At 38.9% G+C, this 72089-nt stretch overlaps 2 protein-coding genes across 3 annotated transcripts in view; one reads left to right on the forward strand and one right to left on the reverse strand.

The window, feature by feature from the left end:
* Positions 1 to 3038: 3038 nt before the first annotated feature.
* map3k10 (mitogen-activated protein kinase kinase kinase 10) lies at positions 3039 to 53701 on the reverse strand. The gene is made up of 11 exons (XM_038306375.1): positions 52215 to 53701; positions 15788 to 15968; positions 13963 to 14111; positions 10200 to 10375; positions 9710 to 9956; positions 8442 to 8564; positions 8226 to 8364; positions 7300 to 7409; positions 6930 to 7228; positions 5639 to 6170; positions 3039 to 4522 (listed from the first exon to the last, which is right to left on the reverse strand). Exons 1-11 carry the CDS (start codon positions 53152 to 53154, stop codon positions 4122 to 4124), a joined length of 3297 nt encoding a protein of 1098 aa, XP_038162303.1. The 5' UTR covers positions 53155 to 53701; the 3' UTR covers positions 3039 to 4121.
* Positions 53702 to 59696: 5995 nt separating this feature from the next.
* The window catches only part of sipa1l3 (signal-induced proliferation-associated 1 like 3), a 90119-nt gene continuing 77726 nt past the window's right edge, over positions 59697 to 72089 (forward strand). For both annotated transcript variants that reach the window (XM_038306320.1, XM_038306321.1), the window contains exon 1: positions 59697 to 59829. The gene's annotated coding sequence lies outside the window, so the exon portion shown is untranslated. The remainder of the gene's footprint in view (positions 59830 to 72089) is intronic.

Genomic DNA, 72089 nt, shown 5'->3' on the forward strand with positions numbered 1-72089 from the left:
GTTTTAGATGTGTCTCTCCTTAAACAAACCGCATTGAAATGATTGAACCTCCTTGCAGCCACAAAATGCTACAAAACCCTTGATCACCTTTTCATTCAGGTCAGATGTGTGGAGGCAGGGAAACACCAAGATCATGTAAGGCAGGGACCCCTGAGGACCAGGGTTAATAAACCTTGGCATAGAGAATGATGTTATGGTTGACCAGATGAAATATGATAGCATTACAGATTGATAGTGCAAGAAAACCTATTTGCAGAACAACGTCTTTTTAAATCAGAGTCCTAGATGATTGGACATGGCTTAGGCTGCAGAAGTCAGACTTGAATATGGGTTGTGCAGGAAAGAGACCCTCCTGTCTCTAAGCTTTAGCAGGTGAAAGCAGCTGCTGTATTCTAGGATATTAGCACCAGTGGTGCCACACAAGGCTGTATTAGTTCACCTTTGCCCAGCATTATATTCAGTCAGGTTACCTTAAACTCCAATTTAAGGACCTACAGGTAGATATCCAGAGGAAGAGTGTAGGAGCTTTTTAATTTCTCATCAACTTAATATAGATCCAGATAAGGCAGTGGATCCCAGGTCAGTTGGAGATCACCTCCGGGTGGCCATGCATGGGAACCACATCCAGAAAATGAAATCATTCAAATACCTGGAGGTCCACATTAATAATGACCTCACTTTGATGATTAGCTGGAAAAAATATGAGGACAGCCTCTATTAAATGAACAGAGCACCCTGAGACAGTAAGTATCTTAATAGATCTCACTGATTCCTATTAGCCCTTAAATATATGAATAGACACTCAGCACATTTCCACAGATTCTTCACTAGCAAGTTTAGTTTTCTAATAGTGTATGTATAGGTTACATGAAAGGTTGGATATGTATTACAGTAGGGTTATTTAATCCTGGTCCTATGAGGGTCTCTGTCCTACATGATCTAGGTGTTTCCCTACCTCCACACACCTGACCTTAAAAGGGTGATCATCAGTTTTTTGCAGCATTTGATGGTTGCTGAGGAGATGCTGCAAACATTTGAATCAGGTGTGCTTAAGTAGAGACACATCTAAAACATGATAGAAAGTGGGCCATGATGGTTAGGGTTAAGAAAACCTATAAAATGTAGTTTGTAGTATAGTCACTGTTTATGGCAAATACAGAGACCTAGCCGCATTTACCATCTTCTAAATCCTAAAGGCCAGACTAAGATCTGCTACAGGAGACATAGACAGAAACCAGAATTTCAAAAGAATTGCACAGACGGGTCTAAAACTGAATTATTTGAACACCAGGACAGAGGACATGTTTAGAAAAAGCTAAATACAACATTCCATGAATAGAAACTCCTGCTGACTGGAAAGGAGAGAGGTGTAAGACTCATTTTTTGGGGGGGAAGTTTTGCTGCAGAAGGAATATACCAGTTTACCATTTTTGAATCCATTATAAAATTACCTTAAATCTAGGTTTGGTTGAGGAATGGGATTATTTCATGGGTGTACTCTATTTTGTTCCACAATGTGTAAGAGTCAATGATTTCACTTAAATGTCTGCACCTTTAAAGAAAACATGAGGGAATGATGGATCATTTGAACAGAACCTATTTTCTATATATAAGGACTCGTCTTATATTGATTAATACTTCTTCAATGTTGCTCTTTTAAATATCTAATATTGGAATTAAACCAAAAATGAACTTAATTACCCTTTCAACTGCAGTCCTATTTGTTAAACGGGTGCAGTTTGGCAGTAAAGTTCACACTCATGATCTAAATGACTTAAATAAGGAGAAACGTTCAGTTTATATTTAAAGAGAAGTCTGTTTCTAGCTTGTGTGTTTTATTTGGAACATCCCCAGATGAAAGTAAATAAGTACTACTACTCAGGTACAACAACTCATTTTCTTAGAAGAATAATAAAATAAAAATCCCAACAAATCTCTTAGTTTTTTAATTTTATTCACCTCTCATTCGTCTTATTTCATACAGATTCCTCACAAGCAAAGACAAAAGACAACACAAATGTTCCAGATAGCTGATTCCCAGGTTTTTGTTTTTCTTGCATTCTTCCCATATGAACAAGTATATACAGATAACACCTAGGAAGAGCACTGAAATAATAATAGTCGTATTAATAATTAACTCTTTCCCACAATAACAATTTTAATAAATACTCAGTGTTCTTAACCGCACAAAAAGGAGAATGATTATCGGGCTCACTCTAGTAGCAAAGGGATTGTCATCGATCCCAAAACAGTCGTAGATTTCCGCTCTCACACAAACACACCTTTTACCTAAAGAAATTTGCACAGTCAAGTAAATACCGCCTGTAGCCAATAAACTGTCCAGTGTATGAAAACAACCGATCAGAGTCTCTCCAGATGCTGAGGGTCAGAGGATCACGAGGCTGATGCGAGAATCAAGGAGGATCTGTCCGGTTCCGCGTCGGTGGGATGAGGAGGATGGATGCAGCGTGCCACTGACTGATGGAGGACGACTGTTTGGGATGTTAATGATGATCAAATGTGAAGCCACTTAAGAGGGAAGGAAGGAGCATCCTCTCAGTTAGTGTGCTGGCTACGTTTGGTGATTAACCCAAGCAAAAAGAAATCTTTCACCACAGCAGCATAAGTGAAAATACAACCTTTAATTTCAACCCATTGATTCAGTGGGATTCAGCGATGTTCCACCCTTAAGGACAGGTTGGAGCGCGTTTAGAGAGCGATCTTTAACCATTTTTATGAATCATTCAGATTCCTGGTTGTCCTTTTGTTCTCTGTTCAGCGAACCCCAGACATGTTCTATAAGATTTAGGTGTGGAGACTAAAATAGACATATGACATGGTAGCTTTATGTTTAAATTTGACCTGATTTTTTTGGACCAGTCCTGCTAAATAAACCTGATAAAGGCCCATCAGCTTACTGGTTAATTTTTTTTATCTTATATTTTAAAGAGTTCATCTTACAAGATTCCAAGTGTATTTGGAAAAGCTCCCTATTAAAATAAAACCAATATTACAGATCCTCATGCAGCCATGCCTTCATTACAGCACGCAGTTTTCTTATCTTCATCAGATACAGCTGCTGAACACCTTTATTGGAACAGAACCATCAGCAGAGTAATGTAGAGCTTGACAACATATTATTGATGCAAATCAGCCGTTTGATATACGAGTAAAAGGGAAGGGACACACCTATTTGAGTTCCAAGAAACTCAGGTTAACTCTGAAAAAGTGACAATATGAATAAAAAACACTTTAGGTTCATTGTTTTAAAGGGATCGTTCTGGGTGATAATATTTCGGTCATTTATTTGATTGTGTTTAGAACTAATTTTCCTTAACATCTTATTTTTTCGTAGCTATCTAAATGTTCTTTAAAGGATTGAATATTTCTACACCTTTCAGTGTTGGACTATGCTGCTGCAGCGAAATATTTCCCAATAAACACGGGCAGCTCTGCATGATATCATCCAGTATAAACTTTCATGCAATAGAAGCACACTTGGATGCTTGAATCAATAAAAAAAAAAAAACAGCGAACAGAGAGAAAATAAATTATTGGTTGTTTTCTTTTTATGCACAAGGCTGAAAATGTATCCTATCCTATCCTATTAAAGTTGTGAGGAAAAGCTTTCCGTCCTTCCAGGTTTAGAAAGATGAGGAGAAGGATGACCACCATGCAGAATAAAACATGCGCGATACAACGAGGAGCGTCGCTCCCCTCAGAAACAGAGCAGCTCCGAATGACAGCGAGAAACATAACATGAGGATTTCTGTTCTTCTCTTATGAGGCAAAGGGAAAGATGAGCAAAGAAATGCGTAGAGCTGCACAGACAGGAAACAGGAAGAGAGGATGGACTGAAATGACGTGGCTTTTTTTAGATGTTTAATGGCTTTAGAGAGAATCAGTCACCCAGCTGGAGAAGTTTAGCTGGACGAGCACAATGAGAATTTCTTCAACCCTCAGTGTTGTGCAGATTAAAGACCAAGGGCTGCTGGAAAGGTTTCATACCTTTTAAGGACACATGAGAGAAACAACTTTGACTAAGTGCAACATTATAGGAAGTTGGATTTACTAAGTGCACTCAGCTTAGAAAGGATGCCTGTTCCTTATGGAATGTTTCACTATAAGTACTGCTGTTCACAGAGAGTGGCCGGCTGCAGCTGCCCACATAGAGGAATTGTCGGGTCCAAACTCTGGCCCTCCATGTCCATGTCCATTAGGTTGGGTCGTGTGGTGCCGGCGCTGCTGTCTCCTGAACCAAGGGGGCTGTCGCAGCTGCTGCCCGGAGACGAGCTAAAGGTCCGGCACACGGAGCCACGCTTCCTGTGGTCCGCCCTTATCCGGGCCGGAGTGGGCCGCGGGCGAGGAGCGAACTCCAGAGTCTTGGGTCTCTCCAGGGGGCTGATGAGAAAGGGAGGGGCTGCGTCAGGGACAGGGGGAGCAGGAGCTCTACGCCGATGGGGGACGGGGTAGACTATGGAGGGGTCCGGGAGACGAGGGATGTCCAGTTTGTCTGGCTTTCCTGAGAATTAAATAAAAAGATTTACGTTATGTTATTCTGTTGAGACCTCAGCTAAAATGCACAGGTAGTCCACAGATATAAATTAAAAACACTAAAACAAAGACTGAGCCTCTATAGAGAAGACCTTGGAATACATATGAATGTAGAATGTGGCGTTAAGTATCTAGCATTTACTTAAAGTGCAGCTTGTGTTGAAGCAGTCAATGAAACATGCTGGGGGTTTATTTGATTTTCAGTGTATAAGGACCATTCTCTACAGCTTAGGAAAAGAAACAGAGTCAGAGTCTATTTGTTTTTTAAAGTAATGACTGTTCTTCCTGCTGGAAGTGCAACATAGCAGTCAAACAGAATAGAATTAAAAATATACTGATCCTCATAGGTGCTACGATAAAACGCCTACATGGTTTAGTTAGCCACCATCCATAAACCACCAACCCACACCTGCTTATTCTCAGATATTTAACTATTTAAACCCCGATACAGGCTTTTAGTTTGACATGAGCCTTTGTTTTAAGTGACATTTATCTTCTTATTGGAAGTGCAGTCTTAAATATGAAGGAAGCAGCTATAGATTAGAGAAGGCATGTCCAAAATTGATCCTCGAGGGCCACTGTCCTGCAGGTTTTAGAGGTTTCCCTGCTTTTGCACAGCTGATCTTCATTGCTAGCTGATTAACAGACTTTTATTAAACTGGAATCATCAGAATTAGCTGTGCTAAAGCTGAGAAACATTGAAAACCTGCAGGACAGCGATTAGGATAATGGTTAGAGGGCCTTCCAATCTCAAAGACGGCAAAAAATAAAATAAAACAGAAGAAATCCCCAACACGCAAACATTTTCTAAGTGATTTTAAATGTAAGGTTTCAGTTAACTATGAGGAAAAGCAAAAAGGATTTTTCATTCTTATGTAATACAATTCAAATAGTACGACACCTGCAGACAGATTTGAGGTAAAACCTTCTCAGATTGCATTTTTTTTCTTTCATGGATTAAGTATGTTGGTATCTATGAATGAAAACTTTTTACTGCTAAGTTCAACCAGGACTTCTTGGCAGAGGACAGCCTGCGTGTCAGAGGAGCACAGGAAGGATGCTGTGGTGGATTTTGGTTGCATACCTTTACATGTTGTGATGACTGGCGGTGGAGGCATCGGCATGCTCCCGTCGGACGGCGTTCTGCGGTGTCCCAAAGTCTGTGCTCGGGGCCGGATCGCACTGTCCGATGGCGTCCGTCTGTGTCCTCTGTTCAGCGCCATCGCTGCGGACACATGGGTGGGTGTAAGGGACTGGTTGGGCTCCTTCTTGAAGCTTTCCGCCCGTAGGTCTAGCAGAGGGTTGAGGGCAGGGGCCTGGGCTGACGGGGCCGTCGAGGGCGTTTTGATGCTGACCGACGGGGTCAGAGAGTAATCGTCCGAGTCCGAGGGAAGAAGGGACTTGGTGGAGTTGCAGTCAGACAGAGAGGACAGAGAGAGGAGTGTCACAGAGGGGGACGGGTCCATGCAGGCGAGCCCAGAGTCGTGGTGTCTGGAGAGCGTTAAGGAGAGGTTCCTGCTGGGAGGAGAGGTGCTGCGACGGAAACGGCCCGTCCGCTGGAAGAGACCCTCTTTCTTCTTTCTCTGCTCCTCTCGCTCCTGCTCATCCTGAAGCATCTGGGAACAAGATCAGTTTTACAGACGATGGATGAAGACTGCAGTGAAGCATACTTATGTGCAGCTGTCACCTATTCAATACCAACGCATAAGTGAAACCCTTTACTTTCGACATGACACCTTATAAATATGGTCTACCTGTGTAACGCACTGATCATCAGTACTGGTTCAACAGTGGTTTAAAACAAGAGTGTGACTGATTTTCACGGCATTATACATCTTTACACTCTCACTGATTTCTCTCTGGGATTTTTGTTGCTTTTTTCTCTTATTTTCACAGCTGCTGGTTTGCAGTCTTCTCAAAGAACATTTTGCAAGTTTAATTCATCTTTGCAACAGCCTTCACATTAAACATCACTTTGTGCAAGTCTCTCCAGAGATACTGATTTTGTAAGCGTTTGTTTTCATAAGTAAAAAAAAAATTTATTTTTTTTATTTTTTTTCCATAACAGAGCTCAGCATCTCTACCCCTTAATTTCATCTTGGCAGCTTTTGCAGAATATTCAGCTACTGGCTGCAAATTACTAAACTCAAAAGCAGATTTTCTAATCTCATGTGAGTCCAAATATAAATAAATATCAGATAAAATTGTTTCCTTTGTAAAAATAAAATAAAAAAATAAAAAAAACTATTCTTAATTATTTTAAAAAAAGCATAAAAAATGAATAACATGCTACCTTATAACCCAGATAGAAAGCTTAGTCATGAGTTTCAGCCTGTTTGATCTATCAGATTATCTTCCCGCTGTCTGCATCCCACCTGCTGTTTTCCCAGCTGCAGCAGGTCCTGTCCCAGACCAACAGAGGCAAGCAGGGAGGCGCAACCCAGTAGCAACATGTCGCTTTTCTTCCTCTGGCTGCAGCGGCGAACAGAGTCCTGGTTGCTTACACTCATGGAAGGGCTCGCAGACGGCAGGGAGAGGCTGGTACTGCTAATGGTAGCTGCCCCGCTCATCCCCAAGCCACCCCACAGGGGCCCAGAGTCCTCATTGGCACCATTACTGCTGGTCTCTGATGGGTGTAAGGACCCTGGTGATTCCTCAAACTCAGAGCCCTCCTCTGTTGTCAAGAAAGAAAGACTCAGATTGGGAGCAGATTTCTAGAAACAGAACAGAAGAGCTGAGACTCACCCATCTCATTCAGGCTGGAGAAGCCGGGCATCATGGGAGCATGTTTGGGTGACTTCCCCAGATTTGGGGCACTGGATGAATAAACTTTGCCTTCGCTGAGAGATTTGAGCCTGCATGAAGAAAGGCATTTTTAGTACCAAAAAAATAGGCAGTGACTCCTGGAAGTATTCACACCCTTGAAACTTTCCACAACTTGTCACTTTGCAACAGAGGGATCGCATTTTATAGAGAAAAAGTAGAGTAGCTCTAAAATAAATCCACCAGTGGCCAGTAATGTGTGGAGCCTCCATTCGTTAACCTTTGTTCCAGTAAGTCAGTCTAGAGGTCATTCAGGATATGTCTCTATCAGCTTCATGTATAAGGAAAAAAGTGTTTTTTTTTTTCTCATTCCTTCACAAAATCACTCCGTTTACACTGAGAGTAAATAACATATTTATCAGGAGTTACCATAACCGGTTGCACTGGATTTTATTTAAGGGTTTTAAAGTGAAAGTTGGCATATATTTTGATATTTCTTTAAAAAATACTTGTACGAATTACGTGTCCTTTGTCCTTCTCCTTCATAATGATGTGCTGCTTTATGTTGCTCTGTCACCCAATATCCCATAAAAATTAAAGCCTTACAAACATTTTCAGAAGGCATCTAAGTATTTAGGTTTGAACAAAAAAGCTGGATTAATTTACACTGAAAACCTAAAGCTTTCAGTCCAGATTATTACTTGACCGATAAAAAAACAGGGTTTGATGCAGCATTTCTGCTGCTTTAGTTGTTATTCATATGATCTATAATTTGAAACAACAATACTTAACTTTCAGCCATAGGTCAGGCATATATAAAATGTTAAAATGTTCTTTAAAGTAATTTTACTCCTTATATTATTAGTCATTAGTCATCATTAGTCAGACCAGTTTGAAGCAGCCCTTACTTCTCCTCTCCTCCAACCCGTTCCTTCTGGTGGGTGGAGCTCGGGCCCCAGGTGCGCCCTTTCTTCTTATTGGTTGTCAGGTCTTCCTTCTTGCACACAGCGCTTCGGCCCCATGTTTTACTGCCATCGCTCGGCGTCACTGAGACACACAAACGGCACTTAAACAACTTTATACTCAATATATTCCTCTAAGACTCTCAGGGGGTAGGTGCTCACGTCTGATGGCTCGCAGGCGGGGTAAAACCCCCGGACTGGCAGGAGGGGTGGTACTCTCACTCCTCTGGTTCTTCCTCTTGTCCACGCCGGGGGATGCCTGCACTGTGATCTTGTGCTCAAAACCTGTAGAGAATGGCATGCCTTAAACTTAACTTAAGATTCCTCCATCTGCATACAAAGTTAAAATTCAAACGTCAAGCCTCGTCAAAAAACTGGGAAATCTACAGTAAAATTTATCAGCAGCAAACCCTAGCGAAAATGACTGAAATCCTTTTTACAGCATCAGCCAATAGCATATATTTAAATTCTTCTCACCAAAGAGATAAAGCTTTTGAATGTACTATTCATAGTTCTGCAAAAAAAAAGATATTTCCTCTTGATTTAGTTCTTTGTTTGACTCAAACACTCCAGATCATCATTATTTTCACAACAAACCAAGAAAACATCAACTGAATCAAAATTTGGTTCCTAAAAGATGACTTAATCTATTAAAGAAAGAAAAACACCAACTGGCCTATCACTATGTGCTAAAAGTAATTGGGTTTAAAATAACACAACAGCACCTGAGCTATATTTAAATCTTAACTTTGACAAGGCCATACCAAAACATGTGCATTTTTAAGCCAATTGAGGCAGACTTGCAGGTGTGCTTTGTATTAACCTAAGACACAGACTGATGGATGGACATTCATAGAAGTCTATTTTATAGTTCCATTGAATCCAATAAATCATCCATGAACTAGAGAAGCAAGATGACTCAGATCCTGACACTACCACCATGTCTGAGTGTTGGGATGATGTTTCTCTTCTCTTGATGTGGAGGGGGGTATATCCTCCAAAATGTTCAAACTTTCTCTCTTGGGTTTAGATCATGTTTTCCTCACAATATTATGGATCATCAACTTTGTTTGATGATCCATAGGTCAAGGCGTGTTAGGGTCTGGATTTGGCTGGTAAATTTACCAAAAACAATCAATGACAATCAATGGCATCAATGACTGTTAATTCATGATTTAAAAACAGGAAAACTCATTTGAAAAACAAAGTTTTACGAATGTTATCTTTGAGTCATGAGTCAAATTAAAAGTGAATGGAACGAAAAATCAGAAACAGCAAAATAAAAAAGAAGAAATATGTATTTTTTACGCTTAGAGTAGTTAAGTCAGTGTTTAGCGATAAAAATAACCCCAGTAAGAAGTATAATAAACGCAGTTGATCTTTAGGTTTGTGGACTCATTGAAACAAATGCAGTTCCCATCCCAACCCACCAGAGGGCAGACTGATGCAGTTGCTATCCCTGCCCAGCTTCAGCAGCCTGCTCTTCTTGAAGTGGCCCTTCCTTTTCTTGACACTGGGCTTTTCCTGGTACATCTGGTGGATGAGGATGTTCAGCTCTCTCTCCACAATGTCAAACTCCCTCTCCGCCAGCTCCTGCTCCCTCTTCTTTAGCTGCTCCTCCTGCTCCTTCTGCTCCTCCGCTGCCCGGGTCAATGCCTCCTCCCAGGATCTCAGCTCCTGCAGACAGAATAGAAAGAAGACAAGGGAGGAGGATGATGTGTATCATAGCAGTAATTGGATTTAACACCTCTTCTGGCACAATCTGTATGCTGAGCTGTTTTTAATTTGCAGGAAACACCTCAGACTGTGAGATGATTCCCACCTCTTTCTAAAACACAAGAGAGAGACGGTTAACAAACTCTAAAGAGGGCTAAATAGTAGTTTTATTCAGGTCTGGTTGGATGGGTTCACAGTTCTCACCTTCTCCTTTGCTCTGAGCTCATCAAACATCTGCTGGATCTCTAGCCTCCAGTCTTCCTGTAATGAGTGAAAGGACTCCAGAGGCATCTGAAACATGGAGGACTGCTCGATGGCCTGCAGTCGCCTCAGGATGCTGGTGAACGAAGGCCTTGCACGAGGGTTGGAGCTCCAGCATTCTGAGAGATAAAGATGTTGAAGGAGCTTTAATAAATAGAGCAGGAAGACATTTGAGAAGTGCTCATCATCTTATATAGCAGCATTTAGAGGTATGCCTAATGTTACAAACAACCATGTCAGATTAAATGTTAATAATGTCCATTAAAAGCAGATGTAGATAGAAAATGAAGAAAAACAACATAACTTTAACAAGGTTGCTCATTTCAAGTATCAGGTTGGTTTTGCCACTTTTGTCATCATCAGAAACATTGTTTAGGTTGTAAATCAACAAACGTACTTCTTATCTATGGATCCATCAACATATGGTATTTTTGTGCTAAACATTTGACTAACACAACGAAGCTCATTTTTAAATGAATTCAATCTTTCCTGAAATATATCTCATATAATAATTTCCAACTGTGAGAGAAAAGCGTTTCTCTTACAAAAAGACCCCATGAGAAAGGCTATGCTAGAACGATGCCTTCTGTTCTTTTCTAAAGGATTTCTGTTGAATTATGGAGTTTAATTGAAAAAAATAAAATAAAACAATAAAAGCTCACAGATATTTTTATTAAATTGGCTAAAAATGCATTATAACCCCTGTTTCTATTTATTTTGCATTACCAGTTTTTAGTTGTTGACACTCTAATTATTATCACCACAAATAACATAATTTTAAAAATGTATCTATAATATTTTGTAAAGTAACATGAAATATCCATCATTTATAGTAAATGGTATATAGATCATAAAAACCTAAATGTGTTGGCTGTTAAAGTTAATATGAAGTATCTCATAATTGATGATTGGTAGTTCCCATCAGAGGGGAAAAAACAAAACCACTGAATCCACATGAAAAATATTAGAAACATAAACATTTAACATGGTGTTATGTTTTATCTATTTGTGTGGATGATAATACAACATTTGCATCCTCCCTCCACTTTCTCCCTCTTAGACCTTGTCAGGGTCAGGGTGTCCGGCGGGGTACGCCCTGGACTTTCCGTCGCAGGGCAACACAGAGACACACAAAGACACACATCCATGCGCACACACTCACACCTAAGAAGAATTTAGAGAAGCCAATTAACCTAACAGTCATGTTTTTGGACTATGGGAGGAAGCCAGAGTACCTGGAGAGAACCCACACATGCACAGGGAAAACATGCACAAGTGCAGCCCCCAATATTTGCAGTTACCACAAAGTCTGTAAAACGTACAATATAGTCTGCAATCAATATGATGCATTCTGCCGATCTAACACAAATATTTACATTAGAATAAATGAGAAAAAAAAAACTATTTAACTTGACAATTATATTACTAAACTCTTTCAGGCATATTGTAATAAAATAAATGCATAACAGATCAGCTGATCACTACAGTCTTATGCTTTGTGACTCAAATGTATCCACTCTGGGAGCCAGTTTTAAAAGTACTCGGTTTCCACTCTGGTTTCCACCGATTGAAAGGTGTTTAATATTATTCAAACCAGGCTTTGTCTGGCTGGGACCTAAAATAGTCAGAATTGTACCTGCAGTAGACAGTAACTAGCGTACTCTGAGTTTGCATTGGCGGAAAGAACAAAGTGTTGAGCAAACGACGATTTAGTGTGAGTCCTGGAAAAATTACCTCAAAATGACTTAATCCAACCTAATTAAGTTTATCTAAATGCTGTTTTGTTTAGCTTTTACAAGATTCTCACTTAAGAATAAAGAGGTATTAGTTATTTATTTAGTTGTATCAATTTACTGTATTTCTTTTCATAGTATCGTATTTCAAATAAAACACTAAAGGGAAACTGTTCAGAAGCAGCCTTCAGTGTAAATAGCAGCAGAAGAGCATCGTTAGTTTTAGATGATCTCCAGACTGGAGAATGGCAGTAAGAGAGTATGAAAGCACTCAGGTTCGGCAACTAGGTATGTGCAATTTGGAGGTGTGTGCACCTCAATGCTTCGCAATGTTCATGAGAAATGACCCTGGATCTCACATCATTTTAATAGAAAACAAAGGTCACTTGACAACTGCTTGTCTTTCGGACAAAGCTAGAGCAGCGACTGAACTTATGCTCCATATGAGCTGCTGTGACAAGCATAAAAATGACTTAATAAGGGTGCTGCCAGCATGAAGTTGGTAAGATTAGGCCATGGTCTTAGTGTTAGTAGTTCTTGAAGAAATGGTACGTCTATTTGGCTGATGACCAAGCAATGCTTATCTTCACAGCAACATATCAGGAATGATCCTCCATGCTGCATCAAATACCCAGTTGTGCAGCTTTCACAACAAAGGACCACCAAGACCCCAAAAAAGCATCATCTAGTGAGGACTATAAGTAAGATATTAACAGCTGATAATCAGAGAACCTCACGTAAAAGCATCTCTAGACTCTCCTTTTAAATTTAGCCAAACTACAGATAATAAATATAATGGATTAATAATAATAAAATGATATCATCTCTAGAATTAGAGATGATCTGAAACAGTTGCAACTAAATGATTGATCTAATTTAGTTTGAGTTTCTCTCATTAAGAGCAAACAAAAAAGCTATGTAATGCAACTTTCTACCCAAAAACATGAATTACCAAACTAAATAGTATTTTGCCTCAGATATGCTTTAAATTCACATGCTTATGGTAAAAGATAAATACCTATATAGAACAATCAGATGAAAGGGGCCATGGATTACTGCTTTTTAAAGCAAAATAAAACCTCATCTGTCAATATAATGTACAAAGTCAGGGCGATGGATTGTTGGACTGATTATACTTTTCATTTCTGGCAGGGGAAGCAGACAACAGGGGAAGAGGAGGAAGCAAAATGGTGACAGCATATGGTAACTCTCATAAGCCAAAACCCTGACTGACAGTGTTAGTTAGAGACAACATGCTCCACACCTACAATAAGAAATATACATCCTAACATTTATCAGCACTGTCATCCAGGTTAGTTAGCAAAGAGTCTCAGAAGTTACACTTTTTAACATCATTGAGGAAAATAAACATGTTGCAGGGAGACTCTATAACAAGATATATGAGGAAACAGAAGAGAGGAGACTAGAGGATGGACCTGGATGAGGTAAAGAAGAGTGAGGAGGCAGGAATGAGCTTTGATGTGTTAGAGATAAAATCTGACCTTAAACTTCTTTACCTGTGTTTAAGATGGAGCACAATAGGTCAGGTTTTTTACTGAGTGTTTAAACAGGGATGAGCTGAACTGTGAAACAAGAGCCAGTTAATACTCTACCGTAGTTTATAGGGATGGCTTTCAAAGTAAAAAGCAGGAAAAGACACAAAACAAGACCAACCCTTGACATTTTCAACTCTTATTCTCAGCTCGTGTGAAACAAGAGAAAACCTGCTCACGAAATGAACAAATGCAAGTTTAAAACTTCCAGTACAGAAAGGCCATGTTCAGCAGCTGAAGGGTCCAGCTCACGTTCTGCATCATCACGCTCAAGGTCATTTTAGATGACTGGTGTAAATGGAAATCAGAGAGACAAGCACGATGACAGGTGCATACGGTGTTTATTAGAACGGTATTGGTGCTCCCCACATCTTTGGGTAATTCTAAAAACTTTTGGGTGTTCAGGTAGTGCCTGCTTACCTCTCAGCAGCTGAACAAAAGGTTCAGGGCAGGTTGAGGGGATGGGAAGTGTCAACTTGTTCATGGCAACACCATAAGCTACCGCCAGGGCGTCAATCTCCCGGTAAGGAACTTCTCCGGTCAGCAGCTCCCACAGTAGGACTCCAAAACTGTTATCCAGAACGGACAGAGAAGAGGTCAGCGGGGTTTTTAAGACACACACAAAACCCCTCGCACAAACCGTCCAAAACTACAATCTTAAACCTCATTTAATTTGAATTTTTATGGAATATGTGAACACACACAACCACAATGAATACACCAATTCTTTTGTGAAATACAGTGGTGACAATTTTGAAAATAAAACAGTTTGAGGCTGCAAAAATGTGTGACTGTAGGAGGCTCACCTTCACCAGAAGGTATGGAATTTACCAATTCCATACCTAAATTAAGAGTATTTGATGAAACTTCAGAGTAACTCACCATCTAATCTGATTTTTTAGAAAGAAGAATGGGGGGGAATGTGTCTTCCTTGGTGATAAGAGTTGATCATACTAAGCATACTGTTTATAGCAAACACAACATTACCATTTTACAGTGGTTCTGATAATTAAAAGGTCCTTCAGTTGCTGTTTTGGACACAGGTTGCTGCTTTACCCATTCTTTAAACTGATTTAGTCCACCCTAGAAGATTATGACAAGTTCTGCCTCCTTGAAAGCAAAGAAATTAGGAATATTTTAAGAAACACTTGAAATATTCTAATCTAACCTTGCAGCTGGCTCTGTGCAATTTGGAGGTGTGTGCACCAAACTGCTTAGCAATGTCAGAGGAATCAAAATCAGCCGACTCAGAATCAAGTTTATGGCCCAGTAGGTTTGCACTTACAAGAAATTTGACTTGGTGTTGATGGTGCAGACAATTAAAATATATAGAGAGAATACAGAATCTATAGTTATATATGATATAAAACATGCAATATACTATATAGAATATATAGTATATAGTTTTATAGTATATGCACAGTAGACTGTGCGTTAAAGTAACACAGGAGGTTTGGAGATGCTACATTGGTGTAGCTTCTAGGTCCTGAACGGGGGAGGGAGAGAGACAGTGTCTCTGGGCGTTATTGCTAAGGCTGGTAGCAGATGGGAAGAAACTGTTCTTGCAGCATGAGGTTTTGGTCCCGATGGACTGCAGCCTCCTGCCAGCTGGAAGTGACTGAAATAGTTTGTGGCTGGGGTGCGAAGGATCAGCCACAATCTTCCCTGCACGCCTAAGAGTCCTGGAGGCATACAAGTCCTGGAAAAATGGAAGATTGCAGCCAAACACCTTTACCATGTGCAAGATGTCTCACCATGGGACTCTCATCATTTTAATAGAAAGCAAAGGTTAGGTCTTTCAAACATAATAAGAGCAGGTCCTGAAGTTATGGTCCATAGGATCTGATGTGAAAAGCCTAATAGCATAACAACTAAGGGAGCTGCCAGCAGGATGTAAGATAGGTTGTAGTCTTGGTGTGGGTATATCATGGAAAAAAGGTACATCAATTTGCCTTATGACCAAGTAAATCTTATCTTCACAGGGATGTCTCTGGAATATGTCATAATACAGCATCATAGGACCCAGTTCTGCAGCTATCAGAATTATGGACCTGCTTTCTGTATAAACTTCACCAAACTACAGAAAACAAAAACAAAGATCAAATTGAACTGAAACAGAGGCAATTAACTTACTGGGCTAACTTAGTTTAAATTTCACTCATATTTTTATTTAACATATTTTAAATGCTTTTGTTTGAAAAAAATCTTAGAAGTTATATAGTGCAAGACAGATAGACTTTGATACCTCCACACGTCGCTGCTCTTGGAAAACATAGAATGCTTGATGACCTCTGGGGCCATCCAGGCGTAGGTCCCCGCTGCACTCATCTTGGTGGTCTGGTGCCACTCCCTGGCCAGACCAAAGTCTGTAATCTTCAGGACTTTCCCATGCAGGTCGTCCCCTTCCACCGGCTCCAGGATGAGGACTGTGGAAGAGGAGATGGAGTAAGAGAAAGAGCAAACAGATTCAATTAGAAGTTTGTTTATTTTAAAAGAGAACATTTAGTTATTATAATCAAAAAAGTTCTGGTCTTTCCTTAATACATGTAAAAGATTAAACAAAAAACAGTAATCAACAGTAAAAAAGCACACATTATATCAACCATATGCTGCAAATATTATAGTTGAACTATAAATAAGTGAGATGTGGACATATCAAAAAACACGACTCTTTTGCCACAGTTAAAAATCAGGTTTTTAATTAAGGCAAAAGTTTATTAAATCATTTAGTATAAGAAAGTAATTTAAAAAAAAATTATGTTAATATGTCAACACAGTAAATATTAGCAGGAAGCAAGAAAATTAAATGGCAGAATATATGATTGTTCATTTATTTGAAATTAAAAAAACACAATTTATATTCAAAACCAGATATGTACAAACATGACAAAAAGAAAAAAAAAGATTCACAACCTTAATCCTTTTTTTTCTTCATTAGATAAAGATAAAGCATTAATTCAAATACATATTAGAAAAAGGTAAATAAGTCTGAAATGAGGTTAGGAAGGGAACCGTGGATCTAAATTATCCTTGAAACCATCCTAAAACCTGAAGGTTTCTCTTTCATCCATTTAAATTGTTACATCCAACTGTTTATAGCATGAGAATGTCCAGCACATCCAGTCCTAAAGGCTTTGATATAAATAAATACAGTATTGTAAAACAGCTATAAACAACATAAGAAATAAATAACTGAAAAAATAACTAAAAACCAAAAAAAAAAAAAAATAGCCTATATTTGTGCATTCTTCTACACAATCCTACACATCGATTTATGGGTTGTTTTGGATTGCATTAAGTGTTGTTATATCTGTAGGATGAAACCGATTAGTTCTTATGACTGCACCATCTACCTGAAGTCAACAAAGCAAACAGAGAATGTCCAGTGTGAGAAGAGTCTTTTGTGATACATTCTGCTGTTTAAATGTTTGAGCCAAATTTAAAAGTCAATTATCTACCACACTCTAAGGAAATATACGTCAACTTCTGGAACACGTCAAGGTTAAAAAACAGAAGCACTCTTTTCTTTTGGCATTTAGAAAACATATCATTTTGTTAACCCTAACTGACCAAAATGGGAATTTATGTCAAAAAATGAATTCACAAAAAAAGTTTGTGTCATTTAGCTGAATTCTATGGATCTATGTTTGCACTGGCAGCTTTTTTTTTATTGCCTTTGGCTCTGCTCCAATCCTGGGTCATTTCTGTCCACTGAAAGTCACTATCACATATAGCCTCTTTCTAAATGTCACCCTCTCAGCTGATCTCCCTGTATTTGTCCCTCTCTGTGTGACTTCCTCCTCCGCTTCCGTGTGAGAGTCGGCTTATGGAAATGTTTGGAGTGCACATAGTTTGGCTGCAGTCAGGTGAGGGTAGCGTTCCCTGTTCCTTTCCCTCCCTTACTTATCTACAGGCATATGCAAAGGGCGGTGAAACAAGGAGACACACAGCCGTGTCATTGTTTACACACACACACTCTCTCGCGCACACAGAACACACACACACACAAAAAAACCTCACGTGATGAAAGGTGTGCCTTTTCTCCCTCCACAGGTTTGCTAGGAGACCAGTTTCACCAACAGAAAACTGATCTCAGGTCAGGTTATGCTGACAGCACATTAGAAATTATTCATTTAACCAACACAGTGCTTAAGTTCACTTCTATATTGCTTTTATATCATAAAATTTTGGTTTCTTCATAAAGGAAAACACCAAAAACAGCTTTAATAAATTATTTATCCTGGTTGTACCACCTCTACCCCCCCAACACAAACAGCACTCACCCACTCAGACCATGTGTTGACTCGCTTTGACTTCCCTGACACCCTGACATTAACCATAACCTAACCATTATTACAGTAGTGCATACCCAACCTTAAACTAAACTAATTTCACACCTTAGTCCTAAACTAAACCGCAAAAAAGGAAGTGAAATATCTACTTTGGTACAAACGGTCCTCAATTTTATTGTGTAATTGAAAAGTGGTCCTCACACCAAAACATGAGCACACCCACACACTCGCTCTTTGCAAGAGCAATAATGACTGAACTGACTGTAATATCTGCATAGTGAAAGTGTAAAAATAACCTTTCCCCAATTTAAAGTTGAAATTTTAAATTGCTTTGCCTGATGAGGAATCTTCATCAGGTTTCAAGACGTGGTAACAAGTGAAGGTATAGCCATGTGAAAAATGAAAATGAGGAGCTTTAAATTCAGTAAGTCTGGTGATTTTTTTATTGATCTTTAGAAAATGCATTTAGTTATCATTAAAGATCAAACCTTGTTTTACTTTATTATGATATATAATCACTTAAATTGTTAAACCTAACAAAAAAGAAAGGTTGACACCCCCTGCTCCCTAACAGCTCCTCTTACTCCCTATGTCTGGCATGGCTTCGGTGAGAATACCATCACTGTATCAGTCCAAGGATTACTATGGGCTGTTAGATGTTTGAGGGGTTTGAATGCTCAGCTTATTTAAAATCATCCCACTAAATCTCAGCATAATCAGGATCTAGGTTTTGACTCTGCTGATGAGTCAATGCTTCAGGGTCCATCTCTGCTTCACTTTTAATGTTTTACGAAGGCTTTCCTTACGCAACCTCTGTTATACTGTACTTATGTTGGATTTTGTCACACTGCGCGGGTCGTGTCCTGCTGCAGCAAGCTATCCAAAACCATGACACTCCAATCTACATGCTTGAAAGTTATCAGGTTATCTTCGAAAAATGTTGTCTTATTTTTTTTTGGTACTTATTCCATTTTAAACGAATCTGCCCAAAGTGACCTACTCAAGATGCCCCTGTCCAGTGTTTATGTCCTTCTCTAAAAGAGCCAAGGATTTCTCCTTCCACACCGTACATGAAAGTTATACTTGTACTCTCCTTCTGAGTTTACAGGTTTTAAACAAATAGTCTTGTTTTTGCCTTTTGTTCAATCCATCCATTTTTTTACAAGCTTAATCCCAAGTGGGGTCAGGAGCGGTGCCTATCTCCAGCTGTCTACGGGCGAGAGGCAGGATACAACCTGGACAGGTTGCAGGTCCATCGCAGGGCAACACAAAGACAAACAACCATTCATGCACACAGTCACACCTAAGGACAATTTAGAGAAGCCAATTAACCTGACACTTATGTTTTTGGACTGTGGGAGGAAGTACCAGAGAACCCACGCATACTAGGGAGAACATGCAAACTCATGCAGAAAGACCCCGGGCTGGGAATGGAACCCTGAACCTTCTTGCTTCAAAGCAGCAGTGCTACCGACTGCACCACTGAGCAGCCCTATGTTCAATCCATGGCTCTTGATATGATCTACAGTGTGTGTGGAACTGTAGCATAACACTTGCAGGTGGTATGATTTGAATGATCAAATTTCAGCTGTGCTGTATGATTAGGGCTGTTGCTCTATTGGAAGGTGAACTTTCATTGCAGCCTCTAATGCTACGTTTAGATTGCACGCTGCTGAAACAGCTGGTTTAAATGCAAAGTCTATGGTTGACGTGCATCAAGGCACATCAAAAGGAGCAGAAGCAGGAGCAGTGCATCTTGAACCGCGGGGGTACGGGGGTCTGAGCAGCTCCGTCAGCAAAATAATATTTGAAGGCAGGATCGTAATCTTGATGAAGTGACAGCACAGATGATGTTTTTGGGTGAACTGTCTCACTTAAAAACATATTAAAATTACTTTTTACCCACTGATCACGGCAAATATAGCAAAGCCACTCTCTGCTATGGAACAGAGTAGCAGCTAAAGTATCAGATGCATCTGGACACCCTTAAATGGACGCGCTTCAGGAGCGTCAAAGATGCTCTTGAGGTGCCTCAGACCTTGATGTGTAAAAGCATAAAAAATGAAGCAGCAGAAGCTCTTTGCTGCCTCTATTGCAGGTTGAACGTAGCATAACAGTGATTCCTCTTGGATTTCCATGTGTTAACCTCCATCTATCTTCCCGTTAACCCTGACCAGCTTCCCCTGTCACTGCTGAAAAAAATATTATTACCACAGCATGATGCTTCCACCACCATGATGTCTGCTGTGTGTGCTGTGCTGCCACCATCTTTATTTATAGATGTTGAAGATCAGCCTGTTTTTCCAGTGTAGTCCTGTTTCTCTGACTGTGACTGGCTGGGTGTGCTCTCTTCATCCTCTGACATGGGAGTTTGCTCAGAGCTCGTCTGACTGGCTGTGTTTCCTGGACCGGGCCGCCTTTTACAGTTGCCTTTTATATCTCTGCTTCTGTCTCCTTGAACCCCAATCGGCTTCAGCAGATGGCCGCTCAGCCTGAGCCTGGTTCTGCTGGAGGTTTCGTCCTAAAAGGGATTTTTTCCTCTCCACTGTCGCTACAACCATACTTAGTGTGAGGGATTGCATTCGATGCAATCAACTGGTTTTCCTTAGATAGAAAACTTTGACTCAATTTGACTGTTTGATGAACTGTAAAGTACTTTGAGATGACATGTGTTGTGAAATAACGCTATATAAATAAACTGAATTGAATTGTGATCCTTATGCTGATTGATCACCTCTGTTCTCCAATGCCCTTAAAGAATAGCTGCATCTAAATTTATCACTACTCACTGGACAACTATAGGCAAGAACTGAAACTGGATTCTGTGTCTAAAATGTATTAAAAAGTCAAATACTGACATATCTGCTATAAATATCAAATAATTTATCAAAATAAAAAGCTGTCAAATTAGTCCAAAAATAAAATACTTATACTTCCAGGGGTAAACAGCCCCAGTCCTCCTCTGGACGTCTTTTCTGTTCAGATATTGTCAGAACTTAAAGGGACACCTGTCATTTTGGAGCTGACTGTTTCTATATCTGTGTCTCAGACGATCAACATCTGGAGGCAAACATGTTCACACAGACAAATGCCAGGATGTTTTTTTTTTCCTTATAGTCTTTATTAACTAGTTTGCTAAATTAGAAATAAGAAGCAACATCAGTTAAGATAGGAAGGTTTTGTATGTCAGCAGAGGGTGACAAAGAAGGTAGGGTATAAGGAGAGAATTTCTCAGAAACACAAAGTGAAAATAAATGACTTAGTTCCCACTGTGGCTCTCTTATGCGAGTAAATATCATCATCTTCTTCCCCCAGATATTCTCTCCGCTGCTATTTAACACCACAAACATTTCAGCCTCAGGTTTTCCTTACTGACAGTATTTCCTCCAGATCGGCTTTTTTCAAGCTTAGCTAACAGCTTTGAAACCTAGACATAGAGCCTTGGAGGGCAGGGAAAGAAGATGGAGGAGAAAACAAAAAGACAACCTCAAGGAAAGAGTAGCTTTTTAAACAATGCAATATGAGCACCGTTGGAAACGTTACCTCAAAATAGACTTGAAAGAAGAAGAAGATAACTTACTTTAAATATACATTTTTTTAAAAGAGCCCAATAGTCCTATTCTCATAAATATAAACACACAACACAGTGTGCTTCGGTCATGCATTTCAGAGATCAGCCCCTAAAAACAAAACCCTGATTGTTTAAATATAAAATACCTTCTAGTAGGGATTTTTTTTTTAGCCAAATACGGTTAGAGAATCACTATCTTTTTGGTTGTTATACTGTTTTTGCTTCCTTAGGCCGGGCACACACTGGGCCGGATTTATCAAGATCCAATTCTGCGTGCAGTAATTTGCGCTCGCAAACTGGAATTTTGCGCGAGGGGCTGAACCATGGTTTGCGGGTGATTTAACAAGAGTGATTGCGTAACTGGTGGCAGGTGCAAAACTGTTGGAGACGCCCTATTTAAATGATGGTTTTGCGCGTTTTTTGGTTTGCGGCAAAGTAGTTTGTAGTTTCTACAAACTAGTGCATTAAGAAATTTAAATCTTACAGTGACCCCCAACAACAACAACAACAACAAAAAATTATATATATATATATATATATATATATATATATATATATATATATATATATATATATATATATAAAACTTTGGCAACCTTTATTCCCTAGGGTGGTATGTGGCTGAATTTCTACTTCACTGCAGTAAAAAAAACAAAAAAAAAAACAGGTGTTTTGTATTGGCCTGTACAAAAATGCACATACCAAATGGCTTACAAGAAGTGACTGTGGATGAGATTACTGCGTGTATGCATCCCCGCAGCATTGGCATGTTGCTCCACAGGCGCAGGGGGAGAACCCCGACCCCGTCGCACAGCACTTCTGAAAAACGAGATTGGGAGATCCCAGCTCTCGCTGCAACCGTACGCTGGAATGACCCAGATGCAAAAAAGTGCAACGTTGCAAGGAGTTTTGTGATATCTTGTATTGTGTGGGTCCTCCTTGTGGCTGGCTCCAAATCCATTCGGAGTTCCCCCAACAGCTCCAAAATGGCAATGCTGGATAAACGATATGTTTTGATGATCGTTTCCTCCTTCATTGCAAAAATATTCACACGGAGTGAAAAAATGCGTTCTCTGCGTCTCCTTGCTCCATGTGTGCGCAATTACGCATACAGACCATTTGCACCTTCTTTTGAAACGTGTTAAATATAGAGTCAGATACCGTTAGCAAAATTGCTTTCAGGTTTGATAAATCACTTTGCGAGTGCTAAATTAATATATTTACATGTTCTCCTCCCACAAGACGCACTTTTGCGTGTAAACGCCCCATATTGCATATTCATTGCAGAAAAAGTACTAAATGGATAAGAGGCGCTATTTAGCACGTTTTAAAGACCAAATCCTTTTAGCACGCTGTTGATAGATCAGTTTGTACATTTTTTTAGCGTGCGCAGTGAAATAGCTCACGTTTTTATACACGCAAACCTTTGATAGATCCGGCCCACTGTGCGATATTTTCAATCATTGCACGCAGCTACAGCTCAAACTGTATGACGAAACCGCAGGGTTTAAGGGTTCACAGCTCTCGATCTATGTTCTCACACTGAGCGGCCCGACGCTCAGTGACCTTACAAGGGCCGACTGAATTTTAAACATTATTGACTTTCTCCCGACCTTACGATTCCTGATCGGGAGGTGGTCGTGAGAGGCCGATCTCCCCTCGTTACCCCCTGTACACTAAACGACGCACGATCAGGCTGAAAGTTGACCCGATCAAAAAAGTCTCGCATGACTGGAGAATCAGCCCGAAAAGGGCAAAAAAACTTTTAATGTATGCCCGGCTTTATGTAACCCCCTTCACTCTGGACACAAGCCTTATAAGAAAGCTAAAAATATAGTCTCTGCAAAGTCCAGGAGGTTCCTTATTGTGCTGCCAAATACACAAGAAGCATGTTGGGAATTCACAATCCGTGTTGAGAATAGAAGAGTAAACATAATATCTTGACAGTAATATCAAGTCACGAAATAATTAGTATATTAAACTGTAAAAAGATACTGGTACAGCTGGGGTGGCTCATGCATGGCTTGAAACCAGCACTAACAATCAACATATGATTAACATTGTTAGTCATACAATTAGAAAAAGATGACTAATGAAACAAATGAGCAAGGTGCAATAATCTAGAACAGTGCATCAAATGGCATCATATATGTTTAAACTGTACACTTCACCATTTTAAATAAAGTTTATAGACATGAAGCAGCATCACCAAGGCATCAACCTCATCCAGCCTTCAAAGTAACCTACCGCAATGTTTTTTGCAATGTGCATCATATCCAACCACTGCTTTGGCTAAAACTAGGGGGCTCTCGCCAAGCAGGTAAAACTAAATGTTTAGCATACTCAGAATATTAAAAATCCACAAGCTCTAATCCATACCCCCCCTCCCCAAACCTATGAGGAGAGAAGCACAACCATCTCCAAATTGTACATATAGGGTCTAATCTTCAAACGGTTTGCATGTGTGAAAACACAAGCAAACCTATTTAGAAATGTAAACTGTATTTTCATACAAGGTGCAAAACCAGCTGCATGTGCAAACACAGCAGGCAGCAGGCGCACAGTTTTAGTGTCGGCCTCCAAGAAAATGTAGATAATATTTTCCTGACCAAACTCTGGAAATTTATGGGTGGAGAATATGTTCATACAATACTTAGCACCTGCAAAGCGAACTAACCAAACCTGAAAATGATCAGCTATTTTTAGTACAAGTTCTTATTTTCTTCGGTCAAGATAGAATGACTGAACTTAAATACTGTAGAATGTTTATGAAAAAACTAAATAAAATATTTACAACCAACAGAAAAAGATCCATAAAAGTACTGGAGTAAACATTATGGTACTCAAGAAGCAGAAGAAAAAAAAACTTTCCAAGGTTTCATGATTGATCTTATTGTATTTATATTATACTTACTATAATATTCATCATTATTAGTCATTGATTTTAAATAACCACTATTATTATCATTATTTGCAACAACCTGGCTTAGAATTTCATCTTATTTTATGCTACCTGTCAAACTTCCAGTAGCACAGGCAATTTGCTGATTTTAATTGGGTATAACAATTACTAGCATCAGTATACTACCCGCACAGAGACATATAACAAATTGTATTTATTAATATCATTCATAAAAGTAGAAATAGAATATACTGACTATTGTCCACAGCAGACTAAAACTGATGGGGAAGGCAAATAAACCTCCAAAAAATGTTTTGTTGTGGGGAAAGTTGAAATAGGCTGAACATGCTTGAAACCCTTTAAACATATTTATGCTGACAGTAAGGAGTGGAGCAGACTGATGTCAGAAACAGTGCTTCTCTGAAGTTACCAAATCTAAAGATGGCAATAGCTGCAAAGTTTTTTTTCCTCAGAATATACATATTGCTTCTATTCTTTATTGGATAAGCAGGTTAATTAGATCTCTTTTATTTTACATAAGTACCATAGAGAGCGTTCTGACCAGCTGTCTCACTGTGTTGTGTGGAGGCTACAGCTCCTCAGACTGGAAGAATATGAGAAGAGTGGTGAGAACTACAGAGAAGATCATCAGGGCTCCTCTTTTCTCCATTAAAGACATTTCCTACCAGCGCTGCGTGTCCCGAGCCCGTAACATCATCAGCGACCCCTTACCCCCCGTCATGGACTGTTTATCACTTCTGCCCCCTGGGAAGAGGCTTCGTAGCATCTGCTGCAGGTCCAGCAGGCTCTGCAACAGCTTTTCCTCCTCTGCCATCACACTGTTGAACTGGACTAAACTGGACTCTGCATCACATTATTTTGCTCTACCAATGTTGCTGAGCTTTTATAATCATTTTAAATAGAACACAAATATTCCCACTGCATTTCACACATTTATTTTTTGCACTGCACTGAACTTTTTCATATTTATGGCCTTTTGCACCATTATTTTAAATTGGTTTCTTTTTTCAACTACATTGTTCACATTCTGATCACTGCTGGACTTCATATTGGTGATGCTTATCTACTCCAGCTGCCATATCATTACACTGATGTAAGCTGTATGCAATGAAAATTTGTTTTGTATACACTCTGTGTATACAAAATGACAATAAAGTGTGTCTAAGTCTTTTAGAGGAAATTGTATAAAAACTGAATAGAAACTGAAATGTGAGCATATCTTTCAAAAGAAGTGAATATGTTACCAAGTGTCCTAGCTTTTCCACATGAAAGCATGTATTGATCAGCTATCAGAAGCACTGCAGCCAATCCCTCAGGGAGCAATGTGACAGGGGTTGTTTACCTTTTCCCTGCAGCTGCCACTCCTCCATTTTTGGACCCTGACCCTCTCTGAGTGCTGGGAAAAGTTCAAACACCTGCAGACCATACCAAGGCCTGTACTGGTAGGCCAGTGCTTTAGGAATAGATGATACAGTAACTCACATCACACAGGTTTTTCACAGCAGGGGAACGAAGGTAGAAGTCTTCTGTTACCAGGAATGGTTTTATTCAAACAAAAAAAAAAAAAAAGATGTTTGGTTTATGGTGCTTATGCTCTGCAAACCTGAGAAAAAGACTTAAACATCTTCAGGTAAATTATTCAAACATACATGTATACAGTTTCTATCACTAAAAATTATTGGAAAATAGTTAACAGTGTGTTTTTCATTAGATTTAAATGATTAACTATGGATCCACAGATAAACACTTCATCTCTGAACAGTCCAGGTAAGGTGCCACTCTCTCCCTCCCTATATGAGGCCTCGCCTTAAATAAACAATGCTAGAGGCTTCAGCTGGAGCTCTGGGCGTGGCCCTTTGAGCTGTCAGCTGAGAGAGTTTCCCTCAGTGATCAGCTGATCCGTCGCTGCAGGTGGACTGAGCTTACAGGACAATAGTGGCACTTACAGATCTTCAACAAGCACATTCAGATAGTTTACAAAGTTTCTTATCAGAGCTTAGTTTATGTCAGTTTCCAACCAAAAACATTGTTTATTTTTAGAAAATGATCATGTTTGCCACGACGATTTCTGGATGTTTGGGATCTCACTCAGTACACAGAAACAACTTCTCTCCAGATACTGAACCTAAAGAGTCCTAATCACTAAGGACTGGTACTGGTAGTCTTTCACATCCAACAGTAGCCTCTCAAATGGTTCAGACACCATCCATCCATCCATCCATCCATCCATCCATCCATTCAATTATCCACAATATCAATACATACATTTAAATCTGAAATTATTCAACCGCCTGATAAATGGCATGTTGAAACTTATTATTACTTATCTATAGGAAATGTCATCATAGCCCTTCTTATAATTTCTGACCAGCTTTCTGCATGTTTTCAGTAGTAAAGTCATATTTTGTTAAAGCAGAGGCCAGTCACTAAAAGAAAAAAGGTTATTTCAATCATTTTTATTTGTACATTTATTGCTCAAATCTCAAACTGGCCTTTTAGGTGACTTCTTAGTTTCTTCAGCAAACCCATAGTGGTTTCTCACTAATGCAGACTAACCTATAACCCCTCCACTAAAATACTGTATACACAGTGGACAGTTCTCCTGGCTTTATATTTTCCATCCTCTTTGTTAAACTCTCCATTTTGTGTATGAAACCAAAGAGGATGAATAAATTAAACCTCTGCTGTAGTCCTCTTCTCAACCTTATTTATGGGCACTATCATAATGACAAAAGCCATATTTTAATCAAACAAGCAATTGATCAATAACTGCATTCATTGCTGCATCCTTCTGTTGTCCTGAGATTCTTAGAATCAGATATTTTCTCTTTAACAGGTAAAATCCTTAGTGATCCTTGACACCTCGGCTGCTGTTTATGTTAGGCGAAGGAGGAACTGGATATATGCAAATGTCTGTGTGAGCAGACAGCAAAATGCCGCTCAGTCTCAACCTGAAACTTGATGATTAACTGACACTAAAGCAGTCAATATACACCTCAAAGTTGTGTTGTTTAGGAAAAAGATCCAGCCCAGTCTGCTTTGTCATTAATTTGTTGTTATGGTAACAAGGGTGAAGGTCACAAACAAAGACCGTGACTCTGGGAGAAACAGAGACAGCTGGGACCTGCATGTCCTCGTGCCCCTATGAGGATCCTCCCCCCTCCTTTCCTTTCCCAGTGTTCTTATGTCCCATCGCTGATTTTCCACTCTAAGTTGTCGTTGATACTGTTTATGTGAAAACCGTTCTGTGCCTCATAACACCTCCACCACAACCTTAACATAATGCACAGCTGAAACCAGATATTTACATATCCTGTGAAAGAAACACAACCTGTTTTTCCCTTATTGTTTTTACATTAAATGAGATTAGACATTTCCATCTTAGATCAGCTATTATTATTAAAGATATTCATATTTTCTGAGTCAGAATAGAATAAAACCGAACAAATAGGAAAGGAAAAGAAAGAAAAAGCTGTGGAAACATTAATGTTTTTCTGGGTTCCACTGTATCACAGCACCTAAAGTTACAGCTAAACAATAACACCATCATTGCAAAGGTTCAGCAGCGGAATTACGTCCTGTACCAGCTGCTGCAGCTGCTGAACCGGCTCTACCAAGGTATCACTCTAATCAATCCAAGATATGTGCTGCCATCTTTTTTGAGGCAACAAGACATAAATTTGTACACTAGCTATGTTTACATGTACCAAATTTCAGGATTGGATTGAAATGTAGGCTTATTCTGATTGAAAACAAAAAAGTTGTCTTACTGCACTGCTTAAATGGACATAAGTGACTGGAATAAACAGCCAAACAGATGGAAACTGGTGTCATGTTAATATGCTAAAGGGATTATTCTGATAGTATCTACCCAGATCGTCCAGCTTCTCAAAGCAGAAATATGTGACATTAACACGTACAGGGTTGTGCATGTGCATTTTTTTTTAAGTGGAGAGGGCAGGTCTTTTCAAAAATAAAAATAAAAATATCCTCAAATTCAGTCAGAATAATCCCACTGACATACACTATATTGCCAAAAGTATTTGCTCACCTGCCTTGACTCACATATGAGCTTAAGTGACATCCCGTTCCTAATCCATAGGGTTCAATATGACGTCGGTCCACCCTTTGCAGCTAGAACAGCTTCAACTCTTCTGGGAAGGCTGTCCACAAGGTTTAGGAGTGTGTTTATGGGAATTTTTGACCATTCTTCCAGAAGCGCATTTGTGAGGTCGCACACTGATGTTGGACGAGAAGGCCTGGCTCTCAGTCTCCGCTCTAATTCATCCCAAAGGTGTTCTATCGGGTTGAGGTCAGGACTCTGTGCAGGCCAGTCAAGTTCATCCACACCAGACTCTGTCATCCATGTCTTTATGGACCTTGCTTTGTGCACTGGTGCACAGTCATGTTGGAAGAGGAAGGGGCCAGCTCCAAACTGTTCCCACAAAGTTGGGAGCATGGAATTGTCCAAAATGTCTTGGTATGCTGAAGCATTCAGAGTTCCTTTCACTGGAACTAAGGGGCCAAGCCCAGCTCCTGAAAAACAACCTCACACCATAATCCCCCCTCCACCAAACTTTACACTTGGCACAATGCAGTCAGACAAGTACCGTTCTCCTGGCAACCGCCAAACCCAGACCCGTCCATCAGATTGCCAGATGGAGAAGCGCGATTCGTCACTCCAGAGAACGCGTCTCCACTGCTCTAGAGTCCAGTGGCGGCGTGCTTTACACCACCGCATCCGACGCTTTGCATTGCACTTGGTGATGTATGGCTTGGATGCAGCTGCTCGACCATGGAAACCCATTCCATGAAGCTCTCTGCGCACTGTTCTTGAGCTAATCTGAAGGCCACATGAAGTTTGGAGGTCTGTAGTGATTGACTCTGCAGAAAGTTGGCGACCTCTTCGCACTATGCGCGTCAGCATCCGCTGACCCCGCTCCGTCAGTTTACGTGGCCTACCACTTCGTGGCTGAGTTGCTGTCGTTCCCAAACACTTCCATTTTCTTATAATACAGCTGACAGTTGACTGTGGAATATTTAGGAGCGAGGAAATTTCACGACTGGATTTGTTGCACAGGTGGCATCCTATCACAGTTCCACGCTGGAATTCACTGAGCTCCTGAGAGCGACCCATTCTTTCACAAATGTTTGTAAAAACAGTCTGCATGCCTAGGTGCTTGAATTTATACACCTGTGGCCATGGAAGTGATTGGAACACCTGATTCCAATAATTTGGATGGGTGAGCAAATACTTTTGGCAATATAGTGTATTTACATAACAGTTTTACTTCACTTTGCCTTTTAATCCAGTTTAATGTCTTTGCAAATGCAGCTAATGATAACACATTTTACAGAAAACTCTGTTTAAATAAAGAGAACTTTATGAATGAAAGAAAACAATAACAATGGACAGTGAATGTAGAGAGCAGCAATGGATGTGCTTTCTCCTAAAGGTGGCTGCTGCTGAATGCACTAATGACACCCTGGTCACATTCTGTTCTGGTAGGCGCTGCAGATCACTGTGAACCAAAGTCAACAGGAACAGGTTCTTCCCTCCAGCTATCACCATAATCAACAGCTGACTCTGACTCAGTGTTAGGAACAACTTCTGGAATAATCCAGCATCTCCATCTCCATTCAGCCTATCTTTACTGGTTATCAATTATTCATTTAACATCTTAAAGTGGATTTGGTGTCACACACAAGAGAATTGAGAGTCACAGCTGGCGACATAAACATGCAGAAGAGGAGAGGGAAGAATTTTTTCTAACAAAGGGTAGAGTTAAGTCCTGCAACAATGGACTCTGGACAAGCAAGCTTTTGAGGTCCTGAAAAACTGTAACCCTGGATTAACAAGCACAATGGCAAAAAAAAAAAAACAATGCAATTTTTTAACCATACAGTGAGGGAGATGAACAATCTTTTGTTGCTTCACCATCATAAATCTACAAATTTGATAAATGATACCATGATTTAAATCAAAACCTTTTGCTCAGTTGGATTTAAAATATAAAATATAACAAAACAAACATTAAAGGGGACATTACCATATTATGTACTCTAGGCTACATGTAGGTATGGTGATGGGTTTGTGATGCTGTGGGCCTGGTTCTCTGCCAACTGCCCGGAGAACCTTGCTAGTCATTGGGAACCATTTAAAGGCATATTCTAAAAAGAATCTAGTGGAAGTTAGAAGAAAATGGGCTTTTTAGCACATACTAATGATAATATATATATATATATATATATATATATATTTTTTTTTTTTTTTTAGCAGTCTGCAGACCCACATCCCACATAAAACTTTTAGACTAACCTCAAGATGAAAAGGCATAAGTTAGGCACCAGACTGAAAAATGATCAACTATTCAACTCTCTCTGTTCCACCACTCTACTAAAATATTCTAGACTACGGCCACATGCTGCCCCACTGGCAAGGAGGTTCTACAAACTGTTATCACCTGGGGTTTCAGTTTGGACACCAGCAATTTTGTTCAAAATGTCATATATCAAGCTTAATTAAATCATTTATGTGGACTTCTGTTCCCTTTGGAGCCGAGATTCCACTGATACTCAGTATAGCAAGCATTTATGCCTTAAGATGTCACAATGTTTTAGGATGTAGAGAGAAAAAAGAATCATTATTTTCAGCCAGACCATCTTCTTAAGCCTTTTTCCCATTTCAGCACAGTGGGAAAGGGATATTTCAAACACAAGCTGTTTAAGAAGTGCTAACCCGGAAGAGAAGCTTCTTCTGTTACCCTCCTAAACTATATCCTCTACCTCTTCTGCTTCTGCACAATCAAAAGCGGATGTTTGAAGCTGTAAAGCATCTTAATCCTGGTTCTTGTGGTCCGTCTCGGTACATTAGTGTATACAGCATTTTAAAAGGCCTGACAGGAGGCCTATGTGGATCAACAAAGACCTGAGGGATGCTGAGGAGGCCTTGCCATCTGGTCTCTGTTTGGTAAAAATCAAAACCCAGCCGGAACAAAAAAAAAAAAAAAAGAAGAAGAGGAAGAACTAGCTTCTATAAGATCTCTCCTTAAGACTGTCTCTATTCTTCCCTCCATTATCATCATCATCATCTCCTCCCTTCCTGTCTGACTGTCTGCTGTTGCAGCTGTTGCCAGCCTGAATACAATTACAGCACCCCAAGTAGGAGAAATGGAAGAGGAGATGTTGCCTAAGCTTGACTGAGCAGTGGTTATAAAAACAAAGAGTAACTTAGAGATAGATGAAGACTGCAAAGATGAAAGGATGAAGAAGCAGCACAGTGATGGTAGGAGAGGAAGAATGGAGGATGGGGATAGCTTCAATGTAAGAGGCAAAAGACGAAATATTAGGAAAAATTTGCAAAAACTGAACCACAGCGAGGCAGTAGGAACAAAAAGACAGGCAAGCTACAAACGAGAGGAGAGATAGAGATAAGAAAAGAAGCCATCACTGAAAGAAAGATAAGATGCACGGATGAACAGATACAAGCATCTTGAAGTAAAGAGAGATGACAAGGTGGACCGCTTTGGTTTCTTTCATTGCAGGACACGCAGCATGTCTTAGTGTCATTTCTTCAGCTCTTAACATTTTCACATCATTCACATACTCGCACTATAAATGCAAAAAAAAAAAAAAAGTCATTAAAGCAGCATAAGTGCAGACTGGATTTCAAAAAATGTCCACAATGAATGCACATTTCTTAAAACAAATGCTTAATTTGGGTTTTAAGGATAATGAGGTAAATATGTGCATCAAATCCCTTAAGTACTTTCAATATTTCTCTGTGCTTTAGTACTGCAGTTGTAGTTTAGTATGTTAGCATGTCATTGATACCTTGGCTTGGCTCCACTTGGACTACTACAGGCCACAGGGGCTCTAATCCTGAGCGGGTGAGCAGCACGGTTTCCCCCTGAAGCCAGCGACTTTGTCTCTGCACAAATGCAGCTAAAGAGGCAGGCTCTCTTTCAGTTGAGGTGGTTGTGTTAAATGAACCGGCTTTTCTTTTTTTTTTTTTTTCGGCTACTCCTCTGAGTGTATAAGTGAATATAAGAGAGGTTTCTAAAAATGTGGGAATTCAGGGAGAGTCCTCAGCTCTTTTTACTATTCTCAAATTCTATCTTTCTTCTTGTTTTTTACTTAACTGCTCTTTCTTATTGTTTTTTTAATATCATACAAATGATGCTTTACTTTGATGGCCTAACAGTTTAAACTTCAAGCACTTATTATATTCTATATTTACTACATTTCATGAGTTAGACATTAGCTAGAAAAAAAAAAGTTGTCATAGTGCAGATTAGGTGCTAAAAAGTTACTTTGTCTCAATTTTATGCAGAACGACGGCGCTTTCTATCACATCACTGATCAGTGAAATTAATGATTACCGTACTCAGAAATCTAAGAATCAAGTAGAATACACCTTTTTGCACTTTGTGTCGGATAAAGAAATATCACTTTAATGTAATCAAAAGCTTTAAAAAGTTGATTATGATTTAAGCCTATTAACAATTAGAAATACCAAACCTCTAGCCACAAGACTAAACGGTAACTTTTAATAAGTTGTGCTTTTCATTACATCAGGTGTAAAACTAACTCAGAACATCATCCAGAGTCAAGCGTGAGGAGGATGCTGAGATGGTCTAGAGCAGCTTTACTACTTCAGCCTCATATGGGCTATGCAGGAAGATGGTGATCTAACAGCAAATCCACCATAATGATCCAGTTTAAAAGCCAAGGTTATCAAAATGGCCAAGTCAAAGTCCAGACTTATATCGGATAGATTCTGTGCTGCACCCTTAAACAGGGAACAATGTAGTTGAACATAAACACATATGCAAAGAGCAGTGGGCCAACGCCATAAAGGATTAATTATAAACCTCTTCTCCTAACCAAGATGTAGGTAGCAGTTCTTTTGAGTCTGGTAAGTGGTGAGTCTGGGTCTCCAGGTGTTTGATTCTATGATTGATGGATTGGATTTAGATCACAAACCAAGTCAACACCTTTAGCTCAAGCTCTTAAACCACTCCTGAAGCACGTTTGTTCTGCAGCAGGACACAGAGGAAAGAAACAGGCTGAAGCTATCAGTAAATGCAGTGTCCTGAGTGGATTCGCTAATCCACTCGATCAAATAACCACTAACCCTATCAGGCTCCAGATATGACTCAATTACCCTTTGTGAAATGTGCTCAAGTACTTGTGTTTTTCCATTTAGCTGCTTCTAATACATCAACTCTGAGGATAAAATGTTTCCCAACAGCCATATCATATGCCAATTGCTACCATGTTATGCCTGATTATTTATATCAACTCTACAACACGATTACAATTATTAAAAAAGCTCAAAGTAAACTCTTTTTAGTTACTGGCCTGACTCTTATACCAATAAACTAACACTGCCCTTCATATTATGGAAGTGGGTGATGACCAAAGGGCTCTGGGGGACACCCACTGCTCTCTCTGCTTGGCTCTCACTCTGTGTGTGCGAGGCTACTGCTGCTGCTGCTGGCAAACAACAATGACCCTCTAACTGCAGAGTCAACGGCCGGCAAACCGGCAGCAGGCCATGATGCGCTGCTGCTCCCATCATGACATGTCCATAAAAAATAAAATACAGTCATGTAGAGTTTATGTGGGAGCAGTTTTGTAAAATTTTGCTGCAGAACTCTAAAATTAAACGTCAACATACACAAGAGAGAGATAAACGTGTGGCCTCTCTTGGTGTACTTTCTGCTCCAGTTGCTCTTTTGATGTTTTATAGCAAATAACCTTTGAAACAGTCAAACAACAGCGAGGAAACCCACCGCCTCTGTTCGCTTCAATACGTCTCACCTGTCTGCTGACTCAGAGCGGAGAATGCTCTTTCAGACCTACTTTGCAAACAGTTTTTAGAGAGGAAAAAAAATGATAAGATGTCAGCCTGTGCATGCAAAGTTGCCAGGGTTATGTAATGCAATGTTTACATGCTGTAGAGGCACCGCAGGTTGTCATCTTGGATGTTTGGGGATTATTTTAGGGTAGAGCTGCATGTAAAATTTATACAACACTATACAGTATAACTGTGTCACTTATCTAAACATGTCCAATCAGGAGAGCAGAGCATTTCCACTGTTTACTGGGTTCAAATCGATTCACTATTGACAGATGGGGACCATACCGTAGGTGCATGTCTGTGTGTATTTATCTGTAATAAAGCAGCCATTGGGTCTCCGGCTGGTGTCACTGTCTGGTTAGATTTCTCTCTCACTCATGGATGATACAAAGCAGGAAAACTAACCTATTGGCAGCAAGGCGACAAACACGGTTCAAAGTCCATCTGACAATCTGAACTGTAATAAACCATTTTATCACGACAAGAAAGGCCTCATAATGTTTGTGATCAAACATGGTCAATAAATGTGAACCAGCAATAAATACTTCTGACACTCCTCGACAAATTCCTTTAGCACAAACTTATCGAATCCATGATAAAGAGATAACCCACATTTATGTTCTGTATTGGCTGGCCTCAATGGTTCATTATTCAAGGTGCCTTAAATCATTAAGCAGAACCGCTTCCTCTAAAGGTCTGTGATAACATTAAAGGAATAGTACACCCAAAACATGATTAGCCTTCATTTTCTACTCACCCCCATGCTGAACAACACTCTGGAGTACTTTTTTGATATCTCAAATGCATCTGGAGATCTGGGAGGCTTCTTGCTGTCTGCTGACATTCAAATAATGGAGGTCCATGGTGCCCGAGACAGAAAGGTCCATAAAAGTCCACAAAAAACATGTCAATATTCCTCCATACTGCTCGTCCAATGTATTCCAAGTGTCCTGAGTGGGTAGCATCCAGAATTTACTCGAAACAAAGTAATTTAGAATGTTTTTAGAGCATAAACAGTAGTGTATAGGACTTCCTGAAAGCGTGTTCACGGCGCTACGGAAACTGCGGCAGACCAAACCAGATGAAAGTGCGCATTCAGCTCGGCAAAGAACTCATGCTCTTCCTCAACACTGAAGTCCTCATACATTTTTCTTTCGTTGTTTCTTTCTTTGCACAGGTAAACAGCACATTTCTTCTTCTACGCTTGCATTATCGGCAGAGCAGGCGCTGAATGCACACTTTCATCTGGTTGGTCTGCCGGCTTCCGTAGCGTCGTGAACACGCAGGCGCGCGCTTTCAGGAAGTCCTATACACTACTGTTTATGCTCTAAAAACATTCTAAATGACTTCGTTTCGAGTAAATTCTGGATGCTACCCACTCAGGACACTTGGAATACATTGGACGAGCAGTATGGAGGAATATTGACACATTTTTTGTGGACTTTTATGGACCTTTCTGTCTCGGTCACCATAGACCTCCATTATTTGAATGTCAGCAGACAGCAAGAAGCCTCCCAGATCTCCAGATGCATTTGAGATATCAAAAAAGTACTCCAGAGTGTTGTTCAGCATGGGGGTGAGTAGAAAATGAAGGCTAATCATGTTTTGGGTGTACTATTCCTTTAAGATCTGGAGACACATCTGCATTTCCAAAAGAAGCTGGTATGTTTTACAAAACCGGTGCGACTTTTGTTTAAATCAAGGTTTATAGTGAATATTGGAAGTTTTAAAACAGCTCATAGAAGACGTTCATTCTAAATTTTAGAAAAACACTCGTTACAACGTTTAACAAAAATAAATTACTTTCTGTTTAACTGGTCTTGTTACTGAAACCATTCATGGCAATACAAATAAAAAACAGAAAACAAATATTGGACCTTCCTGGACAAAACAACACAAAAACTTCACATTTTCAAATTTTTAACATGGAAGCGAAAAGACTTGTTTCTGTTCTGTTCTACTTTTGTTGATCTGTAAAAAAAAACTTTAGACAAGACATCGATCCTGCAAATCTGTTTTTATTTGGTTATTAAAAAAAACATGAAGGCCATTCTTACATTAGACAATAGCAATATGTGTGTGTGTGGGGGGGGGGGGGGGGGGGGGGGGGGGGGGTAATGTTTTCTTGCTATATAAGTCACAAAAAGCGGCATAATTCTTCCACATGTATCCCAAGTTAAGCTTTTCCTCCAATGTTTTGTTAATGGAGAAACATTAACCCACTTCCTCACTGCCTCTGCCGTATCTAGACCCACAGCTAGATTGTGATTTTCCCCTTTTGTGTTGTGGCTTGAAATAAACATAGCGCAGACCACGCTTCAATATTGAGTATAAATCAAAAATGTCTGCATCATACCTGCAACATGCTCACTGCGACAGACTGCTGCGAGAATATAACCAGCCCTTTAGAGGGGACGTTCGGGCAAAGTAACCTTACATGAGCTATGAGAACAGCAACTTTTAAACACAGCATGCGCGAGGAGAAACGGGCTCGTGCATGTTCTCGTACACGTTTATTAGGCGTTCCCTCTCAGTAGAAAGTACAGGTATACCTTTAAACAGAACCAGACGTGGGGTTACAGAAGATTTTTGTTGCTGCATCTGCCAAGTCAAGATAGTTCTCTAGAAATAAATGATTAAGATGCAGTGTTTTCAAAGCATTTTTAAGCCCAATTAACTCTGTGTTGGTTCTTAATTAAAATTGAAACAACTCTAGAAAGGATAAAACTCTTCAAATTAATATTAAGAAAAATACATATCTGTGGATAAGCTGTAAGAGAATCAACAGAATAATGTAGATCACATTATAATTATGGAGCAAAGTGAGAAACATATCCGAGACGTTTACATTTCACAAAAATAACTTTTTTTCATTCCTTTGAAATATGTTAGTGATTTGGTAAATACTAAAATACAACAAAAATGTTGTTACAAAGATTTTTCAAATAATCATAGAGAAGGTTTGACATGTGCTTTTAACAGGATATATAAATCAAAACTCATAAGTCATTTAAAAAATTGGTACTCATTTAACATTTTGAGCGATGCATGCCTTATTTCAAATAATAGACTAATTAGTAAATGAAAATAATTATTTTTCAAATTTTCCAGGGATATAAATAATGTTGAGCCTTACTCTAGTTAATTAAATTGCCATGTTTAGTTTATTATTCTGAGTAAAGAATGGTACAGTATTTTCTGAGACTTTAAATGTAATAAAGCTGATTAATTATAGGTTAAAATTTCTAATAGATTAATTAGAGTGGCTTTAGATCCCAAACATGCAATTGTTGGCACATAATGAGAATTGCAAAAAAAAAATTAGGGGAAAAATGCCACCAAAATTCCTAAGGATTTTCAGTAGGTGAATCACTATCTAGCACCAAACATGCATAAATTCCTCTTCGTTAGCCATGCAATCCCTACATTATGTGTTCATCGTGAATGAGTATAAAGAGGACTACAGTACAGAAAGATGGAGATGTAAATAGAGACTGCAGCCTGCAGCATGTTGAGAATGTTGGCCTTAATCTGTAGCGGTCTCCCTATTATAAAGAATAATGGTTTGACCTCCTCTCCTAACTCAGCCTACACTCTCATCTTTTCCAGCATTTGTCCCTCCCTCCTCTTCTGGCCTGTTTCCCTTCTCAGCCTTAAGGGTTTTTTTTTTCTACAACCCCTCATTTTCTGTTCTGCTCCTCTCTCCAACTGGCCTTGCCTCCATCCATCTCTACACTCAGTCATTCACAGCCTACAGTCACCCCTCACTGCATCCATCTCCCATTCTTCACCGCCCCTTTCTGCTCCCTTACAGTGACTCCTGCCATTGTGAGTCCTGCTCTCTCTCTGTCTTTCTTGTGAGAATGGCTTCGTTGTTGCTGCGGAGGCAGCATTTGTGTATCTGTTCATACATGTGTGATGGCAGAAGTTGAGCTCAGTACAGTATGTCCTGCTGCATAACCACCACAAATACAAAGTCCAGCATCCATGCTCCAAACATGAACCACCATTGGCATTTCCACAGCATTTCAGCTATCTTTACTAGCCAATCATTTTTATACCTCTTAGTACTTCAAAAGGTAACTAAAGTCTCTCACATTTACCCTTTAACTGGGCCACACTATGGCGTCAATATTCTGCCAGAAGTCCACACATGCAATAAATACTCCTTCAGGCAGCTTTACTTCATACAGGCTCTCATAACCTACCCCTCATACACTTCTTTAAAATGTTACAGGCGCAAATGGAGTCACATGCGGCCCCAAAATTTTACACATTTGTCCCTTTTCTGTGCATGCACGTTTCGATTTGTACGGGTGCAGCCTCCCTCGTCCTTGCTTGTGGACCTGTTTCTATGCGCTCATGGCAACTTTAAAGGCATTACCCACCGGACAAACCAACCCACCTATGATTGGCTACTATTAAAGAAATCCCGCCTCTTGAGGCTGTAGTCTGTTTTTTACAAGCATAGTAACTTCAGGCTAATAGGAGTTTTTATTGCGTGTTTGGACTTTTGGCAGAATCCGGACGCCATACCACACATAGTAACCTGGTAAAGCACCATCCTTTAGCAGGGTAGAAATAAACATAGAAAAGGGCTGGTGTTTTAATTAACAATGTGTAATGGTCCACAACATTTTTTTTTTCCAGAAGCAGTGGTACAGATTTCTCCTAATATGTGCTGTAATTAAATTTTTTAACCAGAGATATCAATTTTTCTTTAATGTTGGCTTAATTACCAAATCAAAACCTTCTGAATTGTAACTGAAATGAACAATAAGGGTAGTTATGTTCCCTGCTCTGTGAAAAGCCAATGGAAAATGTCTGTGGTAGGTTATGGAATACATTGTTTAAGTAAATCACAAAGACTGCAAATATAAGATGCTAACGTCTTAAAAGATCAAATCTAATTTTTTATCCTGCATACAGACTATATGGAGATGTCAGGAGGTGGATCCACTAATCCACTGGTCCTCACACACAAATACTGTTCTGATGAAGGCTCAGTAGATGTTGTACTTCCTGTAGTTACTCAAGAAGTAAAACCTTCCATAGGAGCTGCAGATAATTTTTTGTACTGCTGTCAATCAGTCTGCCCTGTGTCTTTATCACTATGTGCTTTGGCTCATTAAAAAAGGAGGCTTGGTCCACCCTGCAACACCCTAATAGGTCTGCCATGAGAATTATCAAGGCTGACCTTCCCTCCATCCGTGACGTACGATCTAGCTTCAGGAATAGGGCCGATAACATCACTGCAGCCCCCCCACATCTTCGACTCTTACCTACAGGTGTTTGTACCTACATGCTGTTTCCCCAACATATGTCTCTGATAAAAACAAAAACATTTCATAGCTGAGGGGTCAGCTCATTAGCTGGGAAACAAAATAAGTATACTTGCATTATCCCAACCTGCCTCTTCTTTTTTTCTTTATATAAAACTGCTTTAAATAATCTTCAAGAAGATACTGTTCCTTTAATCCTTTATTGTACAATTCAAACTTCATGTATGTGCTCTTAGCATCTGAAACTACAATTCTCTTCCTTGTATGTTCAAAAAAATCTTAGACGATCAAAATGGATCTCACTCTGACCCCCTTCCCACTGGCCAAAAAACCAGTTCAAACCCGGGAACAATCGGCTTTTAGTGGCAGTGGGAACAGCTCACTGATCAGTGTCTACCCAGGTCACACGACCTGCGTTAAAGTTGCCTCAGCTCTGATCGGCATTAGGTGCGAACACCAGAGCCGACACCACTGAACGCAACATATGGATGTCAACACATCTCACCAGTAGCATCTGATCTAACAAGCTGAAATAACTTTGTTTACATTCAATAAACATGGAGCAGCACTGGAGAGACGATTCGAAAATATAAAAGAGCGAATCATTAAAGCACACTGACTACACCATGGCTTCCTTATATGTTACTCTACATTGTTTACTTTCCTTCTGCGTGATGGTGTCAACAGCTTGCCAACATGGGGTCAGAAAGGAAAGAGGCTACTGACACTCAAGTAGTAATGAGCTAACACTGCTGACTGCTAATATAAAACATCCAGTACTGTCAACTTTTATAATTTTGTCCTATGATACCTGTCGGTATACAGAAATAATGTAATTATATTCTCTGTTATGTTGTTTAGGATCAAAATGCCTGACTGAAAAACAGACAAACAAAACTTGAACGTATAAGTTTAAATCGGAGCCAGCACGTCATAAATACACTCATAGATTCCAGAGTTAGAATGAAGCTAATGCTTTTCTTGTATAACAAAATGAAATAAAAAAAATGAAAAAAAAAAGAATAAATTTTTAAATTCAGTTTACTTTTTTTGGAGCACTTAGATATGCATATACATGTCTCTTTGGGTTAATATTATACAAAAAAACTAGTTTTAAATACTGTATAAGATAAGATTCCAAAAAATACAATTAGCTGTGCTTTAGAAAATCAATGGAAACTCACCAATTAAATCATATTGTTCTCTTTTAGGTATCTCAAATAAAATTTTCTATTAAATATTAGGATTCATTTCAAAGTCTGTTTGATTTTAAGTTGCTTTTATGCAATACAATACATTTTACAAGATTTTTTCTGAAAAATATAATAAAAAGGCAGTTAAATTTTTATAGTCTAGTCTGTTTAAAGTGTTCAATAACAATTTCAGATTTGAAAATGACAAATCAACGTACTTCTTTATATCTATGCTCTCCAAGCCCTTCCACCCCCAGGGTCAAAGATGGTGTGATAACAGCATTCCCAGTGTCCAGCCCAGTTAGCAACAGTCTCGGCCTCCGCTCTGTCTCTGTGTGGGATTAGCAGCCGGCATTGGCCACCGCTTTAATCCTTTCCCCAACAGACTCACTCTCACGTTCTCACACACAGTCAGATTTTCCCTGACAGCAAACACACACCATATCTTAGCCTGCTAATCTGTTAAGTATCTATTACAGTATTTGTGTTCAGGACCTTTGATGGTGTTGCTGTAGCTATGCTCATATACATCAACTATGAAAAAAGACAAACACTAATGGAAATTCATTTATCCAATCTTGTTTTTAATGAAAATACGAGCATTCTTAACAGGGCAGCTGGGAGACTCCAAGCTCGGCCCATTCGGATGATTGTTAGCTGTGTAAACACTGCCTCCATTTGAAGCTAGAGTGGTCAAAACAGTAGGTAATGTCAACTGGCCTCTGTCTTTATATAGTTTGTTTACGGTATTTGCCTGCCCATCACAGGAGTCCCATGAAAAGGGCCACTTATACAAACTCACTTGTTGCAACAACATCAGGCTTGAGGCAAACCCACCATAAGTAAACGTGGGGCCAATATTAGTATATCTGCATATTCAGCGTGTGTAACCAGCTCCGATACAGCAGTTACGAGTATGAGTCGATCCCAGGTTGTCCTTTTATCTTTGCTTTCCTACTCAGTACTTCTGCATGTTTTATTTAGTCTTTTCGCAATTTCCTCTAGAACAAATAGTTTACAAAATTAGACACAGCATTACAGATTCTGTGCAATACTTTCAAACAGGCAAGAGGTACGTTTTCACATCTTCATTTAAAGCAGTGTTTTCTTTAAAATGAAAACAGGGATTTTAAGCAAACTTATAAAGGTTTGAAAAAAAGGGCATTTGAGTTGGCAGTGTTTCAATTTGGATTGAAGTGAATTAGTCAAGCGATGCAAAGGTTATTGTTGTCATACATCTACAAAACGTCGGCATGCATGGCAATATTAAATGCGCAGTAGAGACTGGAATCTAGCCCAGACCACAGATCAGTAATGGATGAAAGTTTTAATGAATTTGCTGTTATGTATCAGGCATGTTGTTCTTACGTTAAAGGTATAGGGGAAGATTTTCCCTAATTTTTTAAAAGACTTCACTTTTGAAAAAAAAAAAATGTACATGCACAACCCTGTATCCGCTCCTAAGAGGGGCCGCCCATTAAAAGTGTGTGAGAGCATGCATAAGCCCATTTCTCCTCGTGCACGCTCTGTTTAAAAGTTGCTGTTTGGATCGCTTATACAAGTTTACTTTCCAAAAGAACATTTGCAATATTTCCGCGCCGTTAGCCTCACCACTGGTAAGTGAAAATGTCTATTATTAATTATTATTAATTTTCAAAGAACCGTGGTGAGAAAGGCGAGCTTCAATGACTGTCTAAAACAGCAGCTGGCCACACATATACACCTGAAAGTGCGCATGTGCAGAAAAAGATAACTAGGGAGGAGCTTGCAGACACCCTTACGTAAACGCGAGAATGACTTACAATTAGGATGACCAGTTATTTTGATGATCCACCAGGAACAAGAACATCCTCTCCTATGCCTTTACATTTCAGCTACTGATGGCAATGCTATTTCCAGCCATGCCTGTGTGCATTATAGGAACATCGGGGAAGACGTCGACAGCGGAAACAGTTGATCAGTCATGTGAGGTAAATGTTCACTACGTCAGAGCTGATCTGCAAAAAGTGTTTCAATCACCCTTTTTTTACCGTTTTTATCAAGCTTTTCTGATACAATACTTTGCAGGGGGGAATATAAAAAAAAGTCTAATCAACCAACACTTTCGTGACCCCCATGCAGTTCCTCTGTGGACCCCCTAGGGGTCGGGGACCCCCTGTTGAAGACCTATGACTTAGATGTTAAGTCCCATCAGGGTTCAGAAAACTCAAACTCAACAATTTATATTTATCTATTTTACATTTATAATAAGTGGGTCCAACAAAAAAGTGTTACTGAGCATTGTGGATGGGTCTCAGAAGTGCTGAGTTCAAGTCCCACTGGCACTGGGTCCCTGAGCAAGACCCTTAACCCCACACTGCTCCCTGGGCACCCCACGGTGACAGCCCACTGCTCTACTTGTTACAGTGTAATGGAAATAAAAGGTTTTTCTTTAAATAGTGCTAAATAATGCTAGTATTTCCTACAACTGAGAGCTTTGGAGATTGGGTTTTCTCACCTTACTGTCCTTCGGACTGTTAAGGGTGGCAAAATAAAAACTGCCTCACTGCCAAGATGTTGTAAATGTTTTAATGACTGGTTTAACTCCTTGTATGGTCAAGTCAATATGTTCAAACCTTTGAAGATCTGCACACATCTGCTTCACTTGAATGGCAGGTTCTCTGTTCTATCCCACATGGGAGTGGATAAAAGGAACAGGCCTTTGTCATACTAATACCAAAGGACAAGCTAAAATATTGAATAGTAGAAAAATTTATGTGTAATACATTGTGATTTGAAAAACTTTATTTATAATCATTCTGTTGGAATTTTTTGAGGCCACACAGGAAATTATCCCACTGATTTTACAACAACCATTTATTAATCTTTAAAAGCATTTATTCAAACATATGGCTGTAACTAACAAATATTTTGCTAACTGATGAATCTGTTAATTATTTTTTTCAATTAAACCATTAATAATCGGATATCAAAAGGTCCCTTAAAGAGGTTTTATTTAAAAAATTAAAGCAGGTAAAACTAAAACTTTTCCACATGAGGACTTCTGGATAGAGCATATTCACAGACAAAACGTGTATCAGCTAAAGGCGTGTTTCAGAGTCTCTATACTCCAGTTAATGAATAATCGATTGCTAAATTAGCTGACAATTAGTTTAGTTATCAATTAATCACAATTAATCCAATTAATTGTTTCAGTCCTACTCTAATAAAAGCTTCTATAAATATTTCTGTAAAGGATCATGTTTCTGTGATAACAGACTCATTTATTTTTAGGCTTTTTTCATGTAGAGTCTAACAGTGGAGATAACCATTCCTGCAAATCAGAGATTGTGGCATAAAACCATTCAAGGTCCGCAGACATGTTTGTTGTAGAGCCTTTGAACAACTCAAACAGTGGGTGTGAAACTGCAGATGTTAAAAATTTCCATGACACTGAACATACTCAAAAGTCGTCATTTGCTTTGGTACAAAAGTAAACAGACTCAAACGACAAAAACAACAACAGTGCTGCTCAGTGAAACGCTGATACCAACTGTGGGACACCAGGTGTTACATTTGAGTTTAGGTTAGCAGTAACTCTGATTCTGTATAAAAAAGTCTAGAAAACATATCGACCATCGATCCATACAAACAGTTACAACAACACCTTGCACAAAACCCAAGCACAACCTTAGTATAGCGTTTGAAGATCTTATCTATATCCAGCAAGTACTGTAGGAGATAAATTCTTACCAATTATATCTGAACATCATGCCTTATATATGCATTAAAGTTCCTCCCCTAAAAATAAGCATTTTATAACATTACCCTTCACTGCAATTTTGGATTATGTCTCCAAGCTTTGCACATCTAGTGACTTAAATATTGTTCTTTCAAAAATTGACTTAAACTCGGTCAAACTGGAAAAACAGCTTTGAACACAGGTATTTGTGTCTTCCTCTGTAATCTAAATTGTATGTACATCTGGACTTTGACTAGGCTACTTCAGCACATACAAAATGTAAATTAAATGATCCCAAGTAAATCTGGCAACATGTTTGTAGCTGTTGCGATGCTGGAAGATGACCCTTCATGTTGGTATATCTCCCACTTTTTACTTTTGAACAACTTCCCCCAGTTCTCTTATTTTTCTTCATCAACTTTCTCACCAACTCTCCTTAGCTTGCTTCCTTCTACTCATTAAGATTATCCTTGCAAGTATGATGATCCCACATGTGATGCATGTGAGTGGCCTCACAAGGTAATTTGCTACTCCAAATATTGCATTCAGGCCAAGAGGTTCCAGTTCAGTCTCACCACACCAGATCTACATGTTTACTGTTTCCTCTACATGGCTTGTGCCAAACTACAAGCAGTGCTTACAAATTTCAGGATTTTTTTCTTTGAGGTATCAGAATGAAAGAGAATAGATATGAGTTCATACTGTACCACACAAGTTAACTGAAAACCTATTATTCCCTATTATGCATATCTCTTTCCTTGATCTATAAAAAAAAATAAAATCATCCGAGTTCCTGGTGGCAACATGACATAATCTGTAAAAGCTCAAGGAGTAAAAATACTTTAACACATTTGTGTGTGTTTTTCATAAAGGCAAATCTTAAGCTATTTTTAGACGCATCTCCTGTTACTGGTGACACATTTCTTTATAAATATTACCTCATCCAGGTATTGACATGATATTTTGCATACTTTCTCTGTTCTCTGTATATTTTTTAAGGTCTATATTGTTGTGATGGGAAGCACTGACATGTCATAAACAACTGGTAGAATTTTCTACCTGAAAAAGGTTTTTTATAACATAATAAAACAACCCCATGGTGACGTAATTATTTTGTGTCCCGAGTCCTAAAAATTAATATTTTTTTTATTTTGAATTATTTTTTTTTTACCTTGTGATAGATATTTGTTCAAATGATTTCTGTCAATATAGATGTATTTTCATACATATAACAATTGTCCTTTTGCAATTTAAACAGAGTGAAACCCTGTGTTTAGAGAAACGAAAGGCTGTTTCAAGATCACAGTGACAGGTAAAGCAGGATTCACGGCCCATGACCTGCCATCCCACAAAGATGCTGTGACATCACTCCAAAACAGTCACGGTAATCAGATTATATCCGTTACACAGTCAGACGTTCAGCCGCCGCCATGAGCTGTACTGTTGGAAGTGCTCTGCAGAGCAAAAACGCACAAATATTACCAGACAGGGCTAAGACATGTGAAGTGAGATGGGATAAATTTAGAAGAAAGCACTGAACTGAGCTGAAAATAAGAGTTCTTTGTTGTGAGAGTTTAAGAAAGCTTCAAAGACATGAAGTACTGAGCAGAGCAGCCAGCTGATAGGAGACAGAGAAGCTTGGGGGGCCCTTAGCTGCTCCATAACTGCACTGATGCCAAGTCGTTAGCTGTTTGAAGGGGACACCTGAGACCGGCGCACCTGAACAATGCGCTGAGCTGTAACCCTAAACTTAGACGTACCCACTGTTTATCCCCCACACTCTCCTTCTCCTGTTCTTTCCCATCATTCTGTTCTCAAAAGCTTGTTTTCTCCCCATAACCCGATCTATTCCATGCAGGTATTCTATCAATCTTTTCACCTATTGGCTCTCTTGTCTTCCCATGCTTTCACCTTCTGGGCATTACCAACGAAAACACTATTCAGTGTGCGTGTGAGTCAGGACATTATGGTTCAAATTGTATTTTATGGCTTATCCATCATTCAAGGGGAATTCAATTCCTACCTGTGACATTCCTGCATTTATTCGGCAGCTATTTACACACAAGGAACAATTTAACTTTGAGGAATTGTGTTTTACACAGCAGCCGACGGCGGTTAGCAGCGGCATGACTCAGTGACACGAAAAGCAGCACTTGTGTCACCATGGAAAGGCAGAGCTATGGTGATGTTGCCATGGCTCTACTGTCCAATACAAGTATTACTATGAATTTTTAGTGTTAAAGAACAAAAGAGAGGGAGTTCAATAAATAAAATGGAAGAAGGGTAGGTTTAAGACCAGCTAAGCCTCTAGAGGCTCCGACGTCATGAAAAGTCTCACCACATGAGACGCCTTTAGTCAGCATCTTTCCCAGTCTACCTCTATTTGCACTTATGTCACTCCAGCCGAACAAACACCCTGCCAAGATTGCACATAAACCCAGAAACATACACTTGGATTCTCATTGCGTATCAACTTTCTTTTTGTGCACCAACAACTGTAACTGTGTCTTTAAACAGCAAGTAGCACAAAGCACCAAAAATAGCGCGGCGAGTTGCAGAGCAGATCTGCACTCCTTGAGGAGGGGAGGAAAGAGGAGGATGGTGACAGAGAGCAAGAGGAGGCGCAGAGAGAGATGACAGGGAAAAGATGGCAGAGAGGCACCAGTTCTCCAGGATTTAGGTGGAGGTTCAGTTGAAGTTTCTACCTGCAGTCTGCAGTCAGTATTTCAAAAACACATTAGATAACACAAGGACGAAAATCACTTTTCTAAAACTAACATTGGAGGATTAGGTAGGAAAGCTTAATGGCTGCATATCTATAAGTCATTTCTTGTTTGCTTAAGATGATCTCCCACAAGACTGCCTGGTCTACCATAGCTGCAGCTACAAATCAAACACCTGTAAGGCAAATATGGTGGCTTTCAAAACTGTCCACACCCCTGTGAAAGATGTCAGGGTGTTGTGATAAGAATGGCCGCATAATAAATCATTTAGAGACACTTTTTTTTTACTTTAATGTAACTTTGAAACTCTACAAATCACATAAAAATATGTTAGAAGAAAAACACTGAAACAATAATAATCTGGTTAAACAATGATTCCCTTCTCTTATATAGAGATGTCTGAGATTCTATCCACTTTTAGGCATATTTTAGATTAATTGGAGGAAAAGTTACCCAGGGTCGCTGCAAGAACCATTTTTTACTGTGGATATGGTTCATCTTTGGGGATGTTTCCTTTCAGAAGTTCTGTTAGATTTATGTAAAGCATGATATTTTCCTGCAGAGTTTTGGGAAATTTAGCACAATCTAAAATATGTCTTTAAAAGGTAGCATTGTCTATTTTACTTCACTACTTTTCCTCCAGAAATAGGGTGAATACAGGGGTTCATTGTGTGTAAAAGATCTCCCCAACCCTCAAGCCTAGTGTAGTTCTTGACAAATGCGCACAAATCCACTTTTAGCATATATTGTTAAACTCTGATACATTGAAATTCATATGACACTTTATAAACTATGTGCAAACTAAAGATGTCACTATGAATGTCAAAAAGATCCTCTCTTAGAACTTGAGCTTTTTTAAGGTCCAATGGTTTAAGTTAGTGCTGACAAGATGTAACTGACAAGACTGAATGCTGGGGGGAAAAAATAAATGAAGTATGTCCAAAAGGGATGCACATATTTATGGAATCTGCTTTTTTGAATTTTCTGTGTTGTTGTTTTTTTTAAATGTTTCTACTTCTAAAAAAGATTTAGTTCCTCTATTGAATTGTGCAGGGTAGACTTAACCTTGACTTGGGACTTGAGTTGGTAATATTAGAAATTACAAGTGACTTGACTTCGACTTGATTGCCTTAACTTAAAATGATTTGACACTCTTTTTAAAGTAAAACAATAATAATAATACCAAAAATAAAATACTTGGTAACAATCTTAAAATTAAACATATGACTTGGAACTCGTTTGTCTAGACTTGTGACTTGACTTGAGATCTACCAATCTTGTCTAGTGCTTTAACGTGTGACTTGACTATAAATATTATGGATTAACTTGTGACTTGGAAAGTAATGATTTGGTCTCTCCAATGGTAAATGTGACACAATAAAGGTTGATAAAGTTCTGAGGTTATAAACTCTGGTTCCATTTTCTTAAAATCACAAATACATTTTAACGACTACATTATTTGGATACAAAAACTTCAACATGCAGTTTTAATAGTTTAACTATTAATTAAACTAAAAATTAATAGGTTGTGGAAGTTGTCATCAGTCCTACTAATGAAATTATTAACCATCTTATCAGTAAGAAAATAATAATTTAGAACAAACTTGTCACACCTGCTTTGGAGCTGTGACCATCATAACAGTTCATCATCACCTTGGTCTGCATGAGCTGCCATATAAGGACAGGTCTTCCTCCTGCACAGGGTAGGACTGTAGTTTAACTCTACGTAGTAACACTTTCAGGCCATTATTCAGCTTCAGTGAACTTTGACCAGTAAGTATCCTATTTTTTTCCCTTGACCCTTCCTGCTTCACACCCATCCCTACCTATCTTGAATCACCTGGATTTGACCCTCTGACTGCCTGAGCCCAAGAATCTTTATCAGCCAATCTATTGGATTGGATTACCTGCCGACCCCGAGAAATAGCCTAAGTAAAAGTATTTACTGTTCTGTGCTAAATGCTCAGTCTAAGTGTTTGGAAACAGCTGCCGTTCCAAACTGCCCCCCACAAAAGCTTCATACACATTTACATTAAAGACTGGAGAGTTGCATTTATCATCATCCCTCTCTTAAAGATGGATTATTCCTTCAGTTCAGCCGATGACCTAATGTCATGTAAAAAAAAATTTTAAAGCATTTTTCAACTCTGTAGACACAATGGAAGATATGTTCCATATTTTGTATCCAAAGGGTTGATTGTTTTGATCTTTATTGAAAAAACAATTAAGAGGAAACAAAAAAACCTACGGTCAGTTAAAAAACGGTTCTGACCAGCCTTTTATTAAACAGAGGTAGGGGATTTCATTCAGTTAAAACTAAATAAAAATTATGTACTATACCTTCACAATGCAAACCATGATTTAAAAAAAACACTTTCTGTTTTTAATTGTATTTCTAATCATATTTAGACTCAATAACGAATTTTGTTATACCAATTTCGTATCAACCTATATACACGCATTGTACATAAAACTGAAAATGATCAGAAAATGAAAAAGCACCTCATTAAAAACTTGAATAAAGAGAGTTAAGACTGAATCAGTTGACCAGTGATCAAAACTGGCCAACCTTTCACTATCAGCAAATTAAATATAAAAATTATCAGTTTTAATCATGTTCATCTCGTGAATCAAAACTCAGAAAGTTCCTCCTTTAGATACATAAACAAATCCAACAACCAGATGTTCTTTAATGCACTTTGGTTTGATCTTAATTTGTTGTCAGAGTAGGAAACTTACACAAACTACCATGTATGCACTATATACCTTGAAAAAATATATATAGGCATCAACTCAGATCTTAAGTAAAACCATGATTGCCATGCAAAAATAAAAATTTACAGTTAAATATATTCAATAGCAAAATTACAATTTATTTAATCTCAATGTACAATGCTAAAAAAGACATATTATAAGGGAAGTCCCTGCCAACAGATCACATTTACAAAGATATTTTAGCATTTATAGATGAATTTATAAATCCGCTGACTGATATTTTTAGTTGATATTTACGTTTTGTTTTTGTTTTTTTCTTTCTGGCGTTATCCGCCAAAACTTGCATTTTTTTGCTGATTAATTAATGCATTCAGTAGCCATGTCTCGAAATTGGGTGGTGCTTGAAGGCCAATCGCTCCATTTACAATCCATTGTTAGTGTTTTGTTTGGTTTGTTAATAAACGTTTGTTTTTGTTTAGATTGAGACCTGTCTGAGATTTGTTACCACAGTGTCAATTTCTAACATGTAAATGGAGGAAGATTGGCCTGAGGAAAATAAATAAATAAATCTCCATAAAATATCGGGGATTTTCTAAACCAATATAATAACTGGCATCAGCATTAAAAAACCTGAATTGGTCGATCTCTAATACTTTTTAATATGTGTATGTACAAAGAGCTGACAGTATAAACTAAAATTCAGATTTTATAATAAAATCACGTTTTGTATTAGGTTTCAGCAAATATCTTTCTTCCCTACATGAGTTTACGATAAGTACACTGTGTAGGTCTGGTCTCAGATTTTTAATAACAAATTTGATTATTAGTTTTTTTATTTTCTTCCTTTTTCTCTCCTTCATGGGAATAAAATAAAAATGGCAGAAATTGTTTTAAATATTTCAGATTTCTCTTCTGCGATGTGACCTGGATTCGAACAGTGAGGAAATAAAATTTTGTAAGACAAGTTGTCAAACATTGCAAATAATTAAAGTGTAGCCCAAATGTTTGCAGTGATGTGACCGGAAATCAGAGGCAAATGTCAATCTAAATTACAGGGCCAAAACATTAACCAGCGGTAAGCTGATGGTTTAACAATCGAAGCAGAGTTGTCCACACATCAGCAAACGAACCTGCCTTTTCCATTTACCAGTGAAAGCAGCACTAAATAGAGCTTACCCTGAGTATACTGTGTGGGATTTTTTATACTAGCTCATACTAGGAGTGAAATCAAGCAATTTTCTGTCCATAAATAATAATAGTTCGAGTTGTCATCCCAGTATAAGATGGTGAGCAGGGTGTTGAACATGATGAACTCTGGATGCACTGCAGGGAGCTGCAACAGGTCCTATCCATTTCTTAGATAAAAGTCTGATAGTGTGTGTCAATCATAATGCTGGGTTCAATGATTGCTTTGAAATGGATGTAAACCTTCAGCATGAATAAAAACATCTTGGATACACATCCATCTAGCTGCATTCCCCCTATGAGAGACCCACTGTTTACATGTTTGCAGTGAAATAACAAAGGCAGTGTTGTTCAATCACATGGCATAAAAAAGTGATTATCTGGAAGCGTGCTGAGTTTTAGTAGGTACTGAGAGACAAACAATGAGCTCCTGGTTGATTCCATTTAGGGCTAAGCATCATAGAATGCTCAGGACAAAAAAAAAACATACCATATTTGCATAGTTTAATATGGATTCATGCAATGATGAACAGGTAGCGGACCCTCTTTTTTAAGAAGGTTATCTAAAAACATGAGGATAAAGATTTGGATGTAGTTCCTATCATAGAAATTCTCTACAAAGTAAATCATCACAGCATTTTTACTCATCCATTTTTTTTTATTTCGGTGTGCCAATCTGAGTCCTTTTATGGCCCCAATGTGGTTCCCCCCAAGGGAAACCAAGGTATACTTTGCACCGGCTGGGTTAAATCCTGACATGAGTTGTGATGGAAGGATGGTATTCCTACAAGGTTTGTTATGAGGCTCTAATAGCCATATCTATACAGCAATTAGACCAACTAGTGTGATTTTACCTATTGAGATCAACAACACAATAATCCTCTTAGGTGCAACTCCACACAACCTTTGACTTGCTCTGAACCAAACATCAGCCAGTATCCTTTCTAAGGCAATGGACGATTAAAACCTGCTGAAACAATCTTATTGACAGTTAAGAATAGTAATTCAATTTCATGATAAGGAATAATGGCAAAGACTTAAGAGTGTCTAACAAATATTTACAATCGTAATAAGTTACAATCCTTAAACTGCTATTTTATTGTTTTGACAAATTTCTACACATCATTATCGCATGTGCCGTATAAATTCATGAAAGTGTACATCATCAGTACAGAGTATGAATAAAAATCTAAAGTACTTACTATTGCTGGACTTGAGATCTCTGTGGATGATTGGTACGAACGCCTGGTTGTGCAGGTAATCCATGCCTGTAGCAATCTGCACAGCCCAGTTCACCAAAACTCTTGGGGGGACCTTCTTCCCAGCCAATGCACGATTTAAAGCCCCTCCTCTGGCGTACTCCATCACCAAGCAGAGGTTGGGTTCCTTCAGGCAAACCCCACGAAGAGATATTATGTTGGGGTGACGGAGAAACCAAAACAACCTGGCCTCTTGCCGTACGCTTTCCGCTGTGACGCTAATATCCTCATCTGGATCCTGTCTGGCAGCCTTTACAGCTACCTCCTCTCCTCGCCAAACTCCTTTGTACACCTTCCCAAATCCGCCAGCTCCTATCACCTCCTCCAAGGTCAGTTCTGAGAAGTCAATCTCCAACGGAGACTCGCTCACTCTGACTGCCACCAGCCCTCCAACCTTCAGCTGCTGATAACTGGCAGCATCTCCTCTTGTGACATAGTTACTTGGAAAGATACCCACCTTGTCCTGGATCTTCCCTGTCCACCAGCCCTCATCCCCAGAAACCTTGGAGTCTTTGGAGAGAACCTCCAGTAGGTCCCCACGTCGCAAGGTTAATTCCTCATCTGCTGTGGCTTCGTAATCAAACACTGCCGTCCAGTAAGGGTTGGCGTTTTTAGCCCCACATGGATGCCCAGGATGGGAATCTAGAGAGTCTGAGGATGAGACCGTAGAGTTCCAACTGGTTCCATTCTCCACCTGCAAGAAAGGGGCAGGGGACATTGATGGTGGAGGGGTCATGCTTGAGGGCATAGAGGAGGAGGTAGTAGTGGACGAGGACGGGGGCCCAGGGGGGATAAGACAAGGGGGAGGTGGTGAGCAGCAGTCCCCGCAGCTGGTGCAGGACACGGGGGGTGGTTTGCTTTTCGCCCTTCCGTATGGAATCATGCTGTTGGACGCTTTGGGCAGGCCCCGTGTCAACTCAGGCACAAAATCCACACAAGGCCCATGGACTGAGACAAAGTGGTCTCAACCAACCCAAAAGAATCCGGATCAGGGGCTCTCCCCCATGGCCGTATCTCTCTAATGAATTTGTCCCAAATAGTTGAGTTGCAACACAACGTGCAAGTAACATGTATTCCAAAAAGGCAGGGTCACACAGGGGCGATGAACATCAGTTCAAACAATGACACTCAGCAAGGCAGATCCATGACAGGAGTTCCTAGAAAACAGATTGTTTGCATAAACAGATGAGTCTTTTCAAAGTGGCACAAAATGTCAGTAGAAGGGATTCTGAAAAATCAAAAATGATTGCCTGCAGTGTGATTTCCGATTAGAAGATGTGAATATTAATCAAATGAAATGCATCACTGCCTTCATGGGATTCAGAAAACATATTAAAAAAAATATGAGGTGAGTTATTACTTTGAACAAATTTTCTTGTTCTTGGCTTTTGTTTTTGGTTCATTCCAAACAATTAAATGTCTACCCTGAGGAAGCTTTACCAGTTGCTGGGGCAACAATGAAGTCACAGCTGACTGTCAGATTAATTTCAGCACGGAAAATTAATTATTGGTCTGCAAAAAACAACCCCAATATAACCCAAGTACATGAGCCGAGCAAAAATCCTCTGTGCAGGGGGGGTTCACATTATTTCTCATCCAGCCGATGCACCTCCCCCGCCAGCCGTCTCCATAAATGTGCATGGAAATATCCGCCGATATATGCGCCCTATATCTCCATGAGCCAGCCGGGGCTAAATCCTATCCACGCATGGCCAGTCGGTAGCCGGTTGAGATTCCCAGATATAAGAGGCCCCCGTTCATTTCAATACAGCTGAGGGGGGGCTGAGTGGCAGCAGGTATTCAGTGACTGCTGCGGGGCAGCGGATTGGCACCATGTTCAGCATCCAGCGCAGTCTGTGCGCCACTAACCCACCTCCTTGCGCGCGCAGCGGCCTGGTTCAATCGCCTTTGCTCCTGCGAGGTTTCAATAGAAATCCTTCTTTGTTGGATGCAGCTGCATACAAACATTTCTCGTTTACGGTGCTGCTTTTAGATGAGCTGTTGCATCTTCGCCTCTGGTGGAAGAGGGGGGGTTTAAATGTCTTCTTTAGCAGAGACGGAGGCTGTCATACGGCTCAGTATGGTGGGAAATATTCCCAGAGAACATTTGCATAGAGCTGTTGAGATCCGCAGCCGTTTCTTTCTCTAATAATAATAATAATCGAATACAATATAATGCGTTTTTCGCTGCTTACTTCTTTATTTTACCTTAACGTACACTGAAATCTAACCTGAACACTGAAGACATCCACTGTCCAGTCGTTGAGGCGTCGGGATCCGAAATCCCAGTTAAATGCCAAATATATATAGGCTACATAAATATATATATTAAAACTGCCGCCGTCTTCTCCGTTTATTGGTTGATATTCCGGGGAGTTTCGTCGTATCCAAACGGGCTTTATCCTTCAAATAAGGCGTAGACTCCGCTGGGCTCGGAGCTGTCAGTCTGTGGGCTGACTTTGCATCCAAACACACCGGGCTGTGGCGTGCACGCTCACGGGAGCGAGCGTTTCCGCTGTTTTCCAGATCCTCAAGTCATGCGGATGGTCAGGGCGTTAATCTTTTTACCCTCTCCCTCCCTTCTCCATCTTTATACACATTTACAGCTCACCTCAGTTTGGGCGAAGGGCGTCCTGCAAGAACGATACAAACCTTACTGCTGCATTGTGGGTAATGTAGTTAGGAAGCTCTCTCTTCCTGACCTACATCATTATGGCAGCTGATATAACGACGTAATTAGCAATATTATGCATGTAAATCAGGATAAGTACATTTTCATATGGAACCGATTATTTAAACACTATAATATTTTAATTTTTACGTCTTTACCACAATATAGGCCATTGATAACATTATAGTTTGTTAAATAGTGCGATGAAATGCATTTTGATTAATAAAAAATATACCCAACTTTATTCTACAGATGTAATGTAAAATAATAATAACAATATTTGGTTTGTTCTAATTGTAGTAAATAATTTTTTTCATTTAATCAGTGTTGTTTGATGACATTGTGGTAAACTACCACTACTACTTGACTACTTACATTAAATTAAAATATGTCAATACCATTTTTAATAAATAGTCTAAAAATGTTAGCATTTTACAATTCACCCTTGAATTTCCAAATCAAAATCTGACAGTAGGGCTGGCTCTGGTAGGTATTATGGAGCTACACTGCACCCTGGTGTGTGTTTCACAAAACACAAGAAATACAAAAAAAAATGTTAGCTACCACGTAATTTCTTCTTTTTTTTTACACAATCATAGAGATAGAGAATAATGTTAAAATTTTGCCTATGTGACATCCCATTAATAATCCATAGGGGTTCAGTATGATGTGAATCCATTTTTTGCCTCTAGAACATCTTAAGCTCTTCTGGGAAGTCTGTCCACCTGGTTTAGGAGTGTTTATGGGAACTTGTGACCATTCTTCCTGAAGTACATTTGTGAAGTCACACACTGATGTGAGATGAGAAGGCCTGGCTCTCAGTCTCTGCTCTAATTCCCTCCAAGGTGTTCTGTCGGGTTGAGGTCCACTCTGTGCAGGCCAGTCAGTTCATCCCCACCAGAATCTTCCATCCATGTCTTTATGGATCTTCCTTCTGCTCTGGTTAATGTTGGAAGAGGAAGGGGCCAGCTCCGAACTGTTCCCACACAGTTGGGAGCATGCAATTGTTCAAAATGTTTTGGTATACTGAAGCTGTCAGAGTTCCTTTCACTGGAACTAAAGGACGAGGTCCAGCTCCTGAAAAACAACCCCACACCATAATCCCCCCTCCACCAAACTTTACACTTGCCATGATTCTGTCCAACAAGTAGCTACTTTTCTTGAGTCAACTAGCAAACCTAGACTTGTTCATCAGATTTCGAGATGAATGATAGCGATTCATCACTCCGGAGAATGCATATCCTCTGCTCTCGTGCCTAGTGGCGGAGTGCTTTATTGTATCTGACACTTTTGCGCTTGGTGATGTATGGCTTGGATGCAGCTGCTCGGCAATGGAAACCCATTCCATGAGGCTTTCTGTTATTGAGCTAATCTGAAGGCCACATGAAGTTTGGAAATATGCAGTGATTGACTCTGCAGAAAGTTGGCGACCTCTGTACTCTATGCCCTTCAGCTTCCACTGACCCCACTCTGTCAGTTTAAGTTGCTGACCACTTTGTGACTGAGCTGCTGTCGCTTTATGATACGGCTGAAAGTTGACTGTGGGATTTTTAGGAGTGAAGGAATTTGGGGCCTGTTGCACAGTTAACATCCAATTTCAGTTCCACCCTGGAACTCACTGAGCTTCTGAGAGTGACCCATTCTTTTACAAATGTTTGTTACAAGAGTCTGCATCAGTGGGTGCTTCATTCTACACACCAGTAGCCATGGAAGTGATTGGAACACCTGATTCCATCAATTTGGATGGGAGAGCAAATACTTTTGGCAATGCAATGTAGCAGACAATCATTAATATTCTCCTTGAACATTGTAATCCAATAAAAGAAATTGCCAAAGATTTTGCATGTTCAGCAGGCCAATGAAAGGGTGAATGGAAGGAAAAGGTCAACAAACAGTCAGGAAAAACACGCTGCTGATAGAATTGTAAAACCAAGCCTATTCAAGTGTTTGGAGCAGACAGTGAGAGACAGAGGACATGTGGGTTCCCTGCTGTTATATTTAATTATTTTATTTATCACACCTGAACCAGAGACGATTTCAGAGGTGTCCTGGACTGAGAAAAAAGCGGACTGGGTCATTGCCCTGTGGTCCAAAGTCTTCACTTTAAGTGGAAGTTAAGTTTGAATTTCTTTTGGAAATAAAGGTTCAAAGTCTGGAGGAAAGGTCGAGGCCCCAAATCAAAGTGGCATGGACTGCAGTGTAAGGTTTCTACAATGAGGGAATATGTGAGGAGGCACATCATCAGTTGCTTCTGGTCTGCTGTGTTTTATCAAATCCTATGTTAGCAAACAAGAGCACCTTTCCTTGTGCTTAGAAGCTAGATGCTCATTTTATTTCATGGACTTGGCACCTACCAAAATTATCAACACATGATCTAGTAACCAGTAACTTTGACTAATTTGCAGCACATTCTCCAGAACAACAGACAAGGTATTGTTTAGAGAAAGATAAAGGGGATCACTTATGTTTTTTGGGGGTTTTAGATTTTGTCATATCCAGGCAGACAATCGAAAATGTTTCTTTACATAGAAAGTAAAGTTCTTCTCCACTTCTATTTGATTATCATCTTAAATGAAATATTGGCAACTTAGAGTATCTAATGCTTACAATTAAGTGTTAGAAGTGAGTGAAAACAATTTTTTTAAGTTTGTTTTTTTCCCTACATCTTCAGGCTTTTTTTTTTTTGTTTGTTTTTAAAGAGAAAACAAGGATGCAAAAAATTGTAAGGTGTATAACAAGGTCTTTAGCTGGGTACTAAGATGTGCCACTAAGTGTTTTCCTGTTATTAATTTTTGTCTGCTATGAATAATCACCCCCTTTCCTTTATCTATCCCTGAGTTTCTAGATTAGAGGGCTAATAATTCTCTCATACAAGATTTTGAGCTATTTTGTGCCACTGAGTCAGTCCCACCACCTTAACACTTAACAGTCAATGTGATCGGTTTTATAATTCTATGCCTTTATGCCAACTTGGCGATACACAAAGATGATTCTGATTAAGAGCAAAGCTCCCTAAAAAAACGTTAAACTGATATCTGAAAATAGAGTACAAAGGATGAAAAATTTGGACATTTCATCAAAGCAAAACACAAACATAAAAGGGAAAAATGTAATGATAAAAAGTCACATCAAATCACTAAATTATGTGAAGTAACCAGAAGGTGGTGCTATTTATCAAATTGTATTTTAGAATTCCAATTTAATTATTAAATCAGTGGGTTTATAGAAATGGCTAAAGTAATGACAGAATTTAATTATAGGCATAAAATATATTCTGAAAGAGATATACTTCAAAGGTATGATGACGTTTTAATGTAAGAAATGTTAATCGAACCTATAACTTGTAAAACTAGTGTACTTGTTAGAACTGTTAAACTTGTTAGAACTGTAATGTTTTAATATGTTTATATTACTTTTTTTATGTATTTTTTTTTACTGTTTTCAAGGCTGCACTTAAAAAAAGGAAATTGTCTAGAGAGCTGTTCTTAAAGAAATTTCTTTTTCTTTACACTTGTATATACAAGACAACAAAATAAATCTGTCTAAGTCTAATGTATAATGTATACTCTCTTCACTTGAAATAATCAATTTCTTAGAAGCAAGTTAATGATAGCTATAATAATGAAGCTACTTAAATTCATTTTACTAAAAAGACCTCATGCATGTCAGCAGTAGAAATTACCAGTCTTTGAAAGAATAATGTTTAGTCTGAAAGCTTGGTTTTGGTTTTATGCAATAGATTTTTTTGTATAATCCAAAACTTTTTTTTTTTTTTTTACTTAAGAATGTTTTTTATTATTTTTTTTTTTCAATGTGGCAAAGTCTGTACCACACTGGGAAGAATTATTCAAACAATCGATTGAAATAGAATCAAATAATTCTGTTTGATTAATCAGTTACATTTTTACTTAATTTATTTATTCATTCTTTTTTTCCCCCAAAGTACATAAAATATTTTTCTGATTCCATAAATGGCACATTCTTTTTTTTTTTCAATTGTTTATTTAGTGGATTTTCATTTTCTTATACAAACACAACATTCTGAACACATAGGTAAGCTGAGAGAGAAAAAATAAATAGTTGCAAATATTAAGGGTGTAAACATAGGTTTGGAGGAAAATAAACCAAATGTAACAAAAAAATAGTTAAAACAAAATATTAAAAATAATAAACATAAATACAATAAAATAAGTCAAGTACATTATGGTTGTCAATGTTATTATTTAAAAAAAAAAACACAGTCAAGCACGATTACAAGTCATGTGTTAGATCAAGATGGGATATCCCATAGAAGGAAGTCAGGTGATGATCAAGGGTCCCAATGTTTGAGCAAAAATATCTCCTTTACCTTTCAAGTGGTAAGTATATTGCTCTAGTTGCATTGTGTCATTCATTACTGTTTTAAATAAATTAATTGTAGGTGCTTTAGCTTGATTCCAGTTGAGCAGTTAAATCATTTTATTGGAGATCTTAATGGCACATTCTGAGCATATTGAATCAAATTGTCACTATTTTATTTTATTTTTTTGTTTGTTTGTTTTTAAAATTTATCTTGTGTTCTAAAAGTAAGAATACGACAAAGAAAGTTAGAAATATCATTACTACTTACTGAAAAGGTAAGTTTTGTTAAATTAAAGTTGGGTACTGTCCCTGTAGCAGCAGACCTCTGCTGCCCCCTGTGGATACTACCAGGGTATTGCAGCCTGTGTTTCTGCACATGCGCAGCAGGGGTGCGGGCGCAGTTAGTGCCGTGGTTTCGGTTGAGCATTCTTGGCAGCGTCTAGCTCGGAGAACAGGCTGCGGACTGACGTTGAACCGACGGCCGTTTCCTCTTTATGCCTGGAGTTATTATTAACGGACTAACAGAAGGACCTGTGCGGGTTTTAGGTAAGCTTTCCAATTTTATCTGCTTTCTCAGGCTTGTTTTAGCCGAGCTGCGGCAAATATTGTGAGGAGCTGAAAAGTGACGATAGAACTGAACGTTAGCGAGCAGAGCAAACAGTGAACCGAGCGACCAACTTCAGTCAGCCTCTCCACCACCATTCAGTCTGAGCTGAAGGTTCTCCTAGCTCCACGCAGACCTGGAAGTTCATAGAGAGCTTCAAATCTACCGCTACCCGCGATAATGTATTTACTACTAAATACTCTACAACCGCTCTCATCATTCATGATCCAGTGCGCATGCTCTTTGGGCTTTTTTATTGAATTCGGTTTTTGTAGTTTCTCTGCTCAATTGCGGGGGCCAGGCGGAAAAATAATAGTTAAAGAACCTCTACAAGTTCCAGACAATGGAGCTTTGTTTGCGAGCGGAGCTAATCTGCTAAGTTAGCCTGGAAACCAGCTTTGAATGCAGAGTAGTTGTACCGCAGTGGGAAGTTGTGCTGCTTTGTGAGGAGCGTGACAAATGTTTAGGCTGCGGCGCTAAACGGTTGTTTGCGGCTGTGGTTTGTCATGAGAGGGCGTGCAAGACGTTTTTTTTTTTTTTTTTTAAATAGTCGTAGTAATAACAGGAGTGGAGGAGCTCCTATACGTGTCCGGACATGCACTGCGGTTCACCTGTCGGAAGACCTGTGTGCTGTTGCACAGGTGTGTGTTTATACGTTTCTGTCCCATTTGTTTTGCCAGCCATGAGGAAATTGCATCTTTAGCATTAGGAGGATGGATTCTTAAGAGCAACAGAACATGTCTGCATTGCAAACATTCTAGGCACATCATTATTTTTATTTTGATTTTATGATAATACAATTACAGACAAATGACTTTCAGAAAACATACACATCAGCAGCAACACAAAACATGACAGCACTCATTGATTATCTATTCCAAAATATATTAATGTACATACACACAGTATGCAACACACCCCAAATCCCTTAAGAGTTTATACCAACACTGTAATCAAAATACACCCATGCTTAGCTAGCTTTACTCTGCTCCTTCTGCACCCTTGAAATCATGACTTCAAAAGCTGCTGTCTCTGGCATAAGTTGAAGCCATTCCTTAATTTCAGGTTTATTTGCTCTTCCATTTCCGAAGAATAATTCTAGCCGCTGTCAGAAAACCTGTCATTCAGCTTTTGGAATACCCTCTGGCATCAATGACTTGTCTCCTAAGAGGCAGAATTGTGCAGACTCTGGTAAAGGTTGAATGAGCCAGTACTAAAAATTGTTCAAAAGTGCCTTCCTAAAGGGCATTATCAAGGGGCAATCCCATAGTGCGTGGAGAAGTGTTCCAACCTCTTTATTACACTTCCAACTTTTGTTATCCTTTATTAGACCCATTCAGCATATCTTACTTGGTGTGAAATAATACCTCGGTGCAATTTTGTAGTGACTAAATTTATTTCTTGCATCCCCTGTAGCCCCTCCCACATTTGAAATAATATTTTCTAGGCACAATTTCCTCTGTTTACCTTCCATCTGGAACTAATGAACACGCAATTATCAGGAAACTTGGGGCTATAATGTTTGCTTTTTGCATGGTGATTTAAATGGTAAAGCATGTGAGCATAACATCAGATCACTGTTGCAGGGATCCAGTGTTAAATATCTAGTGTAAGATAAACTCCTGTGGTTTGGAGCATCGTAAATCCAGTTTGATCAGATTTCTGAATGTTGGATCACTGCAGTGACAAGTTGCACAGTAATTTATGCTGTATAATCCCAAAACAAACATGATCTTGCGCTTGTATATCTGGAAAAAAGCATTTAACTCTTAAATTTGTTAGAGCTGCACAATGTATGAGCATTTTTTCGAATTACATCAATGTTGATGAAACGTCATTTTCCTTGTCTCTTTCTCTCTGTGACCTTTTGCTGCTGTAAACACCAGAAGCTTCCCATTGTGGGACAATAAAAGGATTTTCTATTCTATTATTCTTCATGGACTGTTTCTAAAGCATTGAGACCAACCAACATGCTTCAGTTATTAATGTCGCTCATTTGCTCCATGATATTTTTAAAAGAAATTAATATGTCAGAATATTGTTAAATGTTGCGTTCGGGTATATCATGACAAATACTTAAATGTGGTGATATTTTGGCTTTTACTGTAAATATAGAGCACGAGTAATAAAGTGTTAATCTAGGTCCTTCTTTCAGTTTAACTCAAGTTTTTTATTGAAAAGCTGCTTTTGCTGTTGTAGAATAGAAATTTACTTATGAATATCTTTTCAATGCGTGTCCACCTAACCAATTACACAATTTTTTAAAAGGTTGCTGTATTTATTATCAAGTGTCATCAAATATGTAGCAGGCTTATAGAGCTTGAATACTTGTTACTAGCAGAATTGGCCTATGGTTATTGCTATCCACGCAGCTCCTGTTGATATGCTGGGATAACTTTATTGTACTGCCCGACTCCATCCATATGTTGTTTAGTTATGATTTGATTATCTTTTTTTCCTCTGAGATCTTATAAAGACATGATCTCATTTTTTCTGTCTTCTCTAACTCTCCACCTGTTTGAAAATGCAAATTGCCTCAAACTGCTTGGTTGGGAAAAACAAACAACTGCTGTGAAGCATTGTATTAGTCATTGCACTAGCGTGTCCATGAAGTTGCCTTTGATTATTCATTATAAACATCAGGAATTTATAGTAAACATCTTGCAGAAGTGCTGTTGCTTTTTCATTCTCAAATTTCATGAATATGGAATTGAAAACATTTTGCAGCTCAGTGCCCTAAACTCTAGATCTACATTGAGATTTCAATAATGGTTATGCATTAAATTAATATTTTTTGCACAAAAAACATTTATATTAATTCCTTGCTCTCCTTAAACCCATTCAAGTTTAATTGTAATCACACAAACTAAATTTTAAGTTCTAATTATATTATTGTATGCAATTACAGTGCATCTAAACTTCAATTTATTGTTTTTACCAATTAGAAAAGTAACATTTTCTCTTTTGTTATTCCTGTTGAATCCTGATTCACTTTTGCAGCAGTATGACTGCACTACTTTTATAACTGACCTACTGTTACAGACTTTCGTAAAGCACCTCCTGGAGTCAACTTGTAGTCGTCTCCTCTGGGTGCGAGATAACAGTTGCTTGTGGTCCGGGATCAGTCTGAGCATCTCATATTTTCTGCTACTTAGTTGGGTGTTTCATTGCAAGCAGCTGCAGGAACAAAGCAGGTTGTCTTCAAAGGGATCTGGATGTGGGCCACCTGAGTGATTTATTTTGCCTGTAAACATTGGTTTGAGTCACCATGTTATATCTTTGCACAAATGACTCACAAGTTGTTGATTTCTTTCCTCTGTCTTTGTTCTTAAAATGACATTCTTAATAACTCTTCTCAGACTGGTAATTATAAGGAAAATGGAAACTTCTTCACCCAGGTTCCTTGTATGGATTTTTAATAAGGCAACCAGAAAACATCGCTTTTCATAACACTGTGATTCACAGCTTTAACACCTCCACAGCCACTCTGCTCTTCCTAGCATTTCTTGCCATGTTTCCAGTTCAATCTTTGAACACATTCTTTAGTTAAATGCAGGTTAATAAGAAGACGGTACATGCTTTTAGAATGCACTGGAACAAGCACATTTACTCACACACCATCTATCATGATCATGGATGTGTCCTGATAGGTCAGAGTCGGAGGACAAACCGTTAGAGCATAGCTACCATCTGGTGCGTGTCAGGGTCCATACTTAAGCCACGGCGTGTGTGCAGCAGTATATGTGTTAAAGAGACGAGGATAAAAAAAAAAAACTGATTTAATACTTCCTTTGTACTATTGGTATTTTTTAAATAGCCCTTAAAGCTGCAATTTAAACTAGTCTTTCTTTAACTTTATTTGTATTTACTGATTAAACACCCACTGACAGTTGCTGCACAGGCTATCACACCTGGCCTCACAGCTTCCAAACAGCCGGGCTTAAATGCAGTTGGGACATTAACTGACTTAGGTTGACAGGTGTTTCTGTCAGATTACAGTTCAAAGTCCTTGAGCCTTTCCTTGGAAAATGTAAAAATGTTGTAATCAGGCCTATGCTAGAGTTTAGACACCTAATTTGGTCTAGGGATGTTTGTATTACAATGTTTTCCTACTCAACTGGCTGATATTGATCCATATATTTAGCCAGAGATGTAGCTTTTAACCGCCTATCCTTTCCTGTCATTGCAAATAGCAGTTTGGCTATGTGTCTCTGAAACTTAAAAAAAAAAAAAAAAAAAGCAGCAGCCCCACGAACAATCTTTCTTTACTGTGACAAACCTTTGCATCAGTTTGATTACCACCATATAAAGGTCACAAAACAGTAACTTGTATGTTGCAGAATTATCCTAATATTTGGTTTTAAAGTCAGTAGTGTCCGATACAGATAGCATGCTGATAGTATGTCTCCCTAGTTTGGTCAATTATACAGCCTGATTTTATTCCCTATTTCAAACTAAATATTTGACATATTAGAAAGTATTGGAGGATTGGGTAGTGAAAGGCAACGGATTCCTTGATTTTAAAAATGTTCTTAGTGTGGACTGCATTTGTATTCGGACCCACTGAGTCAATAAAAATGCCTTTTAAATGTAGTTAACCATGCATGTGTGTTGGGATATGTCTCCACCAGCTTTATCTGTAGCAGATAGGACGAGTGCACAAATAATAATTGTCCTGCAAAAAGATTAGTCTTCCTCAGCTTTGGCTGCAGCTCCTCCAGAGTCACCATCAGCCTCTTATTTACTTTTCTGCTAATATTCTCATTGAACCGCTGCAACAGCCATGTCATTCTAGGCTTGGAGTTGTTATAATTTTTCTATGTTCAGATTATGATTTAACAGTGCTTTAAAATGTGCAAGGTTTGTCTGATAACCATGCTATGGCCCTTGGTCTTCTCAATTATGTGTTTTTATGAATGATCTTTCACAGAAATATGCATGCAGAGAAAATCTGTTTATTAGTTGGGTGACTACTGGATATTCTATTGAGAGGAATCAGAGAAAAGGGGACTGAGTAAAAAATGCGGCCATGTATAATTTTCCTCATATGTCACAATTGTGTGCAACACTGTTTTGGTTTATTATATAAAAAAATAAGCATAAAATACACTGAGGTCTGCATAGTTTGTGTGAAATAATGTTAGAGGGGGTATAAATAATTTTTCCAAGTTGCTGAATAAAGCAGTGACATGGCAGTAATGAGTAAGGACCCTATGGATACTAATGTTTAAAGCAAATTGTTCTCGTCTAAGCAGGCAGCCTGAGGGTACCACAATGACAGGAAAAAAAAATCCATGTGGGCGAAAGCAAGCGTCCGTTCCGAGAGAACAGAAAACTACATTTTATTTGGTAATTATGTAAGGCAGTGCATATTTATGTAACACGGTGGTTCAGTGGGGATGTGTATAAAATGTCTGAGCAGCAGGTAAACACTTCTTCACATCCAGCTCTGGTTAATCTGTCCACAGAGAATGCTATTCTTAATAGTTTGAACCTGCTTCTTTGTGTACAATTGGTTTGGGTTTATGGATTTGTGTCATCCTCATGTGTTGGACAGAGTGCAGGTGTACCAGATGAAATGGCATTATATAAACTGGTATAGCACTCCCCTCCCCCCACTCCTTTTGATGAGTTATCTTCCCTGGAGGGTCTTATCCATAAGTCAGTATTCATGACGGTGTCCAGAGGTCAGAGATTTACAGAAATACAATGTTTTCTGAAATGAGGTTCTCCTTTATGGAGGCTCTGCAGCTATAAAACATTTGCTAGGCAGGTAAGCAGTCGATCTATTAAGACTGTCTTGTTTTTTCGTCCTCACACTACATCAGAGGTCAATTTCCCTCAAGGTGCTGTTTACAATCAGTGTCGTACTATTATCAAAACAGCTAAATCATTGACAACATGTATTGGACTGCTTAGATTATCAGATGGAATAGCTGCCCTCTCCGTCTCCACACAGGCTAAAAAACCGGACCGCATCTTTTTTCTCCCTGCTCCTCTGCTGCTAGATCTGTTTGACCGGAGTAAATATAGCCTGTTGGTTTTAGCTGGAGGATAAACACAGATGTTGAGGGCGCTTTGCTTTGCCACAGGTTGGCCAGTTTCCTGCCAGTGGTCAGTGCTGGTAGGAACGCAGCGAGAAGAGAATCCTCATCGTCCATCCGCACACCCTTTAACAGCGTTACTGGAGTTAACGCTAAGCTTTTAACAAGATTAATGGCGATACAGTGGCCACAGTGTAACACCCTGACAACATGGTGCATTTAAACTGATTTCCCCAGGCATGTGTTGATGTTTTTAAAAGTGGAAGTCTGGTGAAAATCCACTGAAGACAGCATAAGGTATGATGTGATGGAAGTACAAACCTCATATATATATATATATATATATATATATATATATATATATATATAAACCTTTTTTTTTTTTGTTTTACATCAAGGAATAGATGGGGCCTCTTTATCTTAAAACTGATTGTTCTGCACACACAGAAAACAAATGAGATGTAAGATTATTCCTGTTTATGTATCAAAATGTGTTTCACTGACCTTTTTCGTATTGTTTTTAAACAGGCTTAGGGTTGATCCATTAGAACCAAAAATGATGAGTTCTTCATTCTGATGCATTTAATAAACAAAAGGAAATATGATTAATCTCTTTTTCAGGCTTAACCTTTGATACTGTTTACGGCTTATAGAGGGGAAATATATTTTCATCTGATCAGTAGACTGTTTTTTTGTTGTTTTTTTTCAAACTAAGATAATGATAATGTATTGATAAAATCAGTTCTGGTTCACTGCTGCAGTGGTACTTGGTTTTATTTGATCCCTAAATGCCTCTTTATGTGCATGTTTCCATCACATATGATTTCTTATATCTTACTCCCCTCTCTGTAAAGCGGCTCTCTCCCAAATGTGCTTCTTTTTAAAACATTAGATGTTCTGTTACAGTGTTGTAGGACGCTTGGTTACATTTGGATAATTAAATATTAATGTCTTCAGTATTGTTTAGTCTCTATTGAAACACTTAATTCCCCACAAAATATTCAGAAGTTCTTCCTTTTCTATAGACATTAATGAAACTTAGAAAGACAGGTGCCTCTTTCCTGGATGATGGTTCTGTTTAAAAAGCTTCCTTGTATTGGGGTCTTGTTGGCGTTGTCCTGCTTTATTTTCATCCCTAATCAGGATTTTACTCATGGGGATAACAGGTGTTGTTTCCACAAAGAGCTCTATCATACACTAGTATGGGAGAAATGTTCTGCAAACAGGAAATCCTTACTGGCAGGACAAAGACACAGCTGAGTCTGTTACATCTGTTTTTTTTTTATTTTTTATGATGTGGAAAAAATTTATTAACCTACTGTCACATATTTATGCATCAGTTTCCTTCATATGTGTTTAACTGTTTGCTTGTTTTCACTTTTTACTTTACTGCAGTCCCAATTCAGCTTAAGATCCTACACTAAAAAGTCTCTATCTTTTGTGTATGGAAGGATTGACATGATGTAATGAATGCACTTTGAAAATCAGGTTTAGATTTATGTATGTTTAGAATGATGCAGAAGACTTCTGTTTATTTTACTGCCTGCATAAAATTACAAACATTAGTATATATGGGCTAGTTACTGCTATCAAGGTATATTAGGGCTTTAAAAACCAATAAAGCTTGCCGGCATACATCTAAATCCTTCAGGTTTAAGTACAAAAGCACTAAGCCGTCTTCTAACCAAAACAAATATTTGCTTTGTCTTAATTATTTCTTTGAGGCCTGACCTCAGAGTTCTCTCCTGCACATTTTAGCTTGGTAAGCAGATAGGCTGAAATTTCTAACCGCTATGCTGAGATGAGGCCAATATGCTTTTTCTTTATGGGCAACTCATGCTTTTAACAACATTTACCAGCTTATTCAAAAATGTACATGAGAAGCCTGTCTCTTTGAGTACCTTAAGTCAGCGCTATGAAAACATGGACCACACACCCACTCAGATTCTGCCATTAGCTCAGACTCACCCTGAGTGCACTTGCAAACAGGTGAGCAGGTGCTCCTACCTGCCAGTATCCAGGTTTTGGAAGGTTTTTCAAACAGCTGGTATGACAAGCAGAGCCGGCTTAAAATCACTGTTGTTGTTTTTTTCTCTACCCAATAAAAAGCAATTTTTTTTTTCATGCACTGATGTGCATTAACATGCACCATGGCAGCAGGTGGATAAGTACAACGTTTCCTTCAGTCCGTCTCATAGTTCACTTAGGGGAAGTAAGAATGTCGTCTTCAGAATGGAGAAAGAGCAAAAGAGATGGGAGTGGGCTTAATTAGCAAAGAGACAAAATGGGAAGAAAAGATCTGGGTGCAGCAGAAAAGATAAAAATAAAAAATCCTTGTGAGAACCCTGGACTTGCTTTTATATATTTTTTGCATATTTATTCACTAAGTGGAGGATCAGTGCTTCAGATGTTTTATGGATGAAATACTTTTTAATTGAACACAAATATTGTAATATTGCAACATCATTATATTGGCAATATTTTTCCCAGCTATCAAAATAAAATGTATAAATTAAAAAGCTAGCAGTGTAAAGGTTCATCAGAAGACATTGATCAATTAGTTATTTTGGTATCCATGTTGTTTGAGTATCCATGGGGTTTGAGTCAGTCCAAATATTTACTTAAATTTTACTTTAAAATATTACTAGTTTCAATGATCATAACAGTAAGAAATGTCTTTTGGAGGAATATGTGCTGCTTTTCTTTTTTATATATAAAATAGAATGTTATATTTTTAATTTAGGTGTATGTACCATGTAACTGTGGTATTTATATTGAAGGTTATTATAGCGTGATAATTTTATACCAGCTTGCGTCTTTGCAGAGCAGCCAAAAAATTAAGTTAGAGTGGCTAAAGTAAGTACATTTCTCTAAGCTAGAAATAAACTTACTTTTGAAGAAACACTTGTTTGAAATGTGCAGTCAAAAATAGCAATGAGTGGGAATGTTTAAAAGCCCATCATCTGAAGGGAAAATCACTCGATAAACACAACACAATTATTCAGCCCATTAAACACTCTTAAATCTGCAAGGTTTATGTGGATATAGCTGCCTTTTTGTCTTTGCTTCTATATGGCTCGTATTCTTTGCTGCCTTCCAGGGGTCAAGCTGTCAGACAGGAAGTGAATGCGTACCATAGTATGCGTGTGTTGCGGAGATGAGTGTTGATGTGAGTCAGTCATTAGGCATCAGGGGAAAGAAGTGGCCTTACACTGCAGTTCAGATCTGTCACACAGACAAATGACCAGCTCACAGGAGATGAGTAATGCCCCTGCTTTCAAGTTTAGAAAAAATGTCAGAGAATCTGACTTAAGCATGCAGCTGAGATCCTGAAGGTTCTCTTTGTCCATGCATTGTTGAAATAGTTTGTGAGCTCATGGTAGTTTCCGGTGAGGCAGCATGTCGAAACCAAAGGGCGTAACAACAGTGGGAAAGATGTGGACAGTTCTGCAAGCTTTCCCTTTCTTCCAGCACGATCCTTTGCTATCTAAACATGATCATCACCCTTACATCTATAGGTTACATCCTCATTTAGTGGGAAAAAAAGTAAATATTCATGTTTTATGTGTAAATGTTTATGATATAACTGTACTCCTGTTATCAGATGGTCTTTCACAAACGGTCCCCCCTCTGTCTAATATGACAGGTTATTAGAGCATACTGTAGGCGCATTGTTTTCATGCTAATTGAGTGCAGCATGTGGTCATTCCACAAATACCACTTCCTCAGTTTAATACAGTACTGTATCAAAATATGCATGTCTTTTTTTTTCTTTTTTATTTTTTCCCCCAGCTCTTTTCCAAATCAGATTTGGAAACACGCTATTTAGTGGGTTATTTCCAGGCAAGTTCATTTGATGTGCTCTGCTCAGTGACGGTCTGGAATGCTAATCTGTTTATGATGTTGATGAGACAGAGTGGCGGAGATGGTAGGTTTGTTCTTAGAGGAACGAAGGGGATTTTCCTTACAAAGATAAAACATGTTAGAGTTTGTTTTAGTATATTTATTTCATGATTAGATTATCATTGAATCTCATCCCAATCAATGACTTGTTGACGTACATTGTTGTGTTCAGAAATAACATAGCCTAAGAGTGCATTCACTCAACAGCTATTTGTTTTTACAATTTTATTAGTGAAGGTTTAATTGGAACTAATTTAATTATCAATTATTCGTGAGTTGGAGTATAGTGACTCTAAATCATGCCTTTAGCTGACAGAGCAACCCACTTAGAGCAGTTACTATACCAACTTTGTAAAAAAAAAAAAAAAAAAAAGTTAAATATTTTGCATTTAGAAAAAAAAAACATTTTATATCTGTCAATATGCTCTATCCAGAACTCCACAACGCGACATCCAACGCAACAGTGCCGTTGGATGTAGGAGTTTGCCCTGAAATCGAAGGGTTGGCAGTTCAAGCCCCGACTCCGACTTTCAGTGTCGTTGTGTCCTTGGGCAAGACACTTCACCTGCATTGTTTACTGATGGTGGTCAGAGGGCCCGGTGGCGCCAGTGTACGGCAGCCCCGCTTCTGTCAGTGAGCCCCAGGGCAGCTGTGGCTACAATGTAGCTTGCCACTATCGGTGTGTGAGTGTGTGCGTGAATGGGTGAATGAATGTAGTGTAAAGCGCTTTGGTCAAGTCTCCTAACTTGAATAAAGGCGCTATATAAGTACATGCCATTTACCATTTAACGGTTTAATTCTGTTCAAAAATCTTCTTTAGGAACCTTTTGATATCTGATTATTTATATTTTTATCAAAAAAGTTATTGACAAATCAATTAGTTAGCAAAATAATCGTTTTGAGATTACCGTATCTAAAGGGCCAGTCCAGAATGCACAAAAAAATTAACAAAAACATAAAGATTTTATTGTCTTAAAAACAGAAAAGTCCAGTCAAACAAAATCTTTACATAATCTAATTTGGTCTAAAACTAAAGTGAACTGTTTGTAGGTGTAGGCCAAGGAGCAGAGGAGGGAAAAAGGAAGTGAAAGCGGTTTGGGTATTTCTTCACAGACCTTAGAGGCTGTTATCATCGTGGGAGAGGAGGAGGAGACGGATGGGCTGATAACTCAAAAGGAGTGAAATGGCCTAATGAGAGGAGGGAGAGGAGCACAGATACCGGGAAGGGCTGAAAGGGAGGCTTGTTGGAAGAAGAAAGCCTGTTCATGTTCCATTTCCTCCAGCACCTCCTTGAATTCATCCTGCCATTTTGTTCCCTTTTCCCCCTGGTGACCTCTGCTGCTGAGATCTGATTAAAAGAGCTGTCATTCACTGTGTCAGGCTAGGCTTCACATTTAAAATAATAAACATGACCAGCAAAATGGCAAACAAAACAAATTAGAAGTACATTTTTGACCAATAATATACACCAACTCCTAGATAGAGATGAGAGCCTTGGAGATAGGGGAGGTTTTACGATGTGTGAATCTATGGAGGAAACAGTGTGGTTGTCTCAGGAGAGGAGGTGTGTGTGGATGGTGTCTTCTTGCTTTAATGAATGGGATTAAGAGAAGAAACAGTAGAGGAAGGAGACGGGATGTTTTGTCTCTGTGAGTCAGCTACCTGGTGACCGAACAGGTTTGGAAGGTCACTGTTATCACCCATCGCTGAAACTAGCTTGACCCACTTTGCTGCCTAAAGGCAGACCCCTTCAACACCTCTCCTCTCCTCTTCCCTGTCCCAGACATGCACTCAGACAACCAGACATGAACTCTGCTTCTCTCAACTGAAGGATCTTTATGCACACATGACTGCATCCATTAGAAACATTTCTGCCATATACTACAACTCTACATGCATTTCTTCTCCCTTGATGCAACTGTATGTATTAAAAATGCAGAGTGATCTAAAAGGGGTAGTTATTTTCTCATTTGCAGTAGTATGTCAACAAACTTCTCTCTGAAAATCTTTTTAAAATTGAGATTAAAAAGCAAGGACAAGGCCTCTGATTGTAGTATGCTTTCAGAATCAGCCACATTGTCATGAAATGAGACTGCATATTTTTCCCTACATGACCAAATTCCTTTAAACACACCCCATCTCCTCCCTTTACTTTTTGTCCTACTTTCCTCCTCTAAATATTAAGCCATTAGTCAAACCTTTTCATTACAGACCATAGCTGCATGACTGGAAAACAAATAGGCCTCTGTGAATAC

Source organism: Cyprinodon tularosa, unplaced genomic scaffold (assembly GCF_016077235.1).
Source record: "Cyprinodon tularosa strain WSP-4 unplaced genomic scaffold, ASM1607723v1 ctg58, whole genome shotgun sequence".
NCBI lineage: Eukaryota > Metazoa > Chordata > Actinopteri > Cyprinodontiformes > Cyprinodontidae > Cyprinodon > Cyprinodon tularosa.

What these genes read in the sequence shown, in the direction of transcription:
- map3k10 (XM_038306375.1), bottom strand. Translation starts at nt 53,154, where the DNA reads ATGATTCCATACGGAAGGGCGAAAAGCAAACCACCCCCCGTGTCCTGC. An exon ending in AGCTCAGAGCAAAGGAGAAG is followed by an intron (nt 9,957 to 10,199) that starts GTGAGAACTGTG and finishes TTCTGTCTGCAG; the next exon opens with GAGCTGAGATCCTGGGAGGA. An exon ending in CTGCATCAGTCTGCCCTCTG is followed by an intron (nt 8,565 to 9,709) that starts GTGGGTTGGGAT and finishes CATTCTCTACAG; the next exon opens with GTTTTGAGCACAAGATCACA.